At 41.8% G+C, this 72,089-nt stretch overlaps 1 pseudogene; it reads right to left on the bottom strand.

The window, feature by feature from the left end:
* Positions 1 to 25,805: 25,805 nt before the first annotated feature.
* Positions 25,806 to 40,223, bottom strand: LOC103015431 (V-type proton ATPase subunit C 2-like; annotated as a pseudogene).
* Positions 40,224 to 72,089: the final 31,866 nt, after the last annotated feature.

Genomic DNA, 72,089 nt, shown 5'->3' with positions numbered 1-72,089 from the left:
GGGCACGTGTTGTATGCAACTTTTACCATATAGATTTTTCAAGCATTCCCCATTCTATCATCCCGTCTTATAATTGTATATAGACAGAGATATTGACAAGGCTTTTATAACATGCAGCACCACATAACCAATTTGTAGCTACTCTATATTTGTTATAAAATACGCCAAGCATGTTGTTCCCATTGATCCATTTTTCCTCTTAAAGTTTTGTTCAATGCTTGTGGGATTTTTGAAACTCTAAAATGGAGTATCAATTACAGAGAGAAATGAGGAAATTTCAAGATATTGATCTATCTCTATTTGCGGCATTTTAATTTTTAAAATATTTTTAGTAATGTTGATTTGAACTGGCTGTCATATTTAGTGGTAGATGCTAACTCAAGGAGAGGTTTTTATTTTTCAAGTTTAGTAGAAAGAAAGATCAGAAAATATTACCAGAGAGAAGTCACAGCCTTCATTTATTTCTTTCCAGATGAGTAGTTCTGGGTTTTGTGTATGTGTGTTTTTCTTCTTTATCAGAATAAACAGAATATGTTTCTCTTCTTTATCAGAATAAAACTGACTTGTCTTAAACTTCCATACAAAATACTGTTAACTGCTAACAATATTCACAATAACTTTTCTCCCAAGAATTTGATAAATTAAAGTTTGGGGAAGATCACTGCTATCTAAAAATGTATTTACCTGTTTTGCTCAAAGAGCAGTATAAGTTCATTTTGAATACTTTTCTTCCCCAAATTCTATCTTATTTCTATAACATGGATTTGCAAAGAGAAAGAAGCAGAAGAAAAGAAGAGAACAGAGAAGAGAATTAGTGACGGAAATTAACCTGTATGAGTTATCTAAAAGTAATTTGACAGGTGTTACTTTATACTGGGTCTTTATTTATATTAGCTCTTTTAATCCTAATTAATATCCCTACATAGTACTACTAAGATTATCAGAATTTTGTAAATCATCATAAAATCAGCTATCACTTATTAAATATCTACTATGTTCCATGGGCAATTTAACAGACATTATCTTATGCTTCAAAGTAACAGATGTGGCTGATTCTATCATTAGACTTATTTTCACGGGTTCAGCATTTTCCTGCTGATGAGATGCAGGGCTGGGACTGACCCCAAAGTCCTGGCTGGTACCCAACCACATGGCATGCCTCTGCTAGGAGACCGTCATGCTTTTCAGAGATTCTAACACTCACAGAAATTAGCTTCAAGAATGTTATCTTGGAATAAAGACTGAGCCCAGGAATTGACCCTGCCAAGCCCAGTATAACTGAGATCATTATTATAAAGGAAACAACCAAAAAGAGGGACTTTCTGACAATTATCAGGATGTGTTACCTCTTTGAAGTCACTAGGATTGTGGTATGGGGACAAGAGTAGCCAAATTCACCAGTGGAATAATGGAACTGCCCGGACATGTATGAGAACTTGATATTTGATAGTGTCAGCCATGGGACTTAATTGGAAAATAGTAGCAACTTAATAAAGGTTGGCTCTCTCTCCACGAATTTAGAATCCTACCTTCCTCCATACACCAACTACAATGAGAACGGCTCCTTGAAGAGGTGCATGCTTTAAATCTCGATTATGAAGGAAGGAGTCAAAGACCATGACAGTGAGTCAGAGAACTTCAAGAACTGTGGAAGAATGAACCAGGGTCTACAAGTGTCTGCAACAAGGAAGGGGAAAGGGTGGTATACCTCGAGTTTCAAAGCTGGAGCATTTTAGGAGGGATGGAAACATTGTTCTGGAAGAATCATTGAGGAGAACCAGGACGTCACCTTGCCTGCAAGCTGATGAGTGAACCGATGCAGGAGGTAAGTCAGCCATGACCTAAAGGTTTCAGAGAAAACCGTGTCTTCGGGGGAGAAGGATTCCCCTGAGGAAAGTCGATGTCAAACAAGAGAAGGGATTATCTCAGAAAGGAAGATACTGAGGGGTTTCCCAGGTCAACACAGATTACAAAGCGCACTCAACAAAGTGTGGAAAATCAATGATTTGAAAAGAATTTGAGGGAGTGTCTTTTTATCTATAACACAGGTAACAAGGGTGAACTCCTATCAAAAAATCCAAACCCTTTAGTGTATTTAAAGTTATTCCTTGGAACCAAAGGTGACTTCTCTCAGAGATGCAAGGATGTAACAACCTCAGTCAAATCTATCGATGTAAAATAGAGGAAAAGGAGAAAAAGCACAAAATCATGTCAATAGATAACCAAAATGTTTGTTTAAATTCTATACATTCCCTCCGAACAAAGAAAACCAAAAATAAAACACAAACAAGTCATATATCCTCACTGAGCTAGAAATTATATCAATTTCTTCACTCAGAGTAGCCATCAGAAACCTAGAAAAAAACCTTAGACAATCTCCTCTGTCACTAATAATATTCAACATTTTGCGAACGGTCCTAACCAGTGCAGTAAGAAAACAAAGCAAAACAAGAGAGACTGAAGAACACAGAAGGATAAATACTGGCAAACACAAGAAAAGCGGTCACTCTTTGCAGATGTGAAATTAACGACATGGAAAATCTAGTAAAATCCACTAAACCCCATGGGACCCTCTCCCTGTCTCCCTCATCCTTGCTCTCCCCCTCTTCCCGCCTCCACTATCCCTGTCCTTTCCTGCTTCTCACCTCCCGCCCCTAAGCCTTACTTGGCACCCCAGTCTGGCTTGGATCTGGCTGGGGACAGTCTCTGGCTTGCAATCTGAGATCCAGTGGTCCCTCCAGCCTCCTTGCTGCCCCGTCTTTCATCTTTCTTAGAGGCCATGTCCTGATACATCCACCTGCCCAGACAGGCTCCTCAGATATTCAACTGCCCCCTGAAGACCCCACAGTGGTCCCTCCTGTTGCCCCAGTGTCCTGAAGCCTTTGAGAGCCACTGCCTGACTGGTCACCCCACTCCCAGCCACGCCCATAACACAGGTGCTTCCCTGGCCATGGTCTACCCTGACACCCTGGCCTCCCCCATCCCTAACCACTCAGCTTCCTCTACATCAGCACCCACCTGCTCCACCCCCTAGCTGCTTCAGAGGGCCTGAGGGAACTTCCCGGGGGAACAGCAAGCTTCTGCATCCAGATAAGAGCATGCTTACATGGACACATGCATTTGTTAAAACCTACGGAATGTTACCCGTGAGATTTGTGTGGGTCATTGTTTTACATGTTACCTCTAATGATAATCTACCAATAATGTTACACTGTCTTTACTGATACAAGTGCAGAAGTTTGGGGGGAGGGAGTGAACTGTCTGAAATTGACTTTGAAAAGTAGACTCTAGGTGATGAGTGTTCAAGCATTATCAGCAAGTTTCTTTCCTCTTTGAGTCAGTAATAAAATCGTAATAAGATGCTCAGGAAAAGGATGTCCAGCCACTCCCTGCCCCCAGTACTGCTTTCACCAGTTTGTTCCATTTTCCCACTGGCTTCTAGACTCCTCCCTCCCACCCTCACCACCCCCTCTAACTGTTGCAGGAAGGGGGACCCCTTCCAGGGCCCGAGAGTGGGCTCTTCCTAACACTCGGAAATGAATTGTCCGAGGAGACACACGTGCTGACAGTGCAAGAGACTTGATTGGGAAGGGGCACCAGGGCGGAGGGCAGCAGGGTAAGGGAACCCAGGAGAACCGCTCTGCCATGTGGCTTGCAGTCTTGGGTTTTCTGGTGATGGGGTTAGTTTCCGGGTTTTCTCTGGCCGATCATTCTGACTCAGGGTCCTTCCTGGTGGCGCACGCATCGCTCAGCCAAGGTGGATTCCAGCGAAGAGGATTCTGGGAGGTTGGTAGGACATACGGAGTGGTGTCTGTATCCTCTCTCCTCTTGACCCTTCCCGAATTCTTCCGGTTGGTGATAGCTTGTTAGTTCCGCGTTCCTTACCAGGGCCTCCTGTTGTAAGATAACTCATGCAAGTGGTTACTATCAGGCCTGGCCAGGGCGGTCAGTTTTGGTCAGTGGTTCCCCTAAAATAACTAGCAGGAGATCCCTAGGTTCATTTTCACATCTCCCAGGCTCCTGTCTGAAATGTCGCCTTCCCATTTCCCCCAACGCCCTGACTTAGAGTCCCCTCTTCTTTTCTTTGTTCTCAGCCCCTTCCCTGAACATAAGTCCTGCCTTTCAGCTTCCTCCTTTGTTTAATTTCCATCACTGACTCACACTTCCCCATCCGTTGGAGCAAGACCAGCTTATGATCTCCATCAGGGCACTGCTAGGTGCCCACACTTAATGGGAACTGAAAATGTCAGGACACCTGGGAAGGGCTCTTTACTGAATTCCCTTTTAGCAAGAGAGCTGTAGAGAAGTAGCAGTGTCCACGGACATCTTCCAAGAGGGTGTTTCTGATTTGCCACAAGCGCTGTTGCTGTTGCTGAAGTTTTTGTTGTTGAATTTAATATGCAAATTGGAGGCAGAGCTGAACTGCTCAGGGCAATACAAGTAAAAGAGAACAATGGTTGTCTTTTATCCACTCTTCTGCCCACAGATTACTCTGCTTTTCTTCTAAATACTTTTCAATTTCTTTTTGTTTTTAAATATTGACTTCAAGTATTATCTAATTGTTGGCCAATCAAGAACACTTGTTATCTTGGTGCCTATTGTGTGATGCAGGAAATCATTTCCTTCCACAGAAAGCTCCAAACAAGGATCATGTCCAATAACTGTCCAAAGAGTTGGTCTAAAGGTAAGGAAATGCACTGGAAGAATTTAGAGACATTTCTGGAGCTCATTTTTTTGTCCTAAGCCAGTGTCTCTATAAAGAACATAATAATATTCTCCTCTGTAGTATTGCTTTGGGACTCTGTAAAACCCAGGCTTTATTTGCTTTTTTAAGTTTACATAATTCCCAGAGAGCAGCACCTCAAAGCTTTTCTGATATTAAATAGATTTGTGCCAAATTTGAAAACTCTCACTAGTGTAAGAGTTTTAATTATGTGCCAACTAAACAAAAAGGAAAACCGCCTCCCCCCCACCCCTTGGCAATAATCCTTATCATTATGCAAAATCTCTCATATGCAGAACTGTTATAAAAGTTCCAGATCAAAAAGGGTCTAGTTTTCTAGGATCCTGGTCTAAATGAGGCCATAGAACTCCTGCTCCATGGAGAATGACATCCTTCTGCCAGCTGCCAACTGCAGTCTGTGTCACTGTCACCTGATTTTTTTTCCTACAAGTCTCCTGACACATGTGGTTGTTAAGAGGATATGTGGATTGCTCTCGAGCCTGCTTGATCTCAGATCCATTGTTGACCTTCTGCTTTGCCCCAAATTACAGGGAACTGCATTTCCCAGACTCTCTTGCTGCTGCCTAGATGTGCCCAATACAGACCCTGGCAGGAGATCGGAGGTGGACGGCGGGGAGAGGCCAGGCGTTTTCCCACATCCTCTCTCTGCCATGGGCAGCATCTCAGATAGCAGCTGAGTGTCTCTTGTGGATTCTTTCCCCATCCCCCCAACCCGTAGGGCCTGCTATGATTCAAGATTTAATTCTAAGGTCCAGGCTCCCAGCTGTGATAATATTACCATCTCCCTTTGTCTCTCTACTGCCAGTTGTTAATCTCTGGGAAGATTTTAAGGTCTGCCATCACCACTGTAATGAGTTCCCTGAGTTAAATTCCCTGTTTGCAATACCTGTGCTTTCTGCTTTTGTGACTGACACAGCATAACAAGATAAATTTGCCACTGCAAACATTTATTGAACATCTACTGTTTTCCAACACTGAGAAAATTCCCCATTGCCTTTCTCTAACTGGACATCCTCAATGCTGGCTGTGCTTCTTAGGCTGACCCCCAGTCCCCACCCAGTCCCAAGGCATTTAGCTCCCCTCTTACCGGGGTTTCTTCACCCTGCAGGTGAATATCAGACCACTGGCTCTGAGCTATGAGGATGCAGTTACTTCCTTACGTGGATACCTGTCTGCTCTGATGCCCACTGGGCTGTTCTAGCAAGGCATTGTCCCTGTAGGTATGTTCAGGAGTGGTTCTGATGTCAGGCTTTGTGCCCCTACAACTTCCAGGGCAAAATTTCAGAATCCTCTCTCTCACTTGGCTTAAGGTGAGAGGCAAATAGTCCTCTTTCCTGCTCAAGGCAGGCTGCCCTGGACACTTAAGCTTCTGTGACAGTGACTTTGGCTTGAAGGTTCCCAGTGGACCCTTACAAATGTTCCAAATTTCCTGTAATTCTAGACTCCTCCACCCACTTACCCTTCCTTCCATCTTTTTTTTTTCCCACAAACAATTGGATTTGCAGGTTTGAAGGCTTTTCCCACCTCCCCTGGCTTCCTGCCAAATGTTCCTCCAAATTGTTTACCCTAATCAATCTCTTGCTTAGCTAATCCCATCTTAGTCTTCACTCTCAGAAGACCCACACTTACACACCAACGTTAGAAATTATACTACCTTTGCAGACACCTAAGGACCTTTCCCAAACTTCCCAAACTCTCTCTCTCCACCTGGAGATAACTGCTTTTTCAAATCTGTTTTATCATTCTTGTTGGCTGTTTTAATTTGAGGCTTAGGGCTGTCTGCAGCATGAGAGTTTCAACACACCATCCACAACTCAGAGAGTGTCTACAAAGAGGAAAATTCCCACCTTGACTTAGAGTACCCGATCTAACGGGTACCATTATTTCATAAAAAAGACTTAATCTATTTCATTCTATTTTACATTACTTAGTCTAATAAATCCCATGCCACCAGAAGTACTGACACACTAAACAGAATTAATGTATAATTGGTCAATATTAAATTGTTAATGCATTTATTCTAAGTTTGGAAGCAGGCCTAGTAGCTACTTTTGTGTTGCCTTCTTGCAAATACTCCATCATTTTCAGATGTGACAAGGTGTTTACTTCTATCAAATGGCAAGGTTTGTCAAACACATAAAAATGAATTTGCCTCTAATTACCCGTTTTGATAATGCTAAGTTCATCTACTATTCCTCAGTGACGGAACATTGCCAGAAACAATTTTACTATGATAAAAGCATTAAAGATATTATAGAGAAATGAGCAGAGTTCAGAGGAATCACTAAAGGCGGAGTCACGGAAAGCTGCAAGTGGAATTTATATTTCTTAATTCAGCAAAAAACGTATTAGTTTGATTTCAGGCAGCATAAGCCTCATGCAATAACAACATTTTGGTGAACATTTTAAATGTATTTCATATCCAGGAAAGTGAATTGGAAGCCCTGGGTATTTGGTTATTATGGTCGAAGTTTGTTGGCCCATCTTTGGGGTTAACGGGCTGGTCCCTCACACCATCTGCAGGAGAGATGCACTAACACGAGATGAATCCGTGATGGCGCAAGTTATCCCACTAGGGGGCGCTGCACTTCTTTGAAGTTTCGTGTAAATACAGTATTTGGCTGTCAAGATCTCAGAGGAAAACACTCAATTTTCAGAGAACGTTTGCAGCATTTCCTTTGGAAAACACGTGAAAGTACAGCGCAGTATTCTTTAGGAAACAGAATGTGAACTGCTTGGCTGTTTCGTTTGGAGAAACACCATTTTTCAGTAACCCAGAGACAGAAAATGTTTTCTCTCGGCAATATTTGAATCCAACCACTCCAAACTTTTTAAATGCTTTTTATATTCGGAAACAATTGGGTTGTTTTCCATAATATTCAGAAAATAATATCCTTTTTAAAAACCTAAAGGCGACACCAGCGCTTAGTAGCTAATTTTCCAAGCATCTCTCCTTAAACCATGCTAAATGCCTATTACTTCAATTTTCAGGCTGCTGTGTTCAGTTGTTTATTTCCATATGGTCATTGTTACCACGACCCACGACAGAGACTGGCCTCCTTGTGATTAAAATGGGGCTCACAGTATGTAATGGTTTCAGATTGACATAGAACACAGGATTCAGTGCAAAAATACGGGCCGGCAGGTCTCTGTCAATGGCTCTCCATGACCTACGTCTATGGGCAGGTGCCCAGCAGGTGCTTCTCACTCTGGCCACCACAGGGATGGGCACCTCCATCTCCACCTGCCCCGGAAGCTTGGTGTCCTCAGGTCAGGGCTGTGAGGTCAGAGCACGGAGGTCCAGCTGCCAGCCAATACTTTTCATTCTTACTAGTAATTACTGTCATCTGATAGGCTTCTGCTTTTTAAAAAATTTTTATTGGAGTACAGTTGATTTACAATGTTGTGTTAGTTTCAGGTGTATAGCAAAGCGATTCAGTTATGCATATACATATATCCACTCTTTTTAAGATTCTTTTCCCATATAGGCCATTACAGAGTATTGAGTAGAGTTCTCTGTGCTATACAGCGGGTTCTGATTAGTTATCTACTGATAGGCTTCTGCTTTAATTCATGAAGCATAACAACAAATTGCAAGTCAATCGTATTGGCAAATTAGCTGTTTTCCTCCTTGGAACTAACATTGTAAGGGTGGAGTTTGTTCACATAATGATGGGTGATGCTGATAGTAAATAGCAAATTAGCCCAGAGAGGCTAGATTCCTTTGTCATGTTGTATCCTGATGGTTGGTAAGAGTCTTGTTATGCAAATAATGCTGATCCCCGAGGGGGCTCTGTGCTTTGAGTTGAGGGTAGAAAAAGGTAATGCTATGAGGAGTTTCCTCCTTTTTTTCCCTCCTCAGTATAAATTCTCTTTTCTAATAGCCCCTCAATGTCTTATGCTGGAAATTACAATGGGTGTTGTCAGTGAAACTTTCGTGGTGCTGATACTCATCTGTGCCCGTTACCCAGTGAGATGCTCCTTTAGGACAGGAACAAAACAGGTGAACATCATTCCATTCCATTCCACGGATAAGACTGTTCATATTCTAGATGGTTCCTAGAATGGGATCTCTATCGAGGTTTCAGCCTCGGGGCAGCGATGCACATGTCTCACCCAATGTTCCCTGCTTACTTCCAACTCTGTGAATCCCTTGTATTCATGCCACATAATGAAAAATCCCAACCAATATTATACAGTTAATTTTCAAAAATTGTAATTTAATAAATATAACTCTTGAGTACCAGTTAGTTGCCTGGAATGTGGCTTGGTATCCTATGGGAAAGTTTTCATCAAAATCCTCAAGAACTTCTCTCCTCAATTATTGTTTACCATGACTATACGACTATATACTTTCATTTTAAAAAGTAATTATAATAAATACCAAAAATTTTATAAATCAGAAACACAATCAACTGCTTAATGTGAATGTTCTGTATATTCAGAGACCGGTTATGGACCGTGAACGTTTCAGTGAAGAAGAAAAAGAAGAAGTAATTTTTATTTTGTTTTGTTTTGTTTTTAAATTTAAGTATAGTTGATTTACAATGTTAATTTCTGCTGTACAACAAAGTGATATATACATATATAATATATATATATTCTTTTTTTAATATTCTTTTCCATTATGGTTTATCACAGGATATTGAATATAGTTCCCTGTACTATACAGTAGGACCTTGTTGTTATCCATTTTTTTTTAAAGCTTACATCTGCTGACCCCAACCTCCCAATCCATCCCTCCCCCAACCCCCTTCTCTTTGGTAACCACCAGTCTGTTCTCAATGTCCGTGAGTCTGTGCTGTTTCGTAGATAAGTTCATTTGTGTCATACTTTAGATTCCATATATAAGTGATATCCTATGGTGTTTGTCATTCTCAAGAAGAAGTAATTTTGTAACCTAGAAAGGAAACGCTTGGGGGACTATATGTTTTTTAAGCTTTGTAAAAATAGGGATCCTCATTCATTACACACACACACACACACACACACACACACACACACCACAGAGGACATTTTGGTATTCCACAGGACGAGGAAAGCCTGATGATCTATTTATCCATCTATCTACACACATACAAATATGTGTTTATATTTATTTACCCAGCAAATATGTGCTGGATATTTGCTGGGAGCTGTGGAGAAGACAAAAGAGCTTTGAGAAAAGTCAGATCTGACCTTAATCATAGTGTTCCCTTCCCAGGATACAACACTTTAATATTTTAAGCCATTTTTACAATGAACTATTATTACTCTTCACTATTTCTACTTTCACCTATTAACTCATTGTGTTCCAGCTTTCCTGTAAGGTTCCCAAGGCTGGGATCACTAATCCCCTTTCCAGGGGCGGTCACACAGCTAGAAGTGGCTGAGGTGGAACCATACCCCTGAGATCCCATGTTCTCCCCCCACCCCGACCCTGCGGCAGCCTGGCATTTATTCAGCCCAAGTAGACATCATATGCCCAGACACGATTGCATGATCTTAAAACCAGACTAAAATTGTATCAGGGAAGCCATAGCTGCCAAAGTAATTCAATAATAAAATATGAGCATTAACTATTAACTTTATCTTCTTTGTCCCCTACCTTTAATAAATCATTATTTTCCTTCCTAATCTTTCACAGGGCTGGCCTACAATCCTGACATATCTGAAATTCCCTGTATTTGCCTAGTATTTAAATCATTTCTTTCCTTTGCCTGCATCCTCTTCCCAGACACCTCCCCCATAACCGCAAGTCTCTCCTGCCTGATATTCTGTGAAGTGCGTGTACAGCATCTGCATAATCAGCCCTTTTGACTTTATGTTTTTCTTCCTTCTCTGAGTTGTCAATCTACAGTGAACGAGCTGCAAAGGGGAGATATTTTAAAAACACCCTCTTATCAATGTCATCTGTCACCTTTAATCTCAAAGAAAAATAAATCAAACATGAAGCTTATGCATAATCCAAACGCCATGTAAAATTCTATTTCAGTTATTTAATAAATGCCAGTTTGGGAAAATAGAATTTATAAGAAGGTAATATTAATAGCCTGGTATTCCGCCGAAGGATTTTATATTTTCAAATGTCTCAAGTGAACATCTTAGAGGATGTAAATAAAGTCACAGACTTTGGGAGAACTCAGTAGTCAGAAACACTTATTACTAGCACTCTCTTTCAGATAAAAGCTTTTCAAATGTTCCCGATACATTTTCAAAGGCAAAGACTTCAGGGCGGGCAAGGGGTCATTTGGTCACTTTCAGGAGATTTCTGAAGGTTGCACAATTATGTTGAGGAAAATAAATCCTTAGAATTTCATCAGGCAAAACTATTTGAAAAAGAGCCTTGCTTTGAGCAATGCACCTTGCCATCCTCTAGGGTTTTATCACTGCAATCTGGCTGCTGATTACCTGGGTCTACTTTCCCTAATACAACTTGTCAGATGGAAGAGTCATCATCCAACACATTGAAACAAGTGAGCAAAACGCTCTGCTCTCACACCTGTATCAGCCACTGACCAATGAAAGGCCCTGTTCATTTCAAGAGGTGAATGCGTGCAAACGGCTGCAGGCGAGGCTCAGTACACTCCTAGAATTTCTGGAAAAGACAGGTAACCAAGCATGCGCTGTAGACCCAAGTACGTGAGAAGCCACGTGGTCAGAATACATGCGTGCAGTGTTTCTCGGCATCATGGCCACACAGCAAAGCCCAGTTGATATGCATGATGGAGACTTCCCAAAGGTTAATCAACAACGACCCGTCTAGAAGAAGACCCATCTAGGAGAGGTGGCTGGAGAATTTCCCAAAATGAATGGATACGAATATCTGACGCGCACTAGTGCATTCACGAATGACACAGCCAACTATTAGGATGGCATTTTTTTTAAAAAGCATCATTCATTTTTAATTAGTTAATTAATTTATTTATTTTTGGCTGTGTTGGGTCTTCGCTTCTGTGCGAGGGCTTTCTCTAGTTGCGGCGAGCGGGGGCCACTCTTCATCGCGGTGCGCGGGCCTCTCACTATCGCGGCCTCTCTTGTTGCGGAGCACAGGCTCCAGACGCGCAGGCTCAGTGGTTGTGGCTCACGGGCCTAGTTGCTCCGCGGCATGTGGGATCTTCCCGGACCAGGGCTCGAACCCGTGTCCCCTGCATTAGCAGGCGGATTCCTAACCACTGGGCCACCAGGGAAGCCCCTAGGAGGGCATTTTTAAAGCTTCTTGTAAGGCATCATAGACCCACTGAGTCTGTGTGTTTATGTTCACATGCTTTAGGAAAATGGAAGGCCTTTGGATCCTATGAATGATTTCCTCCTGCTTTACCCTGACTGCTATAACTTCACTGTCTCGCGAGACAACATTGAATGAGCCTTTGCTACGGCACAGCCGCGTGCTAGGTACCGGGTGACCAGGACAAACAAGCCCCCTTCCTTCCTACGTATAGCTGATTCACTTTGTTCTACAGCAGAAACTAACATAACATTGTAAAGCGATTACACTCCAATAAAGATGTTAAAAAAAAATGTATTAAAGAAAAAAAAAGGAAGAAGAGGTTATCTGTTTTCTTAGGTAAGAGTGTACGAGAAGCAAACTTGATGGCAGGGGACCTGCCCAAGGAGCAAGCTGAGAGCAGGGGACACTGGTAGCAGTGCACTGTAGAAACAATGAAAAAGAGTTTTTTTAAACAGATTTTTTAAAAGCTTGTCAGTAGGAAGTCATATAAAAAAGGAACAAATAGGTTTAGAAAGTAATTCCATAGACCAACACTGTGCATACAAAAAAATAAAATAAAAATAAATAAATATATACATATGTAAAATAGTTGACGCTTCCTATGACATTTCACACACACACACACACACACACAGAGAGGCATTTCTCCAGTGAGCTCTGCTTCAGAAACCAAAAATGCAGAGCTCCCTTTGGGAGAATACTATACAAAACAGCTGAAATAAAGCTGTGATGCTCAAAGAGAACAAAACACAAGTTTAGATATAGGAAGGGATTCTCCATCTCAACAGTGACAAAAAGTCCCATCCTTTTCTTATGTTCATTCAACAATCCTTTTGCTTGTTCAGCTACCATGGCATTCTAAAAATGGCTGTTGTTTGTTGTTATGTCGGGTTTTTGTGTGTGTGTGTGGTTTGTTTTAAACCCAGAGTGACTTTCCTCCCCATCCAACTCAGCCCATGGCTATGGTCAGCAAAGACATCCAGGTGGGCTCAGCAGCACCCTGGGAGCCTGGATGAAAAATCAGAAACAAGGTGCAGCATGGGAGCTAACAGGGTCACTCAAAAGGAAAAGACATTTAGTTCCTGAGGGGAGGGTTGAGAAGATAAAGCTCCGATCTCAGCCCACACGCAAACTAGATTTTCTGAGAGACAAAACCCAGCAGCTCTGGCGGTGGAATCAGTTGGACCCATCTTATCTCAATGCCCATCAGCCTTAGCTTTGGTACCACTGACTCCCCACCCCTTCTTCTTGACACTAGCGGAAGATGTGTTTGGAAGGGTCCTCTAAAGTACACACGATTTAGCATCTGATGGCAGTTCAGAGCATGCTTATAAACAGAAAACGTTGTCCAGAAACTGAAGGGATTCTTTCTAGAAACAGATTCCTAATGGAAGAGGAAATGGAACATTATTAAAAGTCCAGAACAGAGACACGCCAGGCAGAACTTCAAGGCACTAGGTATTGCTATAAGAATGGAGTTATTCATTTAGTGCATGAGATCTTCAGAAAAAAATTTGCAGCCAGCCTAGGATGAGTTAAATGCCAAAATTGGGATTCAGAAAAGAGTTCTGGAATGATATGGCCTAGGCAACTACAGTGTAGAGAGAGACCCACCACTGCAAGTTTAAAAATATCATCTAATTTTCTGTATCACTGCTTGCTGCTTCTAAAAACCAGAAAAGTGAGCAAGGTTGGAGTTGGTCTCAATGACTCTCTTAAAATGTGTACCATATGAATAGTGTAAATTTCATCCAAACAACCAGATGGTTGGTCTAATTTACCCACCCCAGCGTGAGGATGCTTGAAAATACCTAGATGTTTGACGTCACCAACACAGATAACGCTGGTGGACCGTGCATTCTCAGGATTGCTCATCCCATACTTGGCCCATGTAGTCCAGATTGATGGTAATTAGTCTTCTTTCTATGTGATTTTATTAACCCCTCTTAGTCATCTGGGATTTCTTCTAACTCTAGATCACAGTCACTGTAAAATTAAGATAAAGCTTTGACTTTCTAGTAAGTACGAAAGGTAATTCTTAGAAAAAATAATGTTAAGCTTATGCCATTAGAGAAAGGGTAAAGTTGATGGAGTGAAACAATGTGTGACTTTAGGAAAATCAGATACTGAATATAAAATTAAAGATGTCCAGTGTGTAATCCACAAAGGATGAATTATCTACATCTAAGGGTAAAATTTCCCTACTTTGGTTCATTATTTTGCTATTGCACTCCTAATCTTTTTATAAAAGACACCAACAACTAAAGTGTATATTTTGAAAAGGCAACAAACAAGTATTTTTCTAATGTCGTTCTTGATATCTTGTCAATGGAAAGAATATTATCTCTTAGGTGCTGTTCATTTAGCATTCAGCTTTCAAATTATACCAGGAATCTACCATCTTGCAGGGAATGTATCATTTTACATGAACTGAGCAGTAGCTAATAGGAATATATTTAGTAGTAGTAGTAATAGAAATAGTAAGACATAGAAAAACGGGCCAAGGAAATTACAGTACACAGTCATCATTTGAAATGTCAAGGTTAAAAGGTAGTTTTTTCTATTATATATAGAATGGATAAACAACAAGTTCCTACTGTACAGCATGGGGAACTATATTCAATATCCTGTGATAAACCATAATGGAAAAGAATATTTAAAAGAATATATACTTGTGTATAACTGAATAACTTTGTTGTACAGCAGAAATGAACACAACATTGTAAATCAACAATACTTCAATTAAAAAAAAAGTTTTTTAAAGATAGTTTTTTGTTTGCCAAACCATGTATCCAATGCTCTCTTTTATTGTCTTGTAAAGTTGATTCTGTATAGAAAATGCAAATTTTACCCATTTTTCCAGTGGTTCATCAGTCATCACAAGATGTTAGCATGTTGAGATCCAGTAATTAGTTATCATTAGATTGGCCCAGAATACCATTCAATCAGAAACAGACATATACATTTTAAACATGCTCTGATCTTTGCCTCTGCCCCAGTAGACCACAGAAGACAAAGTTATGGAGGTGCCTTAACATGTGGAAGTTTATTTGCAGATTGAAGGGTAGGGGAACCACTTCTGCCCCAAGTCTAAGCAGACAGAAAACATCATAGGTCTCTATTTCCTTAGTTGGTCTTTTAAAAATATATTTAATTCATTTTTCACAAAAACCTTGGCTTTCATTCAAACCATGTGCAACTTGGGGGAAAAAGTGACTTTGTCATCATGAATAGAAACTGTTGACTTTTTATGTCTTTGTGTTACTGAATAAGAGGAACTAAAAGCGAGAGAACTGAGCACTCGGGACTCATCGAGACCAACAATAAATTCAGGGGATTGAAGATAACCCTGAAATGAACTGAACTATATCAGCATTTGGAATTTTGCACTCAATTATAATGGAAATTAAATTATTCAAGCTTTCCACACCCCCCCCCCCACCACTAAATTCAGGAAGTCCATGTTTGGTAAAGATGATGGCATGAACATAAGGAGTTATTTGTACTTGTTCCTCAAATGCCATTAAAATAGCAGTAAGTTGATTTTGTTTTTAAGATACTGACACACAAGGACAAGGAAATGCTGGAGGAGAAAACAGGAATGTAACTTAGGAGGGTGAGACACGCTGAGACAGAGAGTGATGGCTGGGCCGCAGGCCAGCAGTGTGTAGAATGTGACACGATCCACTGCAGTTTATTCTACAAATCCACCCCCTCACTCCCACTCCCAAACTGGTGGTAACAGGTACCTCTGCAAGTGGGACATACAGGTGGGATGGCTAAAGATGTTTGATTCCCAGGTAAGAAGCCATTAAAAATTATCTGGACATGGCCAGCAGGCACATGAAAAGATGCTCAATATTGCTAATTATTAGAGAAATGCAAATCAATACTGCCATGAGGTACCACCTCACAGCAGTCAAAATGGCCATCATCAAAAAATCCACAAACAATAAATGCTGGAGAGGGTGTGGAGAGAAGGGAACCCTCCTACACTGTTGGTGGGAATGTAAGTTGGTGCAGCCACTATGGTGAACAGTATGGAGGTTCCTCAGAAAACTAAAAATAGAACTACCATAGGATCCAGCAATCCCACTCTTGGGCATATATCCAGACAAAACTCTAATTCGAAAAGATATATCACCCCTATGTTCATAGCAGTGCTATTCACAATAGCCAAGCCGTGGAAACAACCTAAATGTCCATTGACAGAATGGATAAAGAAGATGTGGTACATGTATACGATGGAATATTACTCAGCCATCAAAAAGAATGAAATAATGCCATTTGCAGCAACATGGATGCAACTAGAGATTATCATACTAAGTGAAGTAGGTCAGACAAAGACAAATACCATATGATGTCACTTATATGTGGGATCAAAAATATGACACAAATGAACTTATCTATGAAACAGAAACAGACTCACAGACATAGAGAACAGACTGGTGGTTGCCAAGGGGGAGGGGAGGTAGGGGAGGGATGGAGTGGGAGTTTGGGATTCGCAGATGCAAACTATTATATACAGAAAGGATAAACAACAAGGTCCTACTGTATAGCACAGGGAACTATATTCAATGTCCTATGATAAACCATCATGGAAAAGAATATTTAAAAAAGAATGTATATACATATACATATATAATATGAATGAATATATATATATAATACATATATTTGCATAAGTGAATCACTTTGCTGTACAGAAATTAACACATTGTAAATCAACTATACTCCAATATAAAATAAAAATTAAAAAAATAAATTACAAAAAAAGCTTCTTTAAGACTTATGATCTCCAGTGATGATGTTGAAGGCCTTACTCAGAGTGTGGTCCCTAGAACAACAGGAATCACCGGGGACTGAGTAGAAACACAAGTCCTCAGGCCCAACCCCAGACCTACCGAATCAGAAACTTTGGGCATGCGGCACGTGATTGATGTTTAAGGAGGTGATTCATGTGTGCTAACGGTCGGGACTCTCCACTCTGGATCATTTCTCAGCCTTGTGGAAGGTGTGGACTTTTGCCCAACTGGCTATAATCAAGAAAGAAACAAAGATGGGTGTGGAAGGGAAAAAGAACTGAGACGGACTTCAGAAAAGAGTAGACTCAGTTGTTGACTGCACATGATGGAAAAAAAGAAACCCTGAATATTCTTCCTGCTCCCTAAGCAATTAAGGGGCACTTTTCAGGGGTCATTGGTAATCAGTAAAGTACATTCAGGAAGACCATGAACAATCAGGCCCAACAGAGTGAAATTTCAACATCTAAAATAATAGACATAGCATGGAAAGTTTCCAAACCAGTAAGGAAGATGGGAATAAAAAAAATTGTGAAGAGCTGGAAAAGGAGAAAAAGTAAGAATTGAAAAGAAGATGTAAGCAAAGTGAAATATCTATCATCTTAACGGTGGACAGCAAAAAGACTATTTCAGCATCCCCCAAATTCTGTCCATCAAAGTTTGTCTTAAACATGACATCCATGTATGAAGATGTCAATGGTATGTAGCATGAATCAGGAAAAATAGAGGTTACAGAATTTGATAAAATAAAACCTTTAAAATCACTTATGGGGACTTCCCTGGTGGCGCAGTGGTTAAGAATCTGCCTGCCAATGCAGGGGACGTGGGTTCGAGCCCTGGTCCGGGAAGATCCCACATGCAGTGGAGCAACTAAGCCCGTGCGCCACAACTACTGAGCCTGCATTCTAGAGCTCGTGAGCCACAACTACTGAAGCCCACGTGCCACAACTACTGAGCCTGTGCTCTAGAGCCCACGAATCACAACTACTGAGCCCGAGTGCCATAACTACTGAAGCCCACGCGCCTAGAGCCCATGCTCCACAACAAAAGTCACCGCAACAAAGAGTAGCCCCTGCTCGCCACAACTACAGAAAGCCCGCGCACAGCAACGAAGACCCAACACAGCCAAAAATAAATAAATAAATTTATAAAAACAAAACAACAAAGAAACCACTTATAGTTACTTATGGTTACCAAGGGGAAAAGAGGGGGGAGGGACAAATTGGGAGATTGGGATTGACATATACACACTACTATATATAAAATAGATAACTAATAAGGACCTAATGTATAACACAGGGAACTCTACTCAATACTCTGTAATGACCTGTAAGGGAAAAGAATCTAAAAAAGCGTGGATATATGTATATGTATAACTGATTCACTTTGCTGTACAACAGAAACTAACACAACATTGTAAATCAACTATACTCCAATAAAAATTAATTTAAAAAAGGGTGAATTAGTTCTGTACTAACCTGGAATGATGTTCATTGTATGTTAAAAAACAAAGCAAACAGATATCAAACAGTAAATGTGAAAGCAAAAACTTCATATGGAAAAAAATATCAAGAAGGATGTATACCAAATAGTTAATAATGATTATCACTCTAGAGTGGAAATAAGAAGGAATTTCTCTTAAAAAAAAACCCACACACCTGCCAAAATTCCTATGAAAGCCTTATAAACCCTCCTTCAAGGGAATGCACCAAACTCATTTTACTGTCAGCCCTATTATGTATTTAAATGTTTGCATATTCAGTACATTTCTTGTTAGGGAAAATGTTTTCTTTGCATTTATGGTAATTTATTTTACTCTCTGTTAAGCTGTAAAGCGCAAATCATCGGTCGCATTAGCACGGAATGTGTGAATACTAAAATGTTTCTCTCCTACAATCTCCAGTTCTTAATAATTGACCCTTCCTCCCAATTGAAACTGTCAGTTCATTGGTTCTCTCTAATGATCTCCAAATACTAATCACTTACTACCTCTCATGCACCAAGAATTATCACCGGAGTTTGAAAAGCCATATAAATGTCTCCCATACGGTTGGTAATAACATTTTCTAAACTGCGATCAAACACAATCCAAAACCCCTCTAGAGCTGATTGGCTTTAACCTTCTACTTCCTCATCCTGTGTGTCTGGTGGCACAAGGAGAAAAGTGGCACTTGGGACTCATTCTAGTTGATATCCAGGTTTAACAAGCTTTGGATTTTGATGAGGGGGCCATTCATCCTGGCTCCATCACTTAGGTGCTCTAAGACCTTGGGGAATTCACTTCCCCTCTCTAAGCCTGAGTTTTCTCATCTACAAAATGGCAATAATAATAATACTTTACTCCATAGGGCTGCCAGGTGGTCTCAGTGAGATGAAACACATGAAGCATGAGGTACAGTATTTGTATCATAATGTACCAAATGGTTAATAGTGGTAGTTTTGTCATTGTCTGGCAAGAAATGACTTTCAGATATCCCCGTGCATTGAAACCTCTCCAGCTGTGTGAATCTGCATGGGAAACCATTCTTAGAGCGCTTTAACTTTCCTGTTGTAGATTTCCTTTCTTTTTTAAAATATTTTTTTATTGAAGTACAGTTGATTTACAATGTCGTGTTAATTTCTGCTGTACAGCAAAGTGATTCAGTTACACATAGATATACATGCATTTTTAAATATTCTTTTCCATGATGGTTTATCACAGGAGATTGAATAGAGCTCCCTGTGCTCTACAGTAGGACCTTGTTTATCCATTCTCTATAGAATAGTTGGCATCTGCTGACCCCAACCTCCCACTCCATCCCTCCCCCCAACCCCTCCCCCCTTGGCAACCACCAGTCTGTTCTCGATGTCTGTGAGTCTGTTTCTGTTTTGTAGATAGGTTCATTTGTGCCGTATTTTAGATTCCACATATGAGTGATATCACATGATATCAATTTGTCTTTCTCTGTCTGACTGACTTCACTTAGTATGATCATCTCTAGTTGCATCCATGTTGCTGCAAATGGCAGTATTTTGCTGTAGATTTCCTTTTTTATCCCTTCTGCAAATGCTACTTTGAATCTCTGCTGTGTACACCAATGACTGGCAGTAACGCAAAGGTGCCTAAGTGTTACCCTGTCCCTGAAGAGGGGTTGGTGATGTGGGAAGGGGGTTTCACCTCTGTGTCCCTGTCCTTTCACAAGGCTCTTCCTCCCAAAATTCCCCTCAAAGTCCAGTCTTCTGATGCTTCCCTTCCTTCCATTTCACAGAGATCAATAAATCCTGTCTTCAGCTAAATATCATGTGGAAAAGATTTCATGGACTCTAAACTTTTAAAGATTTGTTAATATGCTCCCATCCCAGGAGAATTTGCTTTTCTATATGATCATTGACTTGGTACCCAAAAAAGCATGAATCACCACGGATGATAGCACCTCAAGCATTGAGGGATAAAGGAATTTTGTGGTAAACCTCAAATCAAACTCCAGAGGAGACTACATCTTTGGCTAGTCCCCAGTCTAAAGCTCCTTCTTCACAAGAAGGCAAAGTTGAACCAGAGACCTTCAAAGGGTCTTTGCTCTCTCTTAAAAGGATGATGTAATGACTGGCATCTAATCCTCAGGTTGTGAACTTTGAGAGGGTCACAGGACTGGTGAAAGAGACATTTTTTTCTTCCTGGAAAACTCTTACACATGCTTCAGGACCCAGTCAGTGCTGCCCTCATTAGGGAGTTTCCACATAGAAACTAACTACCCTGGTCTTGAATGAGTGGAACGTTTCTGTATAGAATAAAGGGGGGAATTTACCAATTGTTCCAGTGAAATAAGGGAGGAAGAAAGAAGGCTGTCACTGGTGAGACAATGGAAGTCCATCCACTAAGAAAAGAGACCAGGAAAAAATTTTTGCCCACATGTCCTTTGCATCATCATTTTAATATATACAGATGGCTTTCTAGCGCAAGGACTTCTCTGCCGGAGAAGTATTTATGCTGGAGAAGTGTGCTAATCCAACTAGCAGTCTGGTTTTGTACAGGCTGTAAGGTAAGAAAGTTTATCATTATTATTATTTACATTTTTAAATGCTTAGAGAATAAAGAAGGAAAAAGAAAAGAATAAAGAAGAGAAGAAGAAGGAGAAGAAGAAGAAGGAGGGGGGAGGAGGAGGAGGAGAAGCAGTAGAGGAAGAAGAAGTGGGAGGGGGAAGAAGGGGGAGGAGAAGAAGCAATGAAAACCGTATTTGGCCCGCAAAGCCTAAAATATATACTATCTGGCCCTTTAGAGAAAATGTTTGCTGACTCATGCCCTAGATCAAGTAGTCTGTGCTGGGGCACTAACACTCCTGCGAGCAGCCCTCACTCAATCAGCAAGAGCAAGTGTTTCAAGCAAGAAATAGTTGAAGCTCCTCTTTAACTACTAGGCAGTGTCTTCATCCCTAGGCCAGAAAACTGATACAGTCACTTCCCTAACCTACTGGTCAAGGAGCCATTCAGCCAAGATTTAAGACGAGGGGCCATAGACTCCACCTCTCAATAGGAGGAGTGGGAAGGAATTTGAAACCACCCTTAAATGATCATATGGAATGAGGACTAAATCTCAGCCCTCCGTTGCCTTGTCACCTGGATGCTCTTACTCAGTGTACAACCTGAACCGCTGTACATGGCAGCCCTTCCAGGAGATGTCCACAAAAGAACCTCTCACGTCCTAAGTGAACAGTCATCCTTTGCAAGTGACTTCTTAATGCCAGAACAAGAAGAACAGCAGCTACACTGCAGAACACACTTTACTGATTTTCCAACTGACAAAAAAGATCTAGAGGCATTTAGAGTTGTTTAAATCGTTTCCCAAATGTACGACTGTAGAGTTGCCTCTTGATACACGCTTTAGATGGATCCAGGAAATCATTTCAGATAATGCCATCTAACGGACCAAATGATACAATTAAGTTCCAGTTACCGTGTTCCATCCCACTTACGCCACGAATTGATGCCAATTTGAAGTTTAAATCACTCATGAGAGACCAATAAAGAAACACCTCTTTGATAAAACGGCGCAACTGGGACTTTTTATGACTTTATGTTCAGCAACATAAATTCAACATTAATAGCTGAGCACGGAATAGATCTATGCACGTCTCCTGGGTAAATGAAAGCTACATTGAGTCTTGGTCCACTCAGTCAGAACCTCTGTGGGGTCCTCTAGAACTTGATCTTCTAAGGACAGTTTTGGTATTATTTTTTTCTAGATATTATGACACCTGGAAAAGAAACAGTACAAAGCCCAGAGCTCCAATATTTTGTAGACTACAAACCCCAAAATCATTCCTGAGGGGTTCACACACATATGTGCTCAAGAGATGAATGTAAGAGAAGATCCATGAAGACAGAAGAGAGACTTCAATTCAAACGTAGTGCAGTTGGGAAGCTAACAGAACGCTCCATCATTCAGGAGACATCTAAAATTAGAATGTCATCTTAAAAGAACATGGCCACTAAAAGCCCAGCATGGGATGAAGACACATTTTTTTCAGATCCCAAAGATAGACAAAATGAGTGAAAGGCTGTTACCTGAGAGAGGATTTTTTTAAAGAATTTTAATTTATCAGATTTGGCTCCAAGTTTTTGTGGATTTTTTTCCCCAAATGTTTAATTCACTTAAGTGAATAGTAATTATTAGAAAAATAGCGTCTTATGTATTCTCTTGCAAATAAGAGTGGCTCTTTCATCCCATTTTGGGTGATTGAGTCATTCATGGATTAAAAGCCTTCTGGTAATTTCTGCAGAAAGAATGTCTCTCTGTTTTCAGTCCTAGCCACTCAACTCCATTTGTGACCACCATCTGAGTCAAGACCAGGTTTTAGAATTAGCCTGGGTGACAGGGGCTACTCCAAAGTTGTGACACTTTGCTCAGATAAGCTTGAGATGCTCATGTGTCTAATTTAATTGAGCATTTTAGGCATGTATTCCATTCACACTCCTACTTTTTCATATGAGGCATTCTGGCAAACATTTGAGAAAGAAGTGGATGAATGGATGGAAAACTCAGGCAAATTTAAAAAGCTCTCTTTATTGCAGAACTTTTCAGAATCATTGCTATTGGGTTGGCCAAAAGGTTTGTTCGGGTTTTTCCTTAAGATGTTACAGAAAACCCGAACAAACGTTTTGGCCAACCCAATATTTTTTTAAATTTATTTATTGAAGTATAGTTGAATTACAATGTTGTGTTAATTTCTGCTGTACAGCAAAGTAACTCAGTTATATATAGATAGATAGATAGATAGATAGATAGATAGATATAGATATAGATATATACATACATTCTTTTCATATTCTTTTCCATGATGGTTTAACACAGGATATTGAATACAGTTCCCTGTGCTATCCAGTAAGACCTTGTTGTTTATCCATCCTACATATACCAGTCTGCATCTGTTAATCCCAAACTCCCACTCCTACCCTCTCCCACCCCTTCTCCCCCTCGGCAACCACCAGTCTATTCTCTATATCCCTGCAGAATCACTACTATTGTATTACGCCTGCTGAAACTCCAAGACAGGGATACAATTTGCATGGTCTCCCAGTGCCGATTGTGGAAGAGCTTTGATGCGACCAGGACTCTTGTCCTGCATGTTTCCTACTAAACTCTTGGGAGACCTGCCTGGATCTTACCCAGTCCCCTCACTTTACAGAGGAGGGAAGATAAGGTTGAGAGAAGAAACGCAAAAACTTACTCAGATTTTCATCTTTGTTGCAGTAAGAACTACATTTACTCAAATCAATTGTTTTATTTTATTTAGTATCCTGTGTGATTCTCTTCAAATATCATAAACAGTGACTATTCAAGAGCAACCACCTTCACATAAATTTGCTATTGCATCAAAACTACAATTCACAAGAAACTTAGAGATACATGCACCCTCATGTTCACAGCAGCACTATCTACAATAGCCAAGACATGGAAACAACCTAAATGTCCATCGACAGATGAATGGATAAAGAAGATGTGGTACATATATACAATGGAATATTACTCAGCCATAAAAAAGAATGAAATAATGCCATTTGCAGCAACATGGATAGACCTAGAGATTATCATACTAAGTGAAGTAAGTCAGACAGAGAAAGACAAATACCATATGATATCACTTATAGGTGGAATCTAAAATATGACACAAATGAACTTATCTGCAAAAGAGAAACAGACTCACAGACATAGAGAACAGACTTGTGGTTGCCAAGGGGGAGGGGGATGGGGGAGGGATGGATTAGGAGTTTGGGATTAGCAGATGAACGGATAAACAAGGTCCTACTATATAGCACAGGGAACTATATTCAATATCCTGTGATAAACCATAATGAAAAATAATATTAAAAAGAATGTATATTATATATATATATATATATATATATATATATGTATAACTGAATCACTTTGCTGTGCAGCAGAAATTAGCACAACATTTTAAATCAACTATACTTCAATAAAAAGAGAAAGAATCAGGCTCTTAGTCATTAGGAGAACCCCCTGTTAAGAAAGCCATTCCCCAGAACGGGCCCTGTTCCAGCTAAATGATTGAACAGTAAGGGCCTTCTTCTTTCTTCCTCGTATTTTTTTTTTTTCTTCCTCGTATTTTTTATACCCAACTTTGCACTTGAAAATAAAACATCTGTTTCTTTGATGGCAACTGTAGGCACTCTGGCATTTATCCCAATGATAATTAATGTTCTGTCCATGCCAAGGTCAGTGTTCACCTAACTGTCTCCTTTTGTGTTGGAATAATAGACAATAATCAAGAAATAGAAAAAATGTCCCCATGCAGGAGGGAAAAGTGGCTTGCAAGACCTAAGAAGGATAATTAGAATTTGCACACAAAGACCATTTTCAGGAACTCTCTGGTGAAAGAGAAGGGAAGGAAATTCACAATAAAGTAAATAGAGAATCCAACATAAAAGGCTTCTATTATGCATTATCTCTATAATGGATGCCTGGGCTTAAAGAGCTGTAATTAATTACAGACAATGACAAATGGTCAAGAAAAGCCAATGACAGCAGTTCTGTTGGTTGACAGTCTACTGTGGTTTGAGGACGTCTTGTCACAACAAGGCTGGCTAATGCATTAGAACTTTAGTCTTCACTGATGGAGCCTCCAAAGAGAAATTACTAGAAATATGGGAAAACTTCAGGGAAATTCATCCCAGTGACAATTGCAAACAGAGTGGATTTTGCAAGTTTGAGGGACTTCCCTCTCCACATGGCCGTCTCTTCACCTGCACCGTGGGGCTCCAGCCAGGCATGGGGCTTGCTGCTAATTAATCATTTTAAAGGAATTCTTTGAATTCAACTGAGAACAGTAGAATATAATCAAACTGTGGGAAAAAATAACAAGAAGCTGATGTCCCTAAATCTTGCGTGGAAAGAAACCGCCCCAAATTCTCATTGGCTTGGTGCACACTTATTTAGCCCAGGTGCTTTGATGACAGTGGCGAACCAGCCAGGTGTGTGGTACCCACAGCACAAGTGGCCTGAAAAAGTGAATTTCCCGGAGTTCATGCTTGTCCAGAAACGGGGCAACATGAGTGGGAAAGGATTATTCTTCATTGGTTTTTCAAGCACAGAACAAAAATCTGGGTGACAAGATGTTACTTTCCTTTTAAAACTCAAAGAATGGTTTCCAGCAAATTTGCTTAGTTATTTGTTAGATATACAGAGTGGCAAATAGGGAAGGTGGCCTTTGCCCTCCCTCCTCAAGCCACCCGAAAGCCAAAGTTCCCTCTGTTCCTTGAATCCAAGCAAGCTTTTACTGAAGATAAATTCAGGGATGACACCTTGGCATCATAGGAATTTGCTGGTGGAATGCTAGGAAAGGTCAATTTCAACTGTATGAGCCAAATGGCAACCTTCTTGGCGATGGGAGGAGAAACTGAACTGAAACTTTGGATATTTCGTCCAGGACATCACTCAGACTTAGCATAACTCCAGCCCCGTGGGAAGATGATGAATAAGTGATTAAGTGGGGAAGGTCTCCAGGCAGAAGCTGAGCGGCTGGGAGGGGATCTACAGACGCTACATCCTCCCTTACGCTCCAGAGACCCCCTTCTCCTTCTCCTGGGATAAAGAGGGGAGTGTCATTACAGCTCTTTAAGCCCAGAGGGGAGTGGGGAAGGAAGTCAGAGACTGTGTTCAGGTTCTCAAAGGAAAAAAAAAAAAAAAGGCAGAGCTGGGAAAGGTAAACGATTAAGGAGGATAATAAGCATTTGATGAGAATGCTGATTTAGTTCTTGATGAAATCTCTTAGCCTGGTAGAAAGCAGTGCAAACAAAAGGCAGTCTTGTACTCTATCAAAACTAGCCAGGAAACTCTGCTCAATATCATGTAACAATCTAAATGGAAAAAGAATCTGAAAAAGAATAGATATGTGTATATGTATAACTGAATCACTTTGCTGTAAACCTGAAACTAACAAGACATTGTTCATCAAGTATACTCCACTATAAAATAAAAAGTTAAAAAAAAAACACAAAAAAACTAGCAACAGGGAATTCCCTGGCAGTCCAGTGGTTAGGGCTCAGTGCTCTACTGCTGAGGGCCCGGGTTTGATCCTGGTTGGGGAACTAAGATCCCACAAGCCCTGCAGTGCCACCAAAAACAAAAACAAAAGCAAAAACCAGCCACAAATAGCACACACAGTGACATCTATATGAATGAAAATGCCCCATAAAAGTAAGGAATGATTCACCCCAAACCAACGTCAGGTTACCTCTGAGTTAGGTGCTGAAATTGTTGAGGGGAGAAGAGATAAGATTAAGGCTAGACTCTTAAAGAGATTTAGTCACATAGTCAAAGTTTAACTTTACATTAAATCATGCAAGCAGTTCCAGCGTAATTAAGCATTAATTTAAATAGATTTTAACGTAATAGCAAAAGGGCTCTTTAGAGCCAGGAGCAGTAAAATATTTAAGAAATATTTACAAAGTCCTTTGCAAGTGTTCCAAATCATCCATATGTCTACAAGCCACACTTCAAGCCAACAATCATCATTTGTTATTTTTCAAAGTCCATAAAGCTCCATTAATTAGGATTCCATTATTGATGCAGAAACTGGGAACAATTAATTTAATTGGGGATCAACAAAACCTTTGTCTTGTCTATGATGAAAAGGTTTGGTGAGCCAGGAAACAAAGAGGATTGTGGCTATTTAAATCAAGATGGAAGCACTGTTTTAAATGGCATATCTGCATATAAATGATAGTAACAATAATAACAACTACAAAAGCAAGTGGTTCTGCTCATCTGCCTCCCGAAAAGCATCATAAAGTCTTCACCTTGGACATCATCGTTAAATCGTCACGCAAATTCAGAGCAGACATCTAAGATGCACCAGTCCTTGTACTTCTTTTAATTCATTCGAACAGGCCTTTTGATTCTAAGAGTCTGAATTTTATATTCAAAACCCAGTCTCCTAGAAGAGGCAGCTCAGGGCAGTGGCGAGAATCATGGGATCTGGACCCACACAAACTGAGCAAGGTGGGCCTTTCTTTTTTGCCGCTGCGTGATCTGAAGCCACGTGCTTGGAGTCTCTGGGCTTCACTTTGTTTATCTGTCAAGTGGGGGTGATGGTAATGCCTATTTCACATCTATTGTTGGGACTCTGTGAGCCACTATAAACAAAGCACTGTGATGGTGCCTTGCTTCCTGGGAAGCACTGCGTGAAGACGAGCTTTATTGTTATTTATTACCTTGTTACATAAAAATGCTGTTCGTGGCTGTCCTTCTGGTCCTTCTGCCAATGCAATGCGTTAACACTGAATTCTGCTCTCTGGCGTTCAGGGGGCAAGGTGCTTAGGCTCTGCGTTGGTTTCCCCTTGCTTCTGTAACCATTCCCCGTAAACTCAGCAGCTTAAGAAAACCCACACATTTATTATCTTATCGTTCTAGAGATCTGTAGCCCTAAAATCATGGTGCTGGCAGGGCTGTGTTCCTTGTGGACGCTCTAGGGGAGGACCCCTTTCCCTGCCTTTTCCAGCTTCTAGGGACCAGCATCCCTTGGCTTTTGTTCTATCATCATCATGACCTCTGCTTCCATTGTCACATCTTTGATTCTGACCTCCCACCTCCCTCTTATAAGGACCTTTGTGATTCTATTGGTTCTACCTGGATAAACCATGAATTATCCCAAGATAACTGTATATCATGATTCTTAGTTTAATCAATTTGCCAACTCCCATTTCCCACATAAGGTAGCATGTTCACAGGTTCCGAGGATTAGGACTGGACCATCTTTAGGGGAAATCATTCTGCTTCTCACAGAGACACAGCTTTCTAAGCCCTTAATTTCATCCTTTTTCTCCTAAACATGTTCCTCTCTCCCACAATCTTTTTCCTCCTGGTAAACAGCGGCAGCTTTACTAAATGTATTTTTTTTTTAATAGATTTTTTTTTTAAATATTTATTTATTTATTTATTTATTTATTTATTTATTTATGGCTGTGTTGGGTCTTTGTTTCTGTGCGAGGGCTTTCTCTAGTTGTGGCAAGCGGGGGCCACTCTTCATCGCGGTGCGCGGGCCTCTCACCATCGTGGCCTCTCTTGTTGCGGAGCACAGGCTCCAGACGCGCAGGCTCAGTAGTTGTGGCTCACGGGCCCAGCTGCTCCGCGGCATGTGGGATCTTCCCAGACCAGGGCTCGAACCCGTGTCCCCTGCGTTGGCAGGCGGATTCTCAACCACTGCGCCACCAGGGAAGCCCTAAATGACCAAACAATGCCCACGACTCTGATAAATGTCTTAAAGTTAGGGCACCCTTGCTTGACATTAAAAAAAAAGTGCCTATTAAGCAAATGCACATTTACAAAAAAAGAGAGAAAGAAAAAAAGAGAGAAAAAGAGAGAAAGAAAGAAAAAGAGAAAGAAGAAAGAAAGGAAGAAAGAAGGAAGGAAAGAGGGAGGGAGAAAGAAAGAGAGAAAGAGAGAAAGAAAGAAGAAAGAAAGGAAGGAAGGAAGAAACGAAGAGGGAAAGAAAATAAACAAATGTCTCTCATTAGCCAAAAAGGGCTTTCAGTCTTACCCAACTTAAATTTTCTTCCTTCGTGCTCATCAATGAATATGATGAAACAAAAGTCTCAGTCAAATCATCAGATTTTACAAGGAACTATGTAGAGATGAGACAAAGACCACATCAGTTAGGCCAGACTTTGGGAAAAGAGATGACTGCCATTTTTAAGTTGTTCTGGGATCACATGACCACCCAACACTTTATTTAAATGAAATGATTTCCCTAAAGGAGACTTCACTGATTCATTTAGAGTTCGAAGGCAAGTCATAGCGTTGACCTTGACCTGACCTGTGTCCTCCACCGTATGTGGAGGTCACTGTGCTCAGGGAATTTGGAATGACCTCTGTCTTCTCACTGGCTGGAGATGGTATCTGGGTCTATTTTTTTGTAGAGAATGTGGATGACCAAGAATAAAGAGAGCCTGAGGGTCTGGATGGGTGAACTGGGGAGTGAAGCATGCTGGGGAATTTTCTCAGGCCCGTACTTCGTATTTGCATTTTTTTTAACTTGGTACTGAACAGATTTGCTTTTATTTTCTTTAAAAAAATTTTTTTTTAATTGAAGTATAATTGATTTACATGTTGTGTTCATTTCAGGTGTATTATTTGCATTTTAAATACTTCTCCAAACAAATACAGACTCTCCCAACTTTCTAGAAATAGCTGGCCCTCTTGATCTATCCTTGGTTGACTCGCTTTGGGTGAAGGCGTGGCTTCCCCCAAAAGTTTAATTGTCCTCTTAACCTTGCCGCACAAAATGACACAGCGTGAATGTAATAGTGAATGTTTAACACCCACTCACCCTCAGTGTTAGTAAAAAATCACTAAGAAGTGGGGACTTCAGCAAACTGGGGGGAGGTACCACTTGCAAAGGGAACTTTGGCTCCTGACAACCCACTACTTGTTGCCAGGCAAAAGTGTGAATCCAGTGTTATAACAGCTTCTGTCTTTACAAAAGAAAATGGGGAAATGTGTATTTTTACGTGATGTGGTCTTCCAATTATTTTTCCCCCAGAGGGCTGAGAGCATTTCTTTATTACAACTTTAAAAAAGAACCACAACTGTAACTGACTTTTGTGAACAATTTCTTTGAACATCTAAATTCTGCAGGATATTAAAGTATTTTCTCGACAAGGGACAGAAGAACCTGTAGTCGTCTGCATGGATATGAGAGCTTAGTGGGGCCAGCTGACCTTTCTAGTCAAGAAGACCAAGGTCATTGAAAAACTAAGACACAAGCAAAGGGGCTTCCCCGGTGGCGCAGTGGTTAAGAATCTGCCTGCCAATGTAGGGGACATGGGTTCGAGCCCTGGTCCGGGAAGATCCCACATGCCGCGGAGCAACTAAGCCCATGTGCCACAACTACTGACTCCCGCGTGCCACAACTACTGAGCCCGCGTGCCACAACTACTGAAGCCTGCACGCATAGAGCCCGTGCTCTGCAGCAAGAGAAGCCACCACAATGAGAAGTCCGTGCGCCGCAACAAACAGTAGCTCCCACCCGCCGCAACTGGAGAAAGCCCGCGTGCAACAAAGAAGACCTAACGCAGCAAAAAAAAGAAAAAAGACACAAGGAAAGTAGGCTTGGTGTTTGAGTCACAATTCAGGGTCCTCTATAGCTGCATCCAATACACTTGCCACTGCTGCATCATCCACATGACGGAAGACGGAGTTTGGAACCTTCAGAGTTTGGTGGATGCCTTCTACGAGGCTGTAGAAGGACTGCCTGAAATATCACCGGCTGTCCACACCTGGCCACGGACCCACAAACACTCTCAAGGTTTTTATGTGCCTCCAGGCAGTCAAAGCTTCCCAGAAGTTGATCTGGAGTCTGTGCAGTTGGGGACCTTCCATCTGTGGCCCTGGAAGGTGCATGATCCTTTTTTTAAGGGCAACACAGAAAGTTTGATACTGCTGCTTCTTATCACACAGCAGTCTGGGCACCTCTTCCCTTTCTTTCTAAATGTCTTTTTCATCATAGGAGAATTCACAGACGAGTTGTCTTCTTTGACTTTGGTTTTGGAACCGTCAGTCACTGTTCACAACAGGGTCACCGCGCAGAGGCAGCTCTCATCCTGGACCATCAGTTTGGTTGATGGAGGGACCATCATATCCAAGAGGGACTCGTGGGCTTTTTGCCATTGTGTGTCACTTGGTTTGGGAACAGGGGCCAGAAGCACGATGAGATATTCAGAATCCAACACAAAGTCTTCTTTGCTCGCAGTACTGATCAGTACCCAAGTGAAGACGTGGACTTCTAATCCAGGCTCTCCAGGTGCGTCCTCAGAGAGCTGTAGGCAGAACCTGGGGATGCCGGGTCACTCTCGATCCATGCTGGCTGCTCTGTTTCTGTGCCCATCATGCTCCCCGCTCCCCAGCGGCTGTCTTGCAGGATACTTGGCTTGTCCAATTCAAAGTGAGCACAAAGGATGTTGGGTCAACTCCGAAGGTGGGAAAGGTCTCCTGTACCTTCCCTTTTGCAACATCCCTAACTCCTACCATACTCTGGGCCATTATCATTTTTTAAAAAAATAAATAAATTTATTAATTTATTTATTGGCTGCATTGGGTCTTCGTTGCTGTGCGCGGGCTTTCTCTAGTTGTGGCGAGTGGGAGCTACTCTTCTTTGTGGTGCGCAGGCTTCTCATTGCGGTGGCTTCTTTTGTTGTGGAGCACGGGCTCTAGGCGTGCGGGCTCAGTAGTCGTGGCACGCGGGCTCTAGAGCGCAGGCTCAGTAGTTATGGCGCACGGGCTTAGTTGCTCCACAGCATGTGGGATCTTCCCAGAGCAGGGCTCGAACTCGTGTCCTCTGCATTGGCAGGCGGATTCTTAACCACTGTACCACCAGGGAAGTCCTCTTTTTAAAAACAATTTATTTAATTTTTAATCTTCTGGCTGCGCTGTGCATGACATGTGGGATCTTAGCTCCCCGACCAGGCATCGAATCCGTGCGCCCTGCAGTGGAAGCATGGAGTCTTAACCACTGAACTGCCAGGGAAGTCTCTGGGCCATTCTCTTTATGAGGCTTTCAGCAAAGGTATTGAGTTTCCCCAGCTCATCAGAGAGGCCAACACAGGAATCCAAGGCCCCCACTTTGAAGTCAAGAATAGTGAATTTGGTATCATCAGACAGGTTGGACTTTGCGGTTACTATCTTCTTGTAAATTTTCCTTACTTCCAAGGGCAGAAATTAAGCAAACCTCCCACATGCTTCCTGTCTTATTTTATGCAGTTCCCAGAGCTAGCAGGGCACTGGCTACACTTTGGGGGCTGCAGGCAGCGGTGGGCACGTGGCCAGAGTGCAGAGCCAAGCACACCGAGGGCTGCCAGGAGGCTGCGGCTTCTTGTCTTCAATTTTTATGTGTTGTCAAATATTTCAATTTTTCAAAACTTCCTGAATAGTTTGGAATCTCCGATGTATCCACGGGAAAGACCGTTTTGTTAGTTTTAGTCTCTGGGAAGCGGATGCCGGGAGAATTAGGAGCACACACAGTTTGGGAGGCAATGCCCACATGGAAGATTAAAGAGGAAGCAGAATTGAGCAGAGAGGACTTGGGAAATGGATCTGATAAAGTTTCAGCCAACACAGTGGGGAGGTCCAGAGGCAGAGTTTCCCCACTGGAGGAGTCCTGAACTGGACAGAAGTAACGCAGACCCTGCATCCCTGCTGTGATTTGCTCAGTAATTGGCTGGCTGACTGGGAAAAGGGGAAACCAAGGCAGATCCAGAAAGCAACAGGCGGACCCTGTCCACTAAGGGGACCACTTGCAGCGAAGCGGCACCCCGAGGAGATCCAGGTGACACACCTCCACGGCAGCTACAAAATATCTCTGTGAAGGGTCTACTTCCATTCCTTAGCAGGGCTTGCTTACTTGATGAGTCTTTTTTGCAGAAGCCGATTTCAGTCACTGATTCCCTCACTCATTTAACAGATATTTGCAGGGCTACGGTCTTCACCATCCCTGTGCCAAGGAAAGCATCACTGCCTTCCACGAGCTGGAACTCTAGTGGGCAGTCGGGCCACCACCCAGGGCTCCACGGTGGGGAATCAGGCTGCTAATGCAGGCGTCACAGGGCGCTGTGGTGTGTCAAGGCCAGCTCTACGCCCAGTCTCCTGGACCAGGACTGACCTTCCAGTGGACGCACAAAACCAACCTGTCTATCTGATCTTCCTGGTGGTTAAAAGTCTGGATGACTGGGGACTTCCCTGGTGGTGCAGTGGTTAAGAATCCACCTGCCAATGCAGGGGACATGGGTTTGAGCCCTGGTCCGGGAAGATCCCACATGCCGTGGAGCAGCTAAGCCCATGAGCCACAACTACTGAGCCCGAGTGCCGCAATTACTGAAGCCTGCGTGCCTAGAGCCCATGCTCCACAATAAGAGAAGCCACCACAAAGAGAAGCCCGCGCACTGTAACGAAGAGTGGCCCCGCTCACCGCAACTAGAGAAAGCCCGCGTGCAGCAACAAAGACCCAATGCAGCCAAAAATTAATTAATTAATTTTTAAAAAAAGTCTGGATGACTGTAAATAAATGGTGTTACAACTGCCATGCCTACATTTTCTATAAAACATACATGGCTGATTACTAAGATGAATCTCATTTCAGTTTCAGCTGGGATGTAAGAGCGGATGAGCAGATTTCTTCTCCTTAGGAATCCCCACATTGGTCAGCTGTAGGGAGCTGAGGTCCAAAATCAGGTAGACGTGGGGTCCGAGATGATGCGTGAGACCTCAAAGCCACGGCAAGGAGAGATACCAGAGGAGATGAAGGAAAAGGCCAACAGAGAGGGAAGCTAGAAATAAATCATAAAGATAACAGCCTAGACTTAGATACTTAACTATAAGCCACACCCTAATCTAAGTGCGAGGCATTAACACATTTAATAGCGATGCTGATAATAACAGATGCTGTTATCCTTATTTTGCAAATGAGGAAACTGAGACTCTTTGGAAATGGAGCAGAAATGCAGAGAGAGACAGGACAAGTTGCCTTCAGCTCCGGGGACAGGGTCTGAGAGACGAGCTACTGATAACCCCAAGGTGCAGTGAGATAAACTCCTGTGCAGGAAAAGGTACATCTGGGCGCCCCAGGTGGTTCCCATGGGATTCCCCATTAGGAAGAGGAGTCAGGGTCCCTTTCCTCCTCCCCCCACTGCGCAGGCTTGTGACAGCATTGGCTGATTGGTGCACAGACGTCCCCAGTCCCCACCTGGGCATCAGGCACAACTTACATGTATCAGCCATGGCTGGGCTGTCGCTCTCATCACATTTGTGGAGGCCCCTTACTTGAGTCTTTAGTGGGCACACAGTTTATTACTCCAGGATATTCGAATCGCCCACTGGCTGTCCAGAAATTGAAGAAATGTCACTCCAGGCACACATTTCACAAGTTACTATTTGCATTGGCCATGATCTTGGAGTACCTAATGCAGAGAAATCCTGCTGCGGATGGGAATGTGGGTGAAATTTAAGACGAGCCGCCTCCAAATGCAGACACCATGATGAATAGGGGGTGATAAAATGGTCATTTGGCAGATGGCTGGATGTAATAAAGGATGTACAGTGGTCGGCCAGGGAGCCTTTTCGAGGAGGGAGGATGGATTTCTTAGGAGGAATAAGGCTCCATCAAAACCCTCCTCCCCTCTCGGTGTTGCAGGATTGTCTGGCCTGAAGTTGAGAGCTACATTAATTAAGAAGACGATAACTCTTCACTGAGCAGCTGCTGTGTGTCGAGGACTGCCTGGGGCTTGGGTATAAAACACGAAAAAAAGGCAGATGGAAATCCCCTCTCTCATGGGACTCTCATTCCAGTGGGGAAGATAGAAAATAAACAGGCATATTTGTGAAATATACAGTACCTCTGAGGCTGCTGATAATAGTACAGCGGGGAAGAGGAAGAAAGAGTGAGATTTGTGGGCGGGGGTAAAATTTTAGGAAAGTGGTTAGGAATATCGCACTGAAAAAGGGATCCCGTTGGAACAATTCAGTGTAGCAACTGAAAGGCAGAATAACGAAATGATAACGATAATTTTAATGATTTTAAGTAGTGGAGCCAAGTCTGTTTGTCTATGGGTTGACCTTTGATGTTTGAGTGGGTTACGGCTACCTCTACAAACTTACATATTCATAGCACATTGTGTTAAATGAAGGTTACTCTCTGCTTTGTTACTTAAGCTGAAAATTATCCCCTTTAAATTCCTCATCCTATGATCAAATCTCAACATAACACGTAAAAGGGCACTCCCAAGAGGAGATTCCCCAACCCTACCTCGAACTACGGTTTAAATAGGAGGGAGAAGTTGTGGAAATTGCTGTAGTTTGATCAAAGAAGAGTTTAAAAAGCTTCATTTTTAGAAATGCCATCCAACTGAACTTTTTAAATTTTCCCAAGCTTATTCTAGGGTCCAAACATGGGGAAAGCAGTCCAAGAAAGGAAAAAGATAATCTGAGGAATGAAAGAGAAAGGGTTAGAGTCTGATTAATAGTATTAATTTTCCATTTTACAAGAAGTATGAGGAAACAAGTCAGAGCAGCTATAAGAAAGGAAAAAAGTTGCAAATACAACAAGCTAGTGAGAAACAGACTCACAAAAGAGAAGCAGACTCACAGATATAGAGCACAAACTAGTGGTTACCAGTGGGGAGAGGGAAGGGGGAGGGGCCAGATAGGGGGAGGGGAGCAAGAGGTATAAAGCAAGCTATAAGGATGTAGTTAGTGTACAACACAGGGAATGTAGCCAATATTTTATAATATCTATAAATGGAGTATAACCTTTAAAAAATTTGAATCACTATATTGTACACCTGTAACTTACACAATATGATACATCAACTATACTTCAATAACAAAAATTAAAGAAGAAAAAAAACTGCTCAAGAGAAAAAAAAGGACAAAAGTTGCAAATGTGACTATACCCTCATCCCTCACCAGACACCTGGGGCCCTTGACAATGTCTTATAAGCCTCTGCAGCTCCTAGACATCGGGTTCCATATTTGATCAAGAGTTCTCATTTTAGGACAAAGTTTATGGGAAAATTAAATGTCAGAAAGAAACTTCGGGTAGCATCAAATGTGACCTTCATACCCTTACATTATTCAAAGGCAAGACTTTACGGCTTTGAAAAGGCCTTGTTAATTTCTGTTTTTTCAGAAATAATGGTTTATGGTGGTGTTATGTGATGGTCGAAAATCCTTCTTGAACACTTGAAATCTCCACATTGGCCTTTTGTCGGAATATCCATCCTTAGGTGAGAGAGGACCTCGGTTCCATCACTTTTTTTCCCCAGAAGTTAAGGGAACCCAAGTGCTATGCTCCTTAGAATGGGGCTCACACCACTGGCGGAAGGGAGAGGGTTTCAGCTGCTGTCACAGCCCAAGGCTTAAAAAAGAACCACATTGGGCTTCCCTGGCGGCGCAGTAGTTAAGAATCTGCCTGCCAATGCAGGGGACATGGATTCGAGCCCTGGTCCAGGAAGATCCCACATGCCGCGGGGCAACTAAGCCCGTGCACCACAGCTACTGAGCCTGTGCTCTACAGCCCGCGAGCCACAACTACTGAGCCCACGAGCCACAACTACTGAGCCCACGCGCCACAACTACTGAGCCCATGCGCCACAACTACTGAAGCCTGTGTGCCTAGAGCCCGCACTCTTCAACGAGAAGCTACCGCTATGAGAAGCCCGCGCACTGCAACAAAGAGCAGCCCCTGCTCACCACAACTAGAGAAAGCCTGTGCACAGCAACAAAGACCCAACGCAGCCAAAAATAATAAGTAAATAAATAAATAAAAGTAAAGTTCCCTTTAAAAAAGAACCACATTGTCCATTTGCTTTCCAGTTATCTTTCCATTCCCTTCATTACATTAAAATAAATTCTCAGTTTGGCAAGAGTTTTTATTATGAATGGATGCTGAAGTTTGTCAAATGCTTTTTCTGCATCCGTTGAGATGATCATGTGGTTTTTGTTAATGTGGTGTATCACGCGGATGGATTTGTGAATGTTGAACCTTCCTTGTGAACTTGGGATGAATCCCACTTGGTCGTGCTGTATGATCTTTTTTATGTGTTGTTGGATTCGGTTTGCTAATACTGTGTTGAGAAGTTTTGCATCTATATTCATCAAAGATATTGGCCTGTGATTTTCTTTTTTGGTGGTGTCTTTGTCTGGTTTTGGTATCAGGGTGATGGTGGCTTCATAGAATGTCTTTGGGAGTGTTCCCTCCTCTTCAATCTTTTTGAAGAATCGGTATAAGTTCCTCTTTGTTTGGTAGAATTCACCTGTGAAACCAACTGGTCCTGGACTTTTGTTTGTAGGGAGTTTTTTTTTTATTACAGATTCTATTGTTTGATGCTAATACATGCCAAACACCTCTCTAATACCAGCAGATCATCTTTTTTAATGAAGAGAAAGCTAACCTCAGATCAGAGCCTTTGTCAGTCAACTGAATCTAACTGGAATTTAGTAACATTATTTTGCATCCATTTCATATTTGGAGAAAGTGTTTTTTTTTTTTTTTTTGGTGATGAGTGATACATATTTCCATTTCTGGTAGAGACATAAAATTTCCTTTACAAATATATTCATTTAAATACAATCAAGGGAGTCAAAGGTAAAATTTTTTTTTAATTTTTAAAATTAATAGCAGAATTAAAAATTATAACTAAAAATTCTTAAAAAGCTTTTTTTTCTTAAAACATATCACTTGCAAAATGGGTTTGCCTATTCTTAGTCTTCCACAGCATGACATTTTGAAAAGTCATTGCCTTAGTCATTCCCATAAAATATTTTTAAACTTGATGAACAGCAAGGGGTCAGTCCTGACTTTTATCAGTGTGTGTATTTCATGACACCCAGGTGTTTGGGAATAAAGACGTTTCTTCAGTACAGACCTGTTTTTCACTTAACAGCTGCACATTAGTGCCTGGGAAAGGGAAAAGATAGATAAAGAGAGAGAGAGGGAGAAAGAGAGGGAGGGAGAGAGAGAGAGAAATAATAGATAGATAGATGATAGATAGATAGACATAATACACTGATAGGTAATAGATGACAGATAAATAGATAAATGATAGATAGATGATTGATAGAAAGATAGATAGATAGATAGATAGATGATAGATACAAATAAATCTACATACAGTTGACCCTTGAACAACATGGGTTTGAATTTCATGGGTCTACTTATATGGGGATTTTTTTTTAATAGTAAATAGTACACAGAATGTACAATACCAAGAGTGAACCCTAAAAGTATGGAATTTCATGTTTCTAATATGTCCATATAGATTCATCCTTGGTAGAAAATACGCTGTTCTGGTGAGTGCTGTTGATAATGGGGGAGACTATGCACGTCAGAGGACAGGGGGTGGAAAGGAAATCTCAGTTTTGTTATAAACCTAAACCTGCTTAAAGATAAAGCTTAAAAAATCGTAAACAGTACAGTGCTATACCATCTGTAGTTGGTTGAATCCATACGTGTGGAACTACAGATGCAGAAGAACTGTGTATAGGGAGGACTTCACTATAAATTATACAAGAATTTTCAACGGCATGGAGGGTGGGTGCTCCTAATGGCTGCACTGTTTGAGGTTCAACCGTAAATACATGCATTCATTCGTACATACATACACACATACAATCCTATATCATGTTTTCTTTGGAGCCCAACTCTCTTCATTCCATAGGATCATGTGATCCATCTATTATTGCATACGAAAGTCTCATCATTCTCAGTGCTGCGTAGTACTCCAGTGAGTGAATAGACCATGATTCAGCCATCCATTCTACTGTGGGTGTGCTTTTGGATACTTCCCTATTTGGGGCTGTGACAAGCAGAGCTGCCACGGACATTCCGGGTGTGTCTCTTGGGGGATTGCATGTGCACTTCCAGGGTGCGTGCACACACAGGAGTCAGAAGGAATGCACGTGCACAGCTTTGGGAGATAGCGCCTGAGAATTCATCAAAGGGCTGGTACCAATTCACTCTCCATCAGCAGAGAATATCAGGGTTCTGGTCACCCCTCATTCTTGCCAAGACTTTGCAAATTTCTTTTTCATCTGAGCCATCTTGGTAAGTGTATAGGGGTACTGCATTAGATTTCCCTTGGGAACCTTTCCTAGGTTTCTTGGCCACTTAGCCTCTTCAGTGAGGTGCCTGTTCAAGACATGGGCTCATTTTTTCTACTGAGTTTAGAGGGTTAGAAGTGAGGGTAGTTGTTACTCTTGGGGAACAGTAGGGATGGGAAGGGGACGTGAGTGGGTTTTCTGGAGCCCTGGTGATGTTCTGGATTTTTATCTGGGTGTTTGGAGTTTGTAAAGTTCAAGCTCTGCACATGTTCTGTATAAACTTACAAAAAGTTTAAAAGAAAAGTGAAAATTACAAAAAAAAAATAGTAACAAGAAGATGTTCATATGTTCAAACCCTGGTGGGTTGTACACAAAGGATTGGAGAGTGGGAAGCATGGGCTGGTACAGTTGACGGGGGTCAGGACATAGATGAGATCCTGACCTCATGGTCACAGGGTCTACAGTTCTATGACCATGTGTCTTTGCTGCCCAGCCTGGGCTGGAGGGATGGCGGCACTGCTCTGTGTTCCCAGATGCTCCTTCATCCTCACTCCACAGCCATAATGGATGTCTTTCCAATCATTAATGTATTTATCACTCATCTGCTTGAAAACCCTCTATAGCTCCCAGGATCCACTGAATAAAGAACAACAGTTTAGCAATAACTCAGAAGTCCCTTCACGGTCTGGCTCCCATCAACCAACCACATCACACGTGCTTGTTCCCTGTGCCTCTTCAGCTCCTATCTTATAGGTGGGGTCATAAGTTACCTGGTTCTAAAGTGTAGGAGAATCTCCACTCTCTCCATTTTACATAGGGGATAATTTGGTACATGTGAGAAGGAAGTAGCCAGTCTAAAAGGAGGGAGAAAGCTAGAAACCTGTTACCTTTCTTTTTATCAATAAAAGATCATGAGAGCATTTATTACGTGACTCAAGAAAATATTCTTTCACTTTTCTATGTACTCTGAATATACTTGTATACTCTTCTCTTAGAAGCAACTGCTAGATAAACAAACAAACAATAAACGCCAAACCCATATAAGCACATGAGAGAAGACTAGATACAGGGAGGGGAGGGAGTGGGGTTGCCCTGCTGGTGGGGAGGAAGGGAACCCCCTGTGTCGTATGAATGCAGTCAGTATGGCCTGTTTTCCATTTTTCTTCAGTTTACAGGTCTCAAGCTCTACTCTTTGGGATACAGAATGCATTACTCGAGTCAATTACCTGTGTGCAGTTTCTTCTTCATCTCTCTCTTAGGCAAAATACTGATTGAAATTCGACCCGGAGTTACGCAGTCATGTCTGAAGGCCGTGGGCCCATAGCATTTGTGTGAATATTGTTTGACAGATGTGAGATGGTTCAATCCCAGATGCCTCCTCATGGTGCTATTCTAGATGCAGAGAGAAATATTATTGGAAGTATTTGTAATTCACAGCAAATGTCGTCAAAATGCCCCCCAGAAACACATATGGGCTCATGAGCTGGCTTTCCATCCATACAAAGGAAGTGACTGAAATTCTATCTTCAGTTATAAATTAACTCGGGGAATTTGGAAATATCCCACAATAGCTCTGTGCTAGAGATACTTGTGAATTTCAATCTGTCAATACCCACAAGTAATTCTGGGACATTTACAACACACAGACACGGGAGCTCGGGACATCTGGTTTACCAGCCTCTCTCCCGCTCGGGACATCTGGTTTACCAGCCTCTCTCCCGCTAGTTGAGCTGGTCCATGTGCTCCTATTGGCTGTCAGGAGCCATGATGATTTCACGCAGGTGGATGCCTGAGTCAAACACATTTAACTCAATCGATGGGGTTATTGTTCTGAGGCCAAAATGTCTCCAACTCATATCTTACTTTTGTTCCTCATATTATATGATGTGGTGTTAATTTCTGAGTGACAGCTTCCTCCCAGCTCTATGAAAACGATGGAGGAAATAAGAGAACGTCTGCTGAGCACTCCCCTGCCATACCTTTTCATTTCACCAGTCACACCACAGCAGCGAAACAAATATTACAGTTTTGTGTAAAGTTTTATAACTAATCCAATAAATGATAGGAGCCTCCTAGCCTTAGCAATTCTCACTTGGGATGTGCTTCTCCCCCAATATGTTTAATCCTCAATGATTGGTGTTGTGGTGCCACTAAGGTAAAAATCCTTAAAGAACCTGAAATTCATTAGGATATGGCCTTCTTTACAGCACAGGAATGGTGGGCTGTAGTCATCTCCCTTCTATGGATTTAATCTGAACCCACATACAGGTATTTGCTGCAGGGGTCACTAATGTGAAAATGGAAAACCGTCAAAGGAAACTTGGAAACCCGGCTTGAAAATTGTGTTTGATTTCCTTCTCCTGTAGCACTAGAAGGAATGCCTGAGTCTCATTACTACCTTTCTTCTTGAAAAGATTGTGCACTTCGTCTTGGCTAATAACCAGTCAAGCCTGCATCCTGAGTTATCTCAACACGGCAAGCTCACTGTCAATGGAAATCCACCTGTAAAGAAGGAGAAAAATTCAGATTAGGTGATATCGCCAAAGACCATCACTTAATCCATAAAGATTAAAGTTGTCACTCACTAACATGCACCTCTTACCATCCTGTTGAGGATTTCTTGAATTCAGGGAGAAACTGATGCCACAAAAATCTGATTTCTAGGGAAAAATAAGGAAGAAAAAATAAAAAGGGATATATGCTGTTTTGTTTCTTTTATGTTATTTTCTTTTTTAAAAAAACTTATCTCACCCCTTCCAAGCCCCCACCTAACTAGGGATCAGAGTTCTGCATTTAGATGGTCCAAAATCAGCTTTCTGAACAGGGGACACCTACAAAAGGATCATGCAGTTTATTCCCCAGGGAAATAAAAAGTAGCTATAAACCTTTACCAGGTGCAATGACAGCAATGAGACACCATCATCATCACCATCATCATCATCATCATCTAACTGTAAAAACAATCGTGAACAAGGATTGTGTCTCCTTTATTCACTGTTGTCTTACTTGGCTAGGACTGCCATCAAAAATGCCATAGAATGGGTGGCTTAAGGAATGGAGACGTATTTCTCACAGTTCTGTAGGCTAGCTGTCCAAGACCAAGGTTGTAGCCAATTCAGTTTTTGGTGGGACTTTTCTCGACTTGAAGACAGCTGACTTCTTTTTGTGTGCTCACATCGCAAGGAGAGAGAGAGACAGAGACAGAGACAAAGAGATGGCAGGGCAGGGGGAGAGCGAGAGAGGGAGCGCTCTGGCATCTCTTCTTATAGGGGCACTAAACCTATGACCTCATTTAAACCTAATTACCTCCCAAAGGTCCCAACTCTAAATACCATCACATTTGGGGACTAGGGCTTCAGCATATGAATTTTGAGGGGACAAAACATTCAGTCCCTAGCACTGTCACCCCAAGTATAGGACAGTACTGGTGTGTAGTAGATGATTATCCAATATTCTGTGAAAGAAAGAAAAGAAAGAAAGAAAGAAAGGAAGGAAGAAAGAAAGAAAGAAAGAAAGAAAGAAAGAAAGAAAGAAAGAAAGAGAGAGAGAGAGAGAAAGAAAGAAAGAAAGGAAGAAAGGAAGAAAGAAAGAAAAGAAGAAAGGAAGAAAGAAAGAAAGAAAAAGAAAGAAAGAAAGAAAGAGAAAGAAAGAAAGGAGGAAAGAGGGTTCCAAATTTGTTTTTTCTCTTCCCTTGGTACATACAAATCTGTATTAGATTATTTTTTGCCAATTGAACCCCACCACTACTCCCTTCTAAGCCTGGGGACTACTTTCCAGAAATCTCTTCCACTGAGAGGAAATCAAATGAGATTGGGAAGGCAAAAATGAAGCAAAAGCCATTATCACCCCGAGCCCATGGTAGATAGATGTGACGGCTTCACAGCACTCAGGACAAGCTCAGAGCAGCTTATCAGACTTCCTCTGAGCACCACTGCTTCAGGCTGAAATCACTGTGACTTCCCCTCTGATCCCCAGCTGCAGCCTCCAGACCTTCCCTCTCCCAGGTCTGCCCACAGTCTAATTCCAATAGTAAACCTATTAAACCCCCCATACTTGATACAGACAGATATACTATCCAGACTGACACAAAATCCTAAAGGATTTTTTTGCTTTTGTTGTGTAATATTTTTATCTTCTTGGCATCTCCTCCCAAAATACTTTATCTCACAGAAGTCTTCCTAGCACCTGCTTTTTGAAGATAAAAAGATGATTGGGATTTGTATAGGTTAATGAGAGGAAGATTATACTAGCAGAGAGCACAGGACAAACAAGGTCAGACCCTGGGAATAACCATGGCATAAACAGGTATGAACAAAGGACATCTGTATACATTGTAAATGTGTTCAGGTGTGAGGCATACAAAACTCAGCCAACAAGAACAGGGGCCAATAGGAGCTTTCTCCTGTTATAATTGCTATCAAAGAGGAAAATGTTTCCCAGAAGGAACCAGAAGACATCTCCTAATGTCTGATTGGCCATAACATGGTCACATGCCCCATCTCTGGCCCAATCACTGACAGGGGAATGAGATTACCTGATTGGATTAGACCAATCATGAAACATCCCCTGGGATGGGGGTGGGGCTAATGTTGCCCGTCACTGTGGGTTCCCAACCTGGTCAGTCACAAAGCAGAGGATCTCTACACCAGGGGGTCAGGCATGATTCTGCGTGATAGACGGGTGGAGCTGAAATTACAACTCAAGGTGACTAAGTGATTCCCTTTCTATAACCCTTTGGAACCTTCTGCCTGCGTCGTGAGGAATTTGTTCTTTTGATGCCTATATATCTCTGAATCCTTTCTGATACTCTGGAAGCTTCCTTTCTGACATAAAGGAAGCAGAACTCAGGCTCAAAGCCTAAGGCAAGTAGCAGCATCTAGGTCATGATGTTCTGTATTTGTTTTATTTCCATAATTACCCACTATTTTTGACACATGATAATGGTTTTCCATTCATAGTATTTATGCAGTTTCCTGTTTTTAAAATTTCCTTTAAAAATACATGTATTTAAGTAAAATAAGAATTTTAAAGTAAATATTATGTAGATAATAGTACAAATATTATTGTAATGGTGGGAAAAGTTGTAAGAACAGTTCAACAAAAATTTGAAATTGGAAAATGCTGATTAAACAATAGTAGAAGAGAAGGTTTGGGAGAGAAATAGGCGTGAAAGGCAACAAGACCCCTAAGGAAAAAATGAAATCTGCCTCTAGATTAAGTTCTAAGGCAAAATATATATTTCTTCCTTCTGACAGCATCTCACCCCACCACAATAAATCTCCAAACACACAAATTGTTGTAGATTTAAACATCAAAATACTGTGTTGTTTCAAAATTCACTTGAGCCAACGATGGCATTTTGCCACTAACAACAATAAAAATTCTTATTATTTCTGAAAACAGCCTGATATGTTCCAGGTCATTACTAACCATCTACTGATTTCTTGTTATGAAATTTGGAACTAAAATGACAGAAGAATACATGAACTGATATATGTGCATGTATAACACACACATCTACACACACATACACAGTGTTTTAAATAGTGTTTCTTCATTCTGGTGCATGCAAACAAAAGCTGTTTTAAAAATCATGGTGGGGGGGCTTCCCTGGTGGCGCAGTGGTTGAGAATCTGCCTGCTAATGCAGGGGACACGGGTTCGAGCCCTGGTCTGGGAAGATCCCACATGCCGCGGAGCGGCTGGGCCCGTGAGCCACAATCACTGAGCCTGCGCGTCTGGAGCCTGTGCCCCGCGACGGGAGGGGCCGCGATAGAGAAAGGCCCGCGCACCGCGATGAAGAGCGGTCCCCGCACCGCGATGAAGAGTGGCCCCCGCTTGCCGCAACTGGAGAAAGCCCTCGCACGAACCGAAGACCCAACACAGCCAAAAATAAATAAATAAATAAATAAATAAATAAGAAAATCCTTTAAAAAAAAAAAAAAAAAAAAAAATCATGGTGGGTAATATCAATATTTCTCACCCAGAAGAATCTGCTTCTTGCTATATATTTAAAATAGGCTCAGAGGCATAAATATATTGATTCTGGTTATTACATATTTTAACAATGTTTTCCAGTCAGTAGACAGTCCCATTGGTGATGTAAAAAATGACTTTAGGTGACGCTCAGAGAGCATTTCATTTAACCACATAGGGTCACATCATGAGACATTTTATTTCATTTTCGATTTTTATTTCAATTCTCTTTCAACCTTCCACATGATATTGAGGAGAAAGTCTCATTTTGAGGGTGGGATGTCTGACATCTCCAGCCCTTACTGGTTTTCCTTTTCATCAGATACAGCAGTGACCATCACAGCCAGTAGCTTTGGCGAGAATCAGGTGGCATTTCTTTAGACCAGTTAGAATGTTTAGCTATGATTAACATCTGAAGGAGGCAGAGCAGATGATGAATTGGCTTGCACAACCAGCAGTCTGGAGGAATGCAGTTCCCAGAGATCTCAGTCTGTGCTTGTACATGTGTTTGTTTGTTTTTCTTACCTGGACACATATAGTTACCTGGGCTTCAAACATGAAATGCTTACACATTAGCTTCCCAAGCAGGAAAGAGACGAACAGCAGAGCAACAAAAGTCTTTGAAAGGCTCTATCTTTTTCTTCTTGGCAAGTTTTTTTTTCCCCCGATATTTTGGTTTGTCTCTTTATTTTGTTTTCCCACAAGCTCTACTTTTGACTGCCCTTCCTGACTTTCTGGCCACTACTGGGTCACATGGTCACCCTTAGACCAATCGCAGGCAAGGGGGCTTGGTCTCCCTAGAATGAATCAGGCTTCATTCCTGGGACTGGGGGTGGCATATGAGACCACTCAATTGGGATCAGTTGGCAGGGAAAGAGGAGAAAGGGCTTTGGTTGGGCAATGAGGAGAGTGGGTCACATTTTTATCTGCATAATATTTTTCTATTTAATTTCTGTTTATAACAGTGATCTAAAACAGAAAAATGGTGAGATAATTAGAAGAAACACTACATTGACTCTATTTTATAAGGTAGCTAAAAATGTGGGCTTGTTTAGCCCTTAGAAGAGGTTGTGGTATTTCCATACTTTTGTCATTTTGAACTATTATTTTAGACACCTTTTCTTTGCTTACCAGATATTTTCTTAGTTTATAACTTTTCCTTGACCAAGTTGCCATGAATCTCAAATGAGGAGCATTTGAATTAATGAGGTGTATGGGTCATAAAGTGTTTTTTTCAGAGCAAAGGATGCCTTAATTATGTCTAGAGATACATGGAATGCTCTCCGTTGCCTATCCCCAGCTATTCTACTTCTCCTCACTTTTGTTGATACAATTCACTCTCTTAGGGTCTTTCTGATCTCCTTTGTCAACAGCATGTGACCAAATCCTTGCCAAAGTTACCTGTGGGAAAATCTGATTGAGGGGTTCTATAAAGGTATTTTTTATTAATTAAAGAGATCCCTGACTTTGTCCTGCTTTTCACTATGATTGGATGAGGGTGTGATGCTTGGAGCGCTGGCAGCTATTTTGGTGTCATGAGATGGTGAACATAAGGACCAAGCTAATAGACTGAAGAAACTGGAGCAGAAAGATGGAAAAATCCTGGGTGTTTAAAGATATCTACAAGCTTCTGAACCAACTACGTGGTCACTCAGCTTTAGACCTGTGTTGTATGAAATAATAAAACCCTATTTTATAAATCCATCTACTTGAGTATTTGTTAGTGGGCACTGATACAAAGGTGCATTGGAGGATTCCCAATGAAACTGAGTTTCTAATGGTCAAATCCCCAAAACTATAATGCACAGGTGAAGAATATATTCTGGGCTCCCATGCAGTTTTCCCAGAGGTTCTAAAAAATGCAGAACGTTTCCTATTGCTTTAGCATGAAACTGACATTAGCACAACTACCCTTTCTTTGACAGTGCAAATTTCACTTTTTCATGTGTATGTTACTATTGGCTTAGTTCATGGCATGCATTCAGCAAAGCATACAGACCCTTCCACCCCTCTATTCAACATTTCAGAGATCTGACCTGGATATGTGAGTTTCAATAAAGAAAGATTGCTAAATGCAGTCAAAACCATAGGGATGTGGAATTGAGTTATGGGGGTCAGGCAGTCTGGCTTATTTCTTTTTATTTCAGCAAAAAGCACTACTTTCTGATACCACAGTCTTTGGAAATATCTCATAAGATAAATATAAAAGTACATTTCTTTTTGTCAGCTTGATGAGTGACCCAGTAAAAATCACCAAACTCTCTTAGCAGACTGAACATATGAAAATTATTTTCCAGTTCAGATATATTTATTCTTCCTAAAAAAAAAAAAAAAAAAAAAATTCCAGCTGAAGCTGAGCTCCCTCCAATAGTTTCCAGGATTTTACTGGGTTTATAAAAAGTAATGATTTTATTAAACTGTAAAACCATGACAGATGGAGAAACTATAATTTAGAGAGATTAAATGAGCTGAATTTTATATGCCTCTAGCATTTAAGGCATTGAAAAATATCAAAATAATTGGAAAACGATGCATTGTAGACACCAGGCTATTTCTCAGCTGAACAGCTAATAATCACTCCTTACAAGGCTCCAGATGTGTGTTTCCTCTAATAATGGGGAGTTAAAAATAACACTCCTAATTCTTCCTCCAAATGATGATCAGTTGTCCCCCTGCTGCCAGGCATTCCACAGGAGGGAAGGGTGTTGAGTGCCTCGGAGCCGCTCAACAATAAAGAAATAAGCATGTTCATTCCATTATTCAAATGCACTCTTAATTACTTCAGAACTTGCTCCAAACTTTTCCAAGTCGACTCATGATAATGAGCTCTTGGGCTTTTGTCTTCCAGCTCACAACTTCATGCTACATGGACCACAACCGGACATACTGCCAGATGAATATTTATTCGTACTAGATTGTTGTTGGATCCCGAGTCTCGGGACCTGCTAGCATAATTCAATTCCCTACTCACCTTCCCAACTCATCCATCTTTGAGGGGGTAAAAAGCATGATGCTGGCATAAGCTTCCGGTGCTGCACTGAACATTTCTCAGCTCAAGGGACTGACTGTACAATCTGCTTGACTTTACAGCCCTTCTTCCAGCCAGATCACAGGGTGTATGGTGCAGAGAGAGAGGCTGATGGTCTCTTGTGCTCAGTTTCAGAGTCGTAGCAGCCTCCTTCTCCGTGTCCTAAGGGCAGTGTTGGACTTTCAACTCAGGACCATTAGAATGAGCCACGGGTCGGGAGGAAGGCTTGGATCTTAGTTCCAATTCCTACACCAGCTCACTGCACTGGTGGGGGAGGTCTAACTGCTGGGGCCAGTTCATCCATAAAACGAAATACTAATATTCTGACCTCCCTGCCTCCAAGGTTCTTGACCAGATAAAATAAAGAGACTGTGGGAAAGCTTTTCGCAAGGTAGGCGGCACCTGGAAGTTGACCACCTCTGCCTCTGACCATGTCCTCCTCTTTAGGGCTGTAGCCCCCAGGACCAGGATGTCACCCCGTGAAGACAGACGTCAAACCCCACCTGGTGATTGACCTCCCTGGGGTCACAAGGGAGGAGAGAAGAAAACACAGATCACGTGGTCATAGCTGTGACACAGTCTGCAACACAATCTCGACTCTAATCCCCCCAAGTCCATGTCTGCCTGATGAGAATGCACTGCAGGCGACGTGGGATGGGAACACAAGTTTTTCTGTCCCGCTGCCCCTTTCAGATTTGCTCAAGGGAGACAACATTTTCCTGCTCCAACGTGGTTTTCTGCTCATGTTTAAACAGTAGACTCTTGGCTACTAAAGACTCAACTTTATTCAAAGGGAGGTTTGTAATTTCCCGAGTGATTACCGTGTCTTTGTTATGGCTGCTCAGACCACTTCTGGGAGTTTATGCCACTGAAGTGACTCAGTGCCAGGGTTGACCAGGCCACAGTGACCAATTAGGTGCTTCAAGGTTTGGGGGTCGGAGCCAGGTGATGCCAACCCAGCCCCCAGTGAGGGGAGGGGGCTGGAAATTGAGGTCAACTATGTCAGCGTGCGCAAATGAACCTATCTACGAAACAGAAACAGACTCACGGACGTAAAGAACAGACGTGGGGATGCCAAGCGGGGTTGGGGGAGACACGGATTGGGAATTTGGGATGAGCAGATGCAAACTATTATTTATAGCATGGATAAACAACAAGGTCCTGCTGTAGAGCACAAGGAACTAGACCCAATATCCTGTGATAAACCATCATGGAAAAGAATATGAAAAAGAATATGTATATATGTATAACTGAGTCACTTTGCTGCACAGCAGAAATTAACACAACATTGTAAATCAACCATACTTCAATAAAATTAATTTTAAAACTATATTGGGGCTTCCCTGGTGGCGCAGTGGTTGAGAGTCTGCCTGCCAATGCAGGGGACACGGGTTCGAGCCCTGGTCTGGGAAGATCCCACATGCCGCGGAGCAACTAGGCCCGTGAGCCACAACTACTGAGCCTGCGCGTCTGGAGCCTGTGCTCCGCAACAAGAGAGGCCGCGATAGTGAGAGGCCCGCGCACCGCGATGAAGAGTGGCCCCCGCTTGCCGCAACTGGAGAAAGCCCTTGCACAGAAACGAAGACCCAACACAGCCAAAAATAAATAAATAAATAAATAAATAAATAAATAAATGGCGGTGATATGAACAACATATGTACATATCAAACTTTATCAAAAAAAATTTAAAAAAAAAGCTATATTGGCATGGTTCGATCACTCATACCTATGTGATGAAGCTCCAGTAAAGAAGCTCAGATGAGCTTCCTAGAAGGCAATGCTTTGCGCATGTCACACATCACAGCTGGGAGGAGGCAATGCCGTCCAGGATTCCGCAGGGAAAGGTCAGTTGGATCCCTCCCCAGGCATCCCTTCTTCGGACTGGTCCCAAGTGTACCCTTTAGCTATAATAAAATTACAACCCTAAGTATCGCACTTTCCTGAGTTCTGTGAACTTATTCTAGTGCATTATTAAAGCTGGGAGTGGTTTTCAGAGACCCCCAAACACAGCTGGTATCAGAAATGTCTCGTGGGGACTTTTCCCTCTTTGCTTCCTTCTGTACGACCATCCGTAGCCAGTTGAGGTAATGAACACAAATTCACTTCCTTCATTAAAATATCCCATCCACGGTACAGATCAAAACTATGTTCTTGATTTATCTGCCAACCTTCTCCCTTCCCGTAGCTTGGGTCTCCTTCTGCAGGAAGCTTATGGTGACATGTTTTTGCTTCCTGTCTTCTCCTTTGGCCAATTCTCAGCCTCTGAGTGATTTTGTGACCCCCAAGGGTCTGAGCAGGGGACCCCGAGAAGAGCTTAAGGGTCAGGAAGAGTCTTACTTGAACTGTTAATTGAGTGAAAGAGCTTCATGCTCTCTGGACCCAGTACACATTGATGCCACATCTTTGGTCCCTTCGGAAATTCTCTGTAAGGCTCACCTGTCCTGCAGCTTTCATGACCAAGAAAAGCATGTCACCCGTCCATCAGGCCACTGGCTCTCCTTTGGTAGCTGTAGGAAGCTCTGCCTAACTCTCCTCCTGATGGTCGCTGCGTTCACACAGATCCCTCATCAGTCCCCTGGAGGACTTCACCCTGATTCTCCCTCAAACTCACCAGAGAAAGACAAATATCATACGATATCACTTATATGTGGACTCTAAGAAAATGATACAAATGAATTTATTTACTAAACAGAAATAGACTCACAGACATAGAAAACAAACTTACAGTTACCAAAGGGGAAGGGGGGGGAAGGGATAAATAAACAACAAGGACCTACTGTATAGCACAGGTAGTTACAGTCCGTATTTTGTAATAACCTATATGGGAAAAGAATCTGAAAAAGAATATATATATATATACATATATATATGTCTCTATATATTATAACTGAATCACTTTGCTGTAACCTGAAACTAACACGACATTGTAAATCAACTGTACTTCAGTAAGATTAAATACATACATACATACATACATACATACCTACATACGTACGTACATAAGCCCATGTCTGGCCCCAAGAGCCCAGAATTAATCCATTGCTCTGAGACAGTAGTCTGGGGCTGGGGGCTAATGGCTGGCATACACATTTGTACGTGATAAGATAGTGTGTTGTTCAAACACATGTCATAGATTAGCAATGTTGTTGACATTAATTTGCCACTGGTTGCATAAACAACCTTTTCCTCCAAGAGCATGGATCATCGGTAAAATATTAAGTAACAGGTGGATGTGTGTCTTTCACATTGATTTATAAGCCTTTCTTTTCCCCTGGGTTTGACCATTTCTTTGTGATTTGATTCTCCACTCCCAACGCCTGCCCTTCCTGGGTCTTGGAGTTTACCTAAGCCTCGGATGGTGTGTGGAGGCTCACTTAGAACAGCACCCAGAATGAGTGTTGATCTTTTCATCTGTTTTTATCATTCGAGATGCACTTTACAGTGATGACACTTCTAGAAGCTGTTGACTGAAATTAAAAATGCACAAGAGAGCTGTGAGTTTCAGTTTTATTTGAGGACCTTACAGAGGACGATAGGTTGGGAGACAGCCTCTCAAAGAGCTCTGAGGAACTGCTCCTAAGAGGTGGGATGGGGGAGGCCAGTGTCTACACCTGTCATTGTTTGTCATTTCATTCATTGGGTCAGATTTTATCATAAACTTAACAGGTTGTTTAATTCTAAACCTGCAATAAGGGACTTCCCTGGTGGTCCAGTGGGTAAGACTCCACGCTCCCAATGCAGGGGGCCTGGGTTCAATCCCTGGTCGGGGAACTAGATCCCGCATGCATGCCGCAACTAAGAAGTCCGCATGCTGCAATTAAAAGGTCCCACATGTTGCAACTAAGACCTAGCACAGCCAAAATAAATAAATAAATATTTAAAAAATAAATCAATAAACTTGTGATAAAATACCAAAGCTGTGAGCAACTCTGTTTGGTTTTTTTTTTTTTTTTTTTACATAATCTCAGGCCAAAGAAATAAAGGGAACAGTGACAGGTCAAGAATAACCTTGGCCATTTAACCTGGTAAAATATTTTTTAACGGGTAGAAAAGTCAGCCACACACAGACCCCAGATTTCAAAACAACCCCCATCTCACTGTAAAGTGCTTTTTCCCAGTGAGTAAAAAGGTGGCCTCTACTCTCTCAGCCTCTGCAGTATTTTGAGACCATCCTCAACCTAAAATAAAATAACCACAGTTCATCTAAGCAAGTGACCCAGACCAACAATTAAAGCCAGACTCATTTTCATAATTCTCCTAAAACACAAAGATTGGCTGGTTTTATCTATTGATAATATTCCAGCCTTCTTAGAGTAAGAGGAAAATTTCCCTAGTGGATTTTAATGCCTTTGGATGGTTACTTTCCATCTACAAAGTAATAGTGTTCCACGGGTCTCCAGCGAGGGAAGAGTTTATATTCACCTCTTCTCTGCACTTGCCGATATATTTTAAGTTTTCTAAAAACAAACAGCAACCCCACCATAACGCATATAAATTGTATAAATGCAGGAAGACATCTTCAGTAGGTGCTAAAGAACTTTGAGACAAAACCAAAACCAAAACCGAAAAAAAACTTAGGTGCAGTATTTGCACTTTGCACATAAACTTCTAAGTAAAAACTGTTTTTTCTTTTATGAACCTCATTTTAAACTTTCTCTGTTCCTTCTATTTTTGAATCCAATTAGACTAACAGTTATATAGACAAGCTGAGATCTTGGGAGGAAGGCCTTGTGGCCAGTGGCCCCGTCCTCCTGTCTTCCGTTAGGAAAAGAACTAGATGAAGCTATTGGTGAAAAATATATTTTTTCATATTTCCGAAATAATGCTGATGGGGAAGAATGGACTTGGAAACCAGAGAGAGCATTTCGATTCATATTCTGCCAACTCTTTTGAAGCAGGAAATCACACTGCTGCTTTACACATGCAGCTTCACAAAGACCTCTACCTCTCTGTCCATTTATTCACAGGCTCCTGTGGGGCTTGGAGAAAGACACAGCTCGGTTTAGGGGGGATTATTAAGACATAGCAAGCTATTCAAACCCTGGATTTCCAAGGAGAGTTTGCTTTTCATCCTGAAAGCAAAATGTGGTATTTGCCGAAATGGCCAAGGGGATGCTGGCAGTTTTGAAAGTGGGTGCACAGCTAAAAGAGTCTGGAGGGCACTTGGTAAAGGCACTCACCGGTCTGCAGAAACACCTACAGAAATCTTCAGATCCAGCTAGAATTTCCAGTGGTTTTAGGTTTTCTCATGTCTCTAAAGGTCTGCCTGGCCTGCAGTATCAACGCCCTGGCGATCTTGGACCTATATAAGCCCCTGCCCCTCCCACAAATGCACATACATAGGAGCACACAGGTACATGCAGGCACGCATGCACACAGGTACATGCAAATTAAAAAAGCTTCTGCACAGCAGAGGGAACCATCAACCAAGCAAAAAGGGAATGGGAGAAAATATCTGCAGATAAGGTACCGATAAGGGGTTAATATCCAAATTATTAGAAGAATAATCCAAATGATTAAAGAAATCACACAACTCAGTATCAAAAAAACGGAGAATTCACTTAAGAAATGGGCAGAGGAACCGAGAGACGTTTCTCCAAAGAAGGTATCCAGATGGCCCACAGGTGCATGAAAAGATGCTCAACATTGCTAATCATCAGGGAAATGCAAATCAAAACCGCAATGTGACTGCATAGGGGTGATGGTATCTTGCTGATCTACTCTGTCCTCCCTCCTTACTACGCCTTCTTTAGGGAGGTGCGGTACGTCTCACTGCCGATGGGAAGCTCTGCCATGTTTTCATTCCTAGTGTGCTTCTTGCACCAAGCCAAGCACGCATCCCGTGGGAACTGCTGTCATTTGCAAGCTGCTTACAACAGGCTTCTCATCACTAACGGGGTATCCCTTGCTTCCCACTCCCAAGGCAAGCCCCCTTGACCCCCCCAAACTCTATAAAGTCTCCCTTTCCAGAGGGAGATGCCTGGCTGACTATGAGTCATCCTGTAATTGAATTTAGATGCTTCTATTCAGAAATGAATTCCCATTATGCCTGGGCCAAATGTCAAGCATCCAAATGGAGAGAACATTGAAAGTACCTCTGAGAAGGGGCAGGCTTCATATGAATAATGATGTTGCATTAGCACGTACTTCTCTCTACGTGATGCACGCGGGGCCACCTCCCCACTGGTCACTGTGGAGAGCCATGGAATTATCCCCTGGCTAACACAAGAGCTCTTCCTACAAGCACTAGCCATCTTTTTAAATAACCTTTGCTGTTGTTGTTAGTGGTGATTTCTGGCCATTTTCACTTATTTTTTATATATGCATGCATTTTCTAGATATTTCACGATAAATACCCATTTCCTTTATAATCATGAACATGATTGGTTAAGACAGATGGATACTGCAAAGGATCCAGGACTTTGGGATGAACCACTATTTGGGTCCAGGTCTGGATGGTCGAAGCATCCTGTGAAATACCCACATTTGGACTTGCTCACGACGCATGTATATTACAGCTGTCATTTCCAGAGTGGCTTTGCACAATCACTGGTGATTTCTCCAGTAACATAAGACACTCCTTCCTTTCTCATGGGGACCCATTAGGCCAAGTGCAGCATAGATGAGAGGTAGTGGCTTTTATTTATTTATTTTCTTAGCTTATTTTTTCATTAGTTATCTATTTTATACATATTAGTCTATATATGTGAGAGGTAGTGGCTTTTAAAAGATAACATAAATTTCCTTCTCCTTCTTAGCAGAAAAAATCAAGGGTAAACAAGGTTTTTTTCCCTCTAGGTCACCATGCTCACATTTTCAGGGTAATGTCTTAGAGGCTCTTATAGGAAGACTTGATTCTATGTACCCACTGCGATGTCTTTTATTTTTACATCAAATGATTTGGGTCTGGTGGCTTCATTTTCCAGTTAAATTTTTTACAAATCAAGCTTTACCAGCCTCACTTTTCCACCCCAATTATAACACTCACAAGAGGTCATTTGTACCCTGTCCTCTCTCTCTCTCTTTCACACACACACACACAAACACACACACACACACACGGACAAGACATACAGGAAGAGTGTACTGGAAGCTGGCTTCAACATTCCCACCCATGAACAATGATTAGAAGAGGCTGATGGTGCCCTGTTGTGAATCCCTGGGTCATCAGCCATTGAGCCTTGGATGACTATTGTAGGACCTTCCTTCCAACCCCTGCTCCTTAAAATTCCATTTCTTAGATTGGGTAGTCAGATATACAAGCTCTACCCTTGAGGTTATGTGAGCTAGCTGTGAGCACAGGCTTGACAAAAGGTTCCACAAACTGACTCACATAGAATAAGACATCCCCCTAATAAGAGAGCCAAGGCAGGAGGGAGGACCATTGTTAAGATAAGAGGGTTGTCTCTTGTACTGTTGGTGGGAATGTACATTTGTGCAGCCACTGTGGAGAACAGTATGAAGATTCCTTAAAAACTGAAAATAGAACTACCATACGACATGCCACTCCTGGGCATATATCTGGAGAAAAGTCTAATTCAAAAAGTTACATGCACCCCAATGGTTATAGCAGTACTAGTCACAAGAGCCAAGACATGGAAGCAACCCAAGTGTCTATCAACAGATGAATGGATAAAGAAGCTGTGGTACATATATACAGTGGAATATTACTCAGCCATAAAAAGAATGAAATAGTGCCATTTGCAGCAACATGGATGGACCTAGAGATGACCATACTAAGTGAAGTAAGTCAGACAGAGAAAGACAAATACCATATGATATCACTCATACGTGGAATCTAAAAAAAGGTGATACAGATGAACTTCTTTACAAAACAGAAATAGACCCACAGACATAGAAATCAAACTTACGGTTACCAAAGGGGTAAGGGTGTGGGAGGATAAATTAGGAGTTTGGGATTAACAGCTACACACTACTATATATAAAATAGATAACCAACAGGGACCTACTGTATAGCACAGGGAGCTATATTCAATATCTGTAATAACCTATAAGGGAAAAGAATCTGAAAAATAATATATATATATAACTGAATGACTGTTGTACACCTGAAACTAATACAACTTACTGAAAATCAACTATACTTCAATTTAAAAAAGAGGGTTGCATCTGAAAGGCAGTGTCAGAATAATAACAGCTACCATTTTTGGAGTAGTCATGGTATACTTGGTGCTCTCCTAAACTGTACCTTTCATATTAAAATTTGTATTATAAAATGATTTGATATTATAGAATAATAATAAGAGACCAATGTACAGAACACATAAATTTAAGATGTTAGTTTTGCGTTTTTGCTTAAGTTCTCTTTTCAATAAATAAAGCATTACTGATTCAGCTTAAAAATTAAAAAGCTTACAAATCTTAATTCCTCTCTCCTGTCCCTTGATCACTGGTGTCATTCATATTACTTATATTTAAGCATACATAATCGAATACATTGTTGCTACTATTATTTTGAACAGACTGTTATCTGTTAGATCAATTAAGAATAAGAAAAATAAAATTTTTTATTATACCTTCAAAAAGGTTTATTTCTTAGAGATGAAATGTCTCGACAGAGACCATGATGGGCCATTCTAGCCCAATATCCATCTCAGTAGATTCCATCTTTTTTTTTCTAAGGTTTATTTTTTAAAGTTTATTTACTTATTTTGGCTGTGCCGGGTCTTATGCAGCACGCGGGATCTTCGTCGCAGCATGCAGGATCTTTTAGTTGCGGCATGCAGACTCTTAGTTGCGGCATGTGGGATCTAGTTCCCTGACCAGGGATCGAACCCGGGCCCCCTGCATTGGGAGTGCAGAGTAAGTGCATTGGGAGCACCAGGGAAGTCCCCAGATTCCATCTTAATAAATAAAAATGGTTTCAAATCTGCCCACTCTCGAATTCTTGCTTTGCTTCACACCATTCCTGTAGTTCATCTAGTAGCATTTTATATTTTATAAGTTATCCAAGAATCCTGCAATATGCAATTTCTTTCTTCTTTGCCACTGATTTCCAGTCCCTGTGTTCTTCCTAATAACGACTTCTTGGTCTTAGAGTAGCTATTTCCTGTTATGATGTGTGTGTCTGTGCATGTGTACCTCTCTCTGTGCTCATCCTGTGAATCTTTTGTCTCTGCCAGAAAAACTGCTGTGAATATTTTACTGGTCATCATATAGATGAAACTGTACATACTGTTAGATGGAAATATTATTCTATTTCTTTCTTTTTACTTTTATTCAGGCATATGGCAAGCCTCCACTGAGGCTGTTTCCTAGGCAATTTCCTTTCTGTGCACACCAATACTTTTTTTAGATTTCGGATTGGATGTAAAAGAATGATGCCCACACAACGCTTGTATAAATAGAGCTAAAAGTAGTTTAGCTGAGAGATTCGACCCTCAGAAATGAACCCCATTTGTTCCCCAGGAAGTTAGCGCTACCAGTGGGAAAAAATAAACATGTTTATGGTTCTCTACATTTCCCCAAAATTCATGTTAAAAAAAGCTGCATGTAAAACTTATTTGTTGGGCTCCCCTGGTGGCGCAGTGGTTGAGAATCTGCCTGCCAATGCAGGGGACACGGGTTCGAGCCCTGGTCTGGGAAGATCCCATATGCCGCGGAGCAACTAGGCCCGTGAGCCACAATTACTGAGCCTGCGCGTCTGGAGCCTGTGCTCCGCAACAAGAGAGGCCGCGACAGTGAGAGGCCCGCGCACCGCGATGAAGAGTGGCCCCCGCTTGCCACAACTAGAGAAAACCCTCGCACAGAAACGAAGACCCAACACAGCCATAAATAAATAAATAAACAAATATTAAAAAAAAAATTTATTTGTTAAATAGCCCTCTTTTATTGACACTCATTTATTAAATAAAACCCCTTGTCCAATTCAGATATGAGATATTTCAGTAAGGGAAAGTAGGAAAGATAAAGTAGGGATAAGAGTAAAGGTACCACCCCTGAACAATGAAGTGAGGAAAACGGGGAAAACCAACATCCAGCATGGATTCCCAGTAAAAGACACAACATGCCAAATCCCAGAGAATTAAACTTAGACGCCAATCAAACAGACCTTGAAGAAAAGACTGATCCCCCCACCCCCGCTCATGTTTCTGAAACAATCCAGAAGCCAAAGAAACTAGCTTTTGATGCACAACCAGCACAGAGACTGGTGGGGTGGAATGAGGAGCCGAGGGCACAAAATTTAGTGAGGACCCCACTCTCAGTATTGTGCAGTGCACACCCCTGGCATCCAGCCGGACCTCAGTCCCAGCCCTTTGCATAAGTGCATCAAAGCAAGAGCAGAGTTCACTACAGTGAGATCCCACCTCACACTGGTCAGAATGGCCATCATCAAAAAGTCTACAAATAATAAATGCTGGGGAGGGTGTGGAGAAAAGGGAAACCTCCTACACTGTTGGTGGGAATGTAAATTGGCACAGCCACTATGGAGAACAGTATGGAGGTTCCTTAAAAAACTAAAAATAGAACTACTATAGGGCCCAGCAATCCCACTCCTGAGCCTATATCTGGAGGAAACCTTAATTCAAAAAGATACATGCACCCCTATGTTCACAGCAGCGCTATTTACAATAGCCAAGACATGGAAGCAACCTAAATGTCCATTGACAGAGGAATGGGTAAGGAAGATGTGGTACATATACACAATGGAATATTACTCAGCCATAAAAAAGAATGAAATAATGCCATTTGCAGCAACATGGATGGACCTAGAGATTATCATACTAAGTGAAGTAAGTCAGACAGAGAAAGACAAATATCATATGATATCACTCTTATGTGGAATCTAAAAAAAATGATACAAATAGACTTATTTACAAAACAGAAACAGACTCACAGACATAGAGAACAGACTTATGGTTACCAAAGGGAAAGGGGGGGAGGGATAAATTAGGAGTTTAGGATTAACAGATACACACTACTATATATAAAATAGATAACCAACAAAGACCTACTCTATAGCACAGGGAACTATATTCAATATCTTGTAATAAACTATAATGGAAAAGCATCTGAAAAAGAATATATACAGATGTATAACTGAATCACTTTGCTGTACACCTGAAACTAACACAAGATTGTAAATCAACTATTCTCCAATAAAAATAAATATATTTTTTAAAAAAGAGCAGAGCTCCCTGTTAACGAGGGTGGCTACCTTCTGTTACCTTTTACACACGTCTGCTCTCAGGCCACAAACAAGGGCCGACCACTGAGCTTTACAAAGGACTCAGAATTCAAAAATCAACTCTCAAATCCAAGGCTGTTCACCCAGAGATAATGAGTAACATCCATGAATTCTTGGTTCATTGGATTAGCACTGAGCTGGTCCCAGGAAGTGCGCAAAAACATTGTCCTATGAGGTTCCCAGGACCCCCTTGTAGCTTATCTGGGGGCACAGCCTGGCTTCAGACCCAGCTGCCTTTGCTCTCCCTGATGCCTGCTTCGAAAGGGATCCCACCAGACCTCCACAAACGAAGCTTTGTTAACTCATCCCCTATTGCTGATCAGACGCACGGCTCCACCACTCAAAAAGCAGAAGGCATAAAGGTGAATACAAAGATGAGAAAGGAGTTTACATCTGGTCCTGCAGCCTCTCCACGTAGTCTCTAAAGCCCTGGGACGCCCCCAGCCCCATATCTGGGCAGACCCACTGGATGCTGTCATCACTGTCAAACAGGATGGAGTTGGTGTACGGGCCGCCATCCTCCGGGAGGATGGTGGTGTAGGACGTAAACTTGACCCTCTTCCTCTTGGGGCCGGACGAACCCAGAGGTTCGTTTTTCACGTCTTTCTCACAGACATAGTCAGAAGGTCTGAGCAGCTGACTAGGGAAAGTCTTCTGGGAACCGCCGTTCAGAAGGAAGTTCCTCTCCTCGGGCTGCAGCCCCCTGTCGATCATGGTCGTGCACTCCTCCGACGGGAGGGTCACGTCCACCGGGTTCTCCAAAAGCTCCACGTCGTTCCCCAGCCAGACCCAGTCGTGGGAATGGGGGATGTCGCCTTGCTCACTCACGGCGAATCTTCTGTGTCTGTATTTCCATTTCATAAATGTCATCCATTATCCTGGCATAAATAATGTGATATAACCCCTCGGGTATGAGGAACAAATTTGTATACTTTCCTGAATGCAGTCCTGTGTATATGAACTAACTGAATGTCATAAAGCAGAATTTCACTTTGAATCTTCCAGAAAGAGTTTAAAAGATCATGTGATGCCTCTGAATCACTTTTGAGCACAGGTCATCAGGCTACTGCTCGAGATACTATCACTTCAAGCACCCTTTATTAGGAAGACAGGCTCGTTTGAAGCATCTGAGAAAAGATGTATTATGGGGACAGGTGTGCTTGAAAGATGCAATGACCTTGGTATAATTGAAATGAATTTGCTACAAGCTTAACTGTGGAGCAGAGGTTTCAAGTTGTCTATAATTAATATCAGCCAACAGATATTTGGTGCCTGTTAGCCATACTTGTTTAAATAACAGAAATAGAGTTTTCAAGTATCAATGATTATTTACTTTAGAAAAAGGAAGACATGTGAGCCTTTGGTTGTGGTCTGAGGCAGTTCCCCTCTCACAGATAACCTGCCATAACGTGGTATTTGGACACGTCGTCAGTGTGTAAAACCATATAAGGGGGAAATTTGTCCAACCCACTGAGTACTTTTCTCAGAGACAGGACAGACTAGATAAGAAGCAGGAAGAAGCTTCAAGAATCACCAGTCCCAGCTATGAGTGCTCTCTCTACGGATCTCCTTTGCAGGATGTGACAGAGAGAGAAGTGGTCTCAGTTGGCCAGGGACGAAAGGACTCTGGACTCTTACCTGTTGTGGGGCTTGAAGAACGCCCTGGGCAGCCGCTGTTGAGATGACGGCTCTTTTGTCCGACCTGTGAGGCTGCAGGGAAAGAGACAAGCCGGACACCAACTGCACGCCCAGGTCCACGATGGTGACACGGTCATCCAGGATGGTCACCGTCTTCTCAGCCAGGATGGAGTCAGAGAGAGGCGACAGCACCTGCAGGGTCAGCGAGAAAGCTCAGGTCTCTGCCCCTCACAAAACTAATGAGGAAAAAAGGAACGAAAAAGGTAAAATGCCTACAGAAGTAAATGGAGGTTTAAAATCAGGGGCTACGAGCTCATGGTCATCAAGTAGTTAACTTCTGCCATTTGGTGGGGGTTTTAACATCTGTAAAACAACTCAGGAAATGTGCATCTGTTATCTAGGTACTTCAGGGAGGAACTAAAGATTCTGTGACTGCCAGATGGCCAATTTACTGCTTAAATTCTTCCCAGTTCTCCTGTCCCCAATGCGATTTTTGTCACTACATGTTCATATCCTTTCAATCATTAATTCCTGAGCCAGGCTTTTGTAACTCAAGGGAGGCCCGGGAGACTGCTGCTTTCCTGCAAACAAGAGGCAGGCAGCGGATATGGGGGAGCGGTCTGTCCTGGGAAGGCCCCATAGCGTCCTGCTCGGTTACAGACACACGCCATGGCTCGCTGGTACTGCAGTGAGCACCCCCTCCCCTCCTGCTTCTCGTCCTCCTCCTCATCACTCTCTTGGTGGTCTTGGGAATCGAGCAAAACCAGAGCGAGCGTAATCATCATTAAAGATGTTTTAAATATCTTCAATTTTCCAGTGACTGTGGGACGGTACAGAGTAAAATGACAAGACTGGGATCCTCTCCTGGTCAGACAGGCCCATCACTGATTCATTTACCAATCTCTTCAGCCATCAGGTACTAGGGTGGTGTTTATTTTGTGCCAGAATTGCTGCTTCCTGCCCAGAACCCTGAAGACAAAGACACTGTCTCTTGCCTTCAATTTGGTTTCGCTCAAGTGGAAGATACAGCCCCAGACAGGCCATTATGGGATGAAGAGGATGAGTCCGTGGTCCCCAAACTTTGCCAAGGGAGCCTGTTAGCATCCCACTGCCCGGTTTCAGCCCTCGGCACTTCACTCAGGACGTCTTGGGGTGGGAGCCAGGAATCCATTGATTTTTAAAGAGCACCTGGGGCTTCCCTGGTGGCACAGTGGTTAGGAATCCGCCTGCCATTGCAGGGGACATGGGTTTGAGCCCTGGTCCAGTAAGATCCCACATGACGTGGAGCAACTAAGCCCGTGCGCCACAACTACTGAGCCTGCGCTCTAGAGCCCGCAAGCCACAACTACTGAGCCCGTGCACCTAGAGCCCGTGCTCCGCAACAAGAGAAGCCACCGCAATGAGAAGCCCGTGCACTGCCACAAAGAGTAGCTCCCGCTCGCCGCAACTAGAGAAAGCCCGCACGCAGCAACGAAGACCCAACGCAGCCAAAAATAAATAAATAAAATAAAATAAATTTAAAGAGCCCCTGCTGTTGCCAGTGTGTAATAAACCTTGGGAGCCACTGGTTTGAGCTCCAGAATGAAACAAACCCAGTTCCATGGTCGGATCCACCCTGACTCAGACAAAGGGCATGAGCACCCCATCTTCATATGAAATTAGGGGGTGCCCACCTCTCACGTGGCTTTTATAGCACTGAGGAAAATACAAAATAACATGTGCAGTGTGTTTGGCCTGAGGCCAGCACAGAGCCCTCAACAGAATTTCAGAGTGATGGTTATTAAGGACGCAAGGAGGGATTTCACGGGGTTCAGCACAGACTCTGTGGGACACAGAGAAAGGATGACTCACAGGACCTTAGGGAAACAGTTGAGGGGGAAGGGCTTGTTAGCAATGACAAAACCCCTGTGTCACCTCTATGGCTCTGAACTGAGGACAAAAGACCAAAGATTACAACAAAAGATACTCCCATGGCTCTTATGGCTTAAATTCTAAGTCTGGGGAGATGGGAGCCAGAACAATGGATGACAACTAAAATATCTATTTATTATTAATCACGATGTCACACGTAGCCTGTAACATGTCATCAGCTCTTGGGGGGAATAGTCCCTGCTACATCATTGTTATTATGTCCTACATAGACCCGATTTCTAATCTTGGGGCTATTTCCGGTTGCCCTCTGTCTCACAGAGGGCATCGGGACCCCCACTATCAACCACAGCCTCGACAACCCTCCATCACCAAGCAGAACTCTGTTCTCTTCTATCTTTTTATTTATTTTTTTAAATTAATGTTTATTGGAGTATAATTGATTTACAATGTTGTGTTAGTTTCTGCTGTACAGCAAAGTGAATCAGTTATGCATATACATATATCCACTCTTTTTTAGATTCTATTCCCATATAGGTCATTACAGAGTATTGGGTAGAAGAAGCCTATGAAAAGATGCTCAACGTCACTAATTATTAGAGAAATGCAAATCAAAACCACAATGAAGTCCCTCCTTACACCAGTCAGAATGGCCATCATTAAAAAGTCTATAAATAATAATGCTGGAGAAGGTGTGGAGAAAAAGGAACCCTCTTGCACTGTTGGTGGGAATGTAAATTGATAACAGCCACTATGGAGAACAGTATGGAGGTTCCTTAAAAAACTAAAAATAGAATTACCATACGATCCAGCAATCCCACTCCTGGGCTTATATCTGCAGAAGACCATAACCTGAAAAGAGACATGCACCCCAGTGTTCACTGCAGCGCTATTCACACTAGCCAGGACATGGAAGCATCCTTCCATCTTTCTAAATCTGTGCATCTGCCCAGCAGCGAGGTGAGCACGGCGGCCCTTCCCCCGAAGCCTGTCTTCTCCAGTAACAGCGTCCACTTAAGAGGCTGTTAGATTCCATGAACATAAACGTCCTTCCCTTTAATTCACTTTCTGTTTATGCAACAGGATGGGCGCTTTATCTTCTCGTTTCAGCCTCTCTTCTGCCTCAAAATCAGATACCCAGCCATAGGCAGTTATCAGCACTCATGATGTTCCCATGCTGGGGAATTCATCGCCTCCAAACTGCTTGATTCTCGGAGCTGATAACTATTTTGAAAGTCAAAGCAAAACAATAACAACAAAAATCACTTATTTATGATGGTACTGGGGAAAGTTTCCTTCTTCTTTTTCTGCCCCTCAGGGTGTTTATACTATATGTCTCTTTATAGACTCTGCAACACCCATTGTAGAAAAGAAATATTATAAAAGCAAATTTATGTCGCTGTAATTTGTTTTGTGACAATGTTACGGAAAGGGCTCAGGGCAGGCTGTTCCAAAATGTGCCAAAGTGGCATATTGATTATTTTGAAATAAAGTTACTTGAGAAACAGCTGGTGCAAGAAGGATGCTCTGACCCTTTCTTCTGCCTCCCTGAAAGCAGGAAATAAATCTCCCACGTGAAAGGTACCTTCCCTTTCCCAGGAGATAGAAAGACATCCTTATCACCAAAGAGGAGGAAATCAGGGCTGTATAAAGAAACCTTGTTACTTCTTCACTAATTACTACCCCAAGCCCAAATTTCTTTGTCTTGTCAATTCTTCACAAATGTGTTGTTTCTCTGTCTAAAAAGTGTGAAAGCTACCTGCTCTGGACACTTCTTTGAGCCTCATATTTCTATGAACTCCCATCCGCACAAAATTAAAATTTGATTTTCTCTGTCTCATGCCCATTTAATTTTAGGGCAGCCAGAAGAACCCAAAAGGGTAGGGGGAAATGTTACCCCTGCCGACACAATCAAGCAGCTGTAAGCACGCTGCTCTAATCAGGGCCACCTTGTTTCTTTATAATATGTCCTTAGTTATTTATTTATTTATTTTTGGCTGTGTTGGGTCTTCGTTTTTCTGTGCGAGGGCTTTTCTCTAGTTGCGGCAAGCGGGGTCCACTCTTCATCGCGGTGCGCAGGCCTTTCACCGTCGCGGCCTCTCTCGTTGCGGAGCACAGGCTCCAGACGCGCAGGCTCAGTAGTTGTGGCTCACGGGCCTAGTTGCTCCGCGGCATGTGGGGTCTTCCCAGACCAGGGATGGAACCCGTGTCCCCTGCATTGGCAGGCAGATTCTCAACCACTGCGCCACCAGGGAAGCCCCCACCTTGTTTCTTGATGAAGTTTTTGAATGAAGTAAATCCAGGAGAACATTATCTAAAAAAATGCAGCCCGGATATGAATAGTATTGACCACTCACTCACTCCTATTTTACGGCAGTGATGACACATTATTCTAGAATTTGTGTTGTACCTTATTTTTCCCCAAAACTGGGAAATTCTTTACCACTGGTCCACACTGATACTTGGCTGCAAGGGCCACTGCTGTGTTTCCTTGTGTCTGTGCAGGTGTGATTCGGCACTTCTGGTTCTGTTTGTGGCATAAAGAATGATTGATTACGAAGACCATAGGGACTTCCCTGCTGGCACAGTGGTTTAGAATCCTCCTGCCAATGCAGGGGACATGGGTTCGAGCCCTGGTCCAGGAAGATCCCACATGCCGCGGAGCAACTGGGCCCGTGAGCCACAACTACTGAGCCTGCATGCCACAACTACTGAAGCCAGCACATCTAGAGCCCGTGCTCTGCAACAAGAGAATCCACTGCAATGAGAAGCCCGCACACCGCAACGAAGAGTAGCCCCCGCCCGCCGCAACGAAGAGTAGCCCCCGCCCGCCGCAACTAGAGTAAGCCCGCGCGCAGCAACGAAGACCCAACGCAGCCAAAAATAAATTAATTAATTAAAAAAAAAAACACAAAGAAGACCATAGTCTGGGCAGAAACAAAGGGCAGTGCTCAGAGGTGCTTGGGGAGTTCATAGCCCACATGTCCTTGGACATGACCTCAGGGAACTTTTTATCCCCTACTGATTCAATGCAAGCCAGCAAACTGGGGAAACAGAGCCCACAGAACTTTACAGTTTGCAATACTATTAGAAAAAATGCAGCAGAGACTGTAGGTTTCCCCACCATCCATAGACCCTGGTAACTGCGGACAAGCTCTCTAGTTGGGGGTCGCCTTTCGTAGACACCCTTCCATCCAGGCATGGCCAAGTGACTATTCTCACCAATAGAATTCAAGAAAAAAGAGAAGCCATTTCTAGGGCAAGGTTTAAAAAAAGTGTACATGCCTCTCCATGCTCACTTTTCCCTCCAGCAGCCAAGAGAGAGACTCTGGGTCCCTGGACTACTAAATGAACAAGAGTCAACTGTCAAACGCAAGTACCCGCCAGGGAGAGCCGTGTGAGTGAGAAATATACCTATTCTGTTGGAGCTGTTATGCATTTATTTCATCAGATTGTACTGAGCATTGTGTTATGTACTATACACACATATGCAGTTGAACCTTGACCAACGAGGGGGCTGGAGCACCTACCCCCGTGCAGCCCAAAATCCGCGTCTAACTTTTGACTTCTCCAAAACTTAACTACTAAATAGCCTACTGTTGACTTCTCCAAAACTTAACTACTAAAGAGCCTACTGTTGACTTCTCCAAAACTTAACTACTAAATAGCCTACTGTTGACTGGAAGCTTTACTGATAACAAACAGTTGATGAACACATATTTTGTATGTTATATGTATATATACAGTATTCTTCCAATAAAGTAAGCTAGAGAAACAAAATGTTATTAAGAAAATCATAAGGAAGACAAAATACACTTACAGTACTGTACTGTATTTAGCAGCATTGTAAGTTCATGCCCTCTGTTTAGAAGATGAAATATTTGTCAGTACCTACATAAATATTTTCTTATATGATACAAAACGCTATAGATGTTACACATATTACTAACACTAGACATCAAAAATGAAAAGATAATGTGAAAAAGAAATCCATACTTATTTACATGTATAAGGATTCATACACTGATAGCAAAGAAGCAGTAATATGATTGCTTTATGGTCAGCTAGCCTCTACCCCAATAAATAAATCATTACAAAATTTTTATGGCATACATATTACAGTCATACTCATAATACAGTATTGGAAACTTTGTTACATTTTTTAATAAACCACTTAACCTGTGATAATAGGCTGATAGGTAGTTTCTCCAATTATAAGAGAGAGAGGCATACTGTACGGTAATGTAATTCTTTGAAAGCAAAGTTACACAACAGTAAGAAAACCAACACATTATTAGTTCTATGTTAAATATCACTCACTTTATGCCTACATAAGAACAGACTAGTGTCTACATATATTTTATCCATTCATGACATACCTTTTTCTTAATTTTCTTGGTATTACTGGACTACATGTTTTTGTCTGCAAGCTTTTCCAAATTGTCACAAATCTCCGAAAATTTTTCCAACATATTTATTGAAAAAAAATCCACGAATGAGTGGACCCTCGCAGTCCAAACCTGTGTTGTTCAAGGGTCAGAAGTATATGTGGTATGTGTAGTGTATATATATATATAGTAATGATATATAATATATAATAATATATATTGTAGATAGATAATATACTACATAGCAATATGTATAATTTTTATGTATGTTTAATGGATTATAGTGCAGTTCATGTATATTTTCTATGCATGTAATATATAAGTATTTCATATTTATAGGCATTATATAAGCATTTTATGTAAATATTTATGTTATATATATAATTTGTACGTATGTTTAATGGATTATTGTGTATTTCATGTATATTTCACTTATATACAATATAAATATTTTATATTTATATGCATATATGCGTCACATAAATGCACTCTATATGTAGCATATATATGTGTATATATATATACATTTAGTGACTGGATTATTAGAACAACAATATGGAGCAGTATTATCATTCCCAGTTGCATACGAGGAAACTGAGGAATAGGAGGGTTAAGTACTTGTCTAGGGTCACTGAGCTCTAAGGGGCAGAACCAGGATAAGCACCCAGCAGGCCAACTCCAGCAGCACCCTCTTCACAGTTACACCACCGTCAGTAAATGTGTGCTGACTTTTACAAGTAGTAAAAGGAAAACGATAGAAGAAAGGGCCAGTGGGGCCACAGGGAGTGAATGTATGGAACTATGAAGCTGCCCCCAATGCCACACCTGCACTAATGCTTTACATGCGTTGCTTATTTAATGGTAGTAACCACCCTATGAGGCCAGTGCTATGGCAGCTCCTATCTTCAGATATTAAAACTTAACCCAGAGGAGTTAAATAACATTCTCGAGTCACGTTGCTAGTGGTCGGCAGAGCCTGGCTCCTGGTCCAGGCCGTCACGACCGCGTTCCAGGCTTCTCTCGCCACGAGGGGGTGGTACATCAGAGCCATCGGACCCCAAGCCCAGGCTGCTGTCAGCCCCTGTGGATGCTGCTTCCCTGGGGCCTGGGTCCCACCTTCACAAAGCGTCCTGGGCCCACAGAGGATGGGTCCCACCATCCTCTCTCTGGTTCCTCACCTTCTGTCCGAGGCCCCCTGGGATCCTCCCTCCTTTGATCTGGCCCAGCTCCACGTCTGGGACCTCAACCTGCAGGGGGAGTCTGGGCGCCCACACGGTGACCTCTAACTGGCGGGTGAAGTTCACAGTCATGTCCACTCTGCTTTTCGTCTCCTTCCCATCACAAGAATGGAATCACAGCCTTAGGAAAGGAGGGGATCTTGAGATGTGTCTGCAGAAACAAAACAAACAAAAAACACAAGCAAAAATCCACAACAATGATGGTTCGTGAAACTACGATGGCTCTGATTTACTGGACATCAAGACAGCTGGAGAAGCAGGCTTGTGTCTAACATGTTCTCATGGACTAGTTAGTGACAAATGATGATAAATACATTCCAGAAAGAGCATGTTGTCCTAATCAATCATGACTCACAAAACTGCAGGCCTCGCTTAATGGAAGTACTTAATCTCTTTAGCCTCTATGTGTGTGCATGTGTGTATGTGTGTATATATGTGTGTGTATGTGTATGTTTGTGTATGCATGTGTATGTGTGTGCGTGTGTGTGTGTGTGTGTGTAGGTCTGTGTGTATGTGTTCCTTACCAGATGTACTCAGTCCTCCATAAATTAAATCTCAGGTGCATTCAGATTTTATGCTTGGGCCATTTCTGACAATTCCTAAGTGCTGACCATATGGAACTAAGAAATAGTTTTATGCCAACCACAAACAGGATCTTTTAACAAATTTAAACAGTAGAGTTTTGTGACAGATTGAAATTCTACTGGGTGAAGTGCTCAACAAAGGCTTTGAAAAAAAGAGTGTAGGTACTTTTAACTCCTTGAAACTGTAATTTTGCAGCATGAAAGTGATGGATAACATTTTCATTATGGCCTTGGTCTTCAGCCTTCTGACAGCCATCTAATTAGCAAGTTAAGAATGAAAGAAGTAAGGCCCTGTTTTACGTCACATCTTCTTGTTGAACAAACACCACACTTTATGACTTTCTTTCCTAGGCCCTCAAGGATGGAGGAGAAGCATAAACAATTATAACTTCCTGTGAAAAAGATGCCAGATCCAAGAAAAGTTCTCCCCAGAATCACAAGCAAAAATGGGTCCCCCAACCTCATTTTTCAAAAACAGAAATGGAGGTCCAGCACATGACAAGGCTGGATCCAGATACCCAACTACTTTTGGAGACAATGTCAGATTTGGGCTGTTCACAGGGCTCCCCGTTGCCATGAACCTACCATTATTCCAAATCTCTTTAAAGCTCTCAAAACCTTTAACAGACACGTAAGGTCCAGTATATTCCCTAGACTAGGCAGTTTGTCTGTTTTGGTCACTGGTGTATCCCAGACACGTCAAAAAATGCCTAGCACTTAGTAGGCGCTTCACAAATGTTTACTGAATGATGAGTTTTAAGGAAAGATACAGAAGAAAATGATTGTCAGAAGATGGAATACAGCAGACACAAGAACACTGGTGAGAAAACAGAGTAGGTGGTCCATTCAAATGCTCTCTTTGTGTATCTTCCTCTCCTATTTCAGCGCTAATCCCAGGTATTCAAATTTTCCTACTTAACCAAGACCTGGCCGTGGTCTGATGAAGGCATCTACCCACAGCACCCATCTGTGAGTCCTATACCTTTGTTTGCTCTGCCAGGATCAGAGACTGGGCTTGCCCAATCCCTTTACTTTCTGCTTCTTTACTCTTGTATATCCTTTGAGACTCAGATCCACTAAAACAATATGAAGATTACAGTTTTTAAGACAAAAGCAGTCAAGGAACGTTTAGTAAAGAGAAAATACAGAACGTTTTCAATTGTACCAAAAGATACCTAATTTCATTTCTATTCAAAAACATGCCAGTCAAACATGATGGAGAGACCATTTCCTAGATTTATAAACTGTGTGTTAATAATCCAGGTTAGTATAAGCAGTGGTGTGCTAATCCTGGCTCTTTTTGGTTCCTAAGAGGCAATAGTTAAATTCTCAGAAATAATATAACTTGCAGGATTCCCCTAAAGCAAAGGAATTCATGTCAGCTTCTGAAGTGTTAACTTGTTTATTTTCCAATGGAATATTCCACAAGCCATAACTAAATCCTTCAAAGTATTTGGTACTTAAATAGTAATCTCCAGACATTTAAAATAAAAAATATGTATACTAGTTTGTTTTAATTTTATATATATTATATAAAATTATATATATATAATTATATAAATTATAGATATAAGTATAGATATATAGATCATATATATATTATATATTATATCTATCTAATATTATATATTATATCTATATCTATATCTGATATAGATATATATATCTATATATTATAGATATATATTATATCTATAATTATATAAATAAATAATTATATTCTTGAGAGCATTCAGCAGCTACTGAATATATTTATTTGTGATTTGTTTTAATTATGTATATTATAATTATATATAATTATAGGTATACTATATACTATACTATATAAAATTATATAAATAATTATAGGTTCTTAAGAACATTAACAAAGGCCACTGAGGAGACAATTTAGCCTCCCTCTAAGTAAAAGGACATCAATAAGGACAAAATGTTTGGGGAAGCACAGGCTGTATGCCATCCTGCTTTTGCGGTTGTCATTGTCCTACAGCATCCCACAGCCAATGCATCCTGGTCCAGCCGTTTAACATCACAAGACTGTTAAGAGGGAGCAGAGAGAGGCATTTTGATAGCTCTTCATACCTCCCGTGAGCTAGCCCTGCTCATCCGTGCCCGAGGCTATTTTCAAAAAAACCAGCCATGTAAATTACACCACATTAAAAAGGTCACACTGACAGAGCCGTTAACTGGTTTTTACAGCAGTTTTGGGGGATTTAAAACCTCATTATCATGTCCAGGTTTGTACAAAGAATAATCATCCTAGCAGGATTTTCAATCAGCACTAAAAATGGAATGAATGACCATCTTTTGTTTTCTTAAAAACCCGTGAGGGAGGCGCAAGAGGGAGGGGGTATATAGGGATATATGTATACATATAGCTGATTCACTTTGTTATGCAGCAGAAACTAACACAACATTGTAAAGCAATTATACTCCAATAAAGATGTTTAAAAAAATAAAAATAAATAAATTAAAAAAATAAACTAAAATAAAATAAAATCACATACCATTGAAATTTTTAAAAAAACAAAAAAAAACAAAAGAAAACCTATGACACTGACAAAGCTGAGCCTAACAGCCATTCCTCTGTTGTTTAAGGAGCCAGAGGAGCCCCATGTAGACGCCTCTCTGCAGAATACGTCTCTCCAGAACACAGGCTGGGAGAAACGGAGGGTGAGTGCATCCTGCGCCAGCCCCTGGGACCCAGTGATTGCAGGCAAGCTCACCTACGAGAAAATAAAGCTCACCTATAATGAACAATTCCAAAAGAGATGCGTAACAGGAGGACTGCCTCTCACCTTCTCCTGTGTTCAAAGTATTCATCATGCATTTCGAGAACTCTCCCCTTCTTACAACCCACAGTTGTATATTGTTTTACTTCATTTGGAGAAAAGTCTGATCATTGTTCAACCCCATGTGTTCTTTGTTCCTTTTCTTCCCATAATCCTGCTTCAAACTTATAAATAGCACCCTACCATCAGAAAAAGAATCAGCATTGGAAACCATGAGGAACTTTCTATTCATAAGAAATGAAATGCTGAAATTACACAAAAACCATTCAGAACAATTGTCCACCTTTCAGGACTGGCTGTGAGAGGATCCACGTTAGGTGGGAATGGCTAGACTCTCTAACCATCACCTTGCTGGTCATGGGCTGAGGCCATTCTAAGAGGGCTGTGACCTTGGCTACCAACATCTTTCTCACCCATCGGCTACAAGCTGCCTCAAGAAGTGTGTGACCTTAGCATCACCTTGTTTCATCACTGAATGAAGACTGACCAAGAAGAGTAAAATCTTGGGGCAAAAGCTGAGGTTGATCTTGC

This window comes from Balaenoptera acutorostrata, chromosome 13 (assembly GCF_949987535.1).
Source record: "Balaenoptera acutorostrata chromosome 13, mBalAcu1.1, whole genome shotgun sequence".
In the NCBI taxonomy this organism is placed as follows: Eukaryota; Metazoa; Chordata; class Mammalia; order Artiodactyla; family Balaenopteridae; genus Balaenoptera; species Balaenoptera acutorostrata.
The sequence above is the reverse complement of the archived record's forward strand: the minus strand, read 5'-3'. Positions and strand labels throughout refer to the sequence as shown.